The following is a 55,703-nucleotide window of genomic DNA, read 5'->3' as shown; positions in this document are numbered from 1 at the left end:
AGTCAAGTAGAAGTGTAAAGAGACAGTGAATGTATTTCTTTTCCTATAATTACTTTAACATGGCATATCCATTTTCATATCCATTAAGCAGATAGTCACTTGTATTAGACTCGTTATATTCCTAGCAATCCAACGAGTCATAATAGGAACTGTTCTTTTCCTCATTTATATGTGAGAATTTCATTTCACCATCAAAGCCTATAATCATATATCACATCAAAACCAAACCTCTTAATACAAGTAATTAAATACATAATTATGATCTTCAACATTCATCATCTGGTGCATCATTGGCCTCATGGTTGACCCTTCAATCTTGATTTACTCTTCCTGTTGAGCCACTATCACTATCTTCATTCACAACGCCAAGGTCGGAAGCAAGGTTTTCATGACTGGCATTTCTATCACCATCATTCATGTTTATCTTATCGTTCAAATTCAGTGCACTCTCATCTAATACAATCAGAGGAGCAACATTACTTATTTTCACATGTAGATTGATGACTCTGATTTTTCTATACATGAAAAACATGAGTCTCGCATCTTCATCACTAGACACATCCAGCATACGTGATGTACCAAGAAACTCACAACTAAGGTCTATCATAATGCTCTCATTCCCAGGTACATCATGAATTGCAGCTTCACAGACTTCATTCACAAGATGGAGAAAAGAGTAGTTGTTAGGGTTCACATTCCTAATAATTGCCTTTTCATTCTTGTAGTGCACAACTATGTCATAAGGGGCGTCAGCCATCTACAGAGAGAGAAGAAAATGCAACTTATAATACAGAGAGAAAGAAGATGAGGTAACCAACAAAGAAAAAGTAATTACCAAAATGAATGGCAAAGTTAACTAACTAATGATCAAGATATTATAATTCCTGCAAGGCAAACAACAGGCTTTGACACATGATTCAATATATTCTACCAAAATTAGCTACATCATATACAAACACTTTTACTTAAACAAATAGATATATAGTGATTATCTAATTAATCAAACAAAACGTCATCATTAACAATCTATGAGCATGAAACCAAATAATAAAATGTTAAGTTCTTTACAAAATATTGCTGTCATAGTGCTGTTTGACACCCCCAACATACAATAAATCTTGAGAGACGAAAAAAAAATTAGGGAAAAAATAATGACGTTACTTGCAACTCCTCTGAAAAGAATTGCTAATTAATTACAGTGGAAAACAAAAAGGAAGTAAAGACTTTTTAGAGAAGAAAACTAATTATACAATTAGAAAACAAGAGTAAAAGAAAGTAGAGACAAGCATGCTTACCACTAATAAGTAAAATAGAACAGTGTAACCGAATGAGAATGGATCAGAGAGAAGGAAAAGAGCGAAGTTGGGTGATAAGAATTTGATTCACGAGATCTATATATACTAGCTAGAACTATAAATCGGTAATTGCATTTAGAGAAGTTTGTTGCAGCTCAATACATGCTAGGCCATTTATTGAATTCAATTGCATATGTTAAAAGCGGACTTCAATGAATTGGAACCTTTAACACTTTAGTCCCTCAGATTATCTCAAATGAAAATTGGTTGAGTATCTATTGAGATCGGTTTCTTCTAGCAAAACTTTAAATCTTGCTATGACAATAGTATAGCATTCAGAGAATATAGAATTCTAATTAAGTCAAGAATGCCATGAACCAATATGAATTGAACTGAAAATTCTTCTAATCAGTAAACACCGAATCCTATATTCTTTTGGGAAATTAAAGGAAAATAATCCGAGACATAGAAGAGGGACACAAATTTCTTAGAGTTCCTAATATGTCTGTGTTTGTCCACACACCAGTGTGAATGCATGAGACAAGCTTTCGAAGAGAGAGATTCAGAAGATACCACTAGAAACAAAAATAATCAAGACCTTTAAAACAACTTTTAGTGTTAGGGATGCAACGGCGCGGGGACGTGCCCCGCTTCTCCCGCGGGGCACCGTTTGGGGTTAATAATTTTAATTATACAATTTTTTATAATTAAATTTTAATAAATAATCAAGTACTAAAATATCAACACATCACCAAATTATTATTCATTGTAATTTTACAATTGAAACTCATAAAAACAATCAAACAGAAGTTATTTGAATACAATCCAATATGATGAAATAAATATAACTAAAATAGTCAAATTTTCATTTTTAGTACAAATGCAATCACTAATTCATCATTGTGTTTGTGCTTTTTTTTGAGAAAAAAGTGTTAATCTATTAAGTGTAATTAGAAATTTAGTATAAATGTATTAGTAAATTTAGTATAACTAATTAATAAATTCTATTAGTAGACATGTATAATTATTCATATAATTGATAATATCAATTATATTACATAAACTAATATACATTATATAATACATCTAACTAATAATATCATTATCATAAGTTTATAACTAATTAACTTACATATTATATATAATTATATATATATTTATATATATATATTTTTTGTTTGCGGGTGGCGGGGCGGGGGTATGCTCCCCCGCCCCCGCCCTGTTTCTAAGCGGGGGGAAAAAAATTCCCCCCCGCCCCAACCCCCGCCCCGAGAGCCCCCCGCGGGGGCACCCGCCCCCATTGCCATCCCTACCCGCAAACACTTGTGGGGGAAAAGGGGCGGGACAGGGGAGGTTTGGGGCGCCGTCCCCCGCCCTGTTGCCATCTCTGTCTTTGGTTCAATTTTGCTATTGCTCCTGTTTTATTTACTTTAATTTTGTTGCAACAGGGATGGGCCGGGCCTGCTGCTAAGGGACAAGTCTTATCCACAAACTGAATTCTTCTATTTGAGCCCCAACAATCATTATCCAAATAAACAAATCCTCAATAATGAAATAAATAAATCCAGTGGCTGAGTTGGCACAATGCACGTGGGCTCCACATTTTCTCCTCCTCCACCTCCTCAATCCTCATCCTCCGCCCACAGTTTTCTGTTGTTGCCCGAAAACTTGCCACTCCTTCCTCTCTACCTCCTAACTAAACTGGCATCTATATAGTGCTATATTCTAATGCAAAAAGCAATTTCCTCAATCACTTTTATTTTCCTATCAGATCCAACTAGAAATTTATTTAACCTTTTCTTTACTCATCAACAATCTTGTAGGTCCAAAGCTGAAATGTTTGGACCATTTTCAATGATGGATCCAATTTGCATTCTTTGATCGTTAAAATTGATTTTTTTTATTGTAAAAAATGAATCTTTAACCTCTTATAAAATTTTTTCTTTTCTTTTTTTTATTGGGAATTTTGAGTGATTAAATTTCTGGGCTTGGCTTAACAATGGTAACTGTAAATCTGGGAATGCTCCACTATGTATTGGATCATGTATATGGTGCGGTTCTGCACAGAACAAAGATTACCCCGCCATTTTTTTCAAGAGGGTGGGGTGGAAATAAGCTTGAGCTATTTGAGAGAATGATAAACCAGTTATTCCCAAATGTTGAAGGGCAGAATTGGCCTCCCATGTTGGTTGAGCCCATATGGAAAATCGTTTGGGAATCCAAGGCAGCTTGTTTGAAAGAAGGGGTGTTTAAGACGCCTTGTGATGAGGAGCTTCTCAGTGCATTGCCTACTGAGAGTCACCATGGAAGGGTTGCTTTTCTTGCTCCAAAATTTGTTTCTCCTCATAGGATGTCCTGTGTGGTTCACCTTGCCGGTAATGTGCTGTATTTTAATTCATTTCAATGTTATGCTTTATCTTACTAGAAGGTTTTGCCTTTGGTTGGCTATATTATTCATGATCTGATCATGTGTTCAGAAATTCGTCTTGTTATGATAGCTTAAATTTCTCAGTTGTTGTAGTAATATGGATTAGAAGAGAATGAAGAGTGAGTTAGTTCGTGTAATTTCTGAATTTCAATTTAAGACAAAAAAAAAAAAGTGAAACTTTCTGTTCTGTTAATTGTGGGACTATATATCTATCTGTGTGTACTTATATTGTGTGTTCACCAGTATGATATTTTCAGTGCATATGAATGTTAATTTTTAGAACTCTCAAAGGTTCTGATTAAGCAAGTATAAATTGTAATTTTACAAGGTAAAATTTAATGTCGGATTTGCAATATGATTTGCTTACTTCTTAATTTAGATGATTTGGCCTTTTAATTTCACGCTTGTTGCATTTATCTGTGGTTTACTCCTGACACTAAAGTTTCTTCTGTGGTTTATGTTTTCAGCATGACGGGGACTATTTCTTAGTTTTTGTTGAAGGATGAACACAAATAACAAGTAATCGTTTATCCACCTTTAGCTGTATATCATTGTTTAGGCTATATCATAAGATCTTACCCCAAATCTATTCCTTGTTCTGTTGATTTTTTCCCCCTCAAAGCCTAGGCCTCCTGTTGCACTTCAGTAATTAAGAAATATGAAACTTTACATGCTAAGATTGTTCCTTGTCCAGCTAATGTCAGTGTCCCAGAAACTAAGCACTTTTGTATTCTCAAAGTTAACAAGAGGGTCGTTTCTAAGAGGGTTAGCTAAGAGGGTCAAAGTTAACAATGTCAGCTAAGAGGGTCAGTTCTACCTGCCATAGTATGTATTAGCTTTATTCACAATAGGAGGTGACAATCCTCATGAAGCTTAAATTTATTAAACAGTCTAGTGCATTTTCTGTGCTAAATAATGACTTCTTGGACAATGTTCTGCAGACTTAATGTGGAGTGTAATTGCTTGCTTTTGGTTTCGCTGTGAAACAAGAGAAAAGATATGTTCACAGTCAATCACTGTTGATATTATAATAACTTCAGACATTTTTTTCTAGCATATTTGCATGTGAAACATTTTCAAGCAAGGAGAACTGGCATATCAATATTATGGCTGATAAAGAGGAACCTAGTAAATTATATAAGAAACTTGAATTGTTTTGAACTTATTGAAGGACATGGTTCCTGAGGTTCTTATTGTCTCAAATCTTAGTGAAGATGTTGAGATAAATCGAATCCCAATTCCAAAGGGTTGTATATTCTAAACCTGGTATTAGGTACTAGATACTTCTCTTAGAAACAAGATTTCTTGAACAGATGTAACATAGAAAGGTCTACGATGCAAGGATGTTTTGCCACTGTACAAGTGAAAATGATATATCTGCTTACGATTTGCCTTTCTGTTAAATGCTACATCGGTTCGAGTTATTGTTGTGCTGGATCTCTTTGCTGGTTGTCCTTTTGGTTTTAACTGTATGTTTTTCTGCTGATGATAGATTTGGTACATCATGAGATATTTTATTTTCAGGTACTGGAGATCATACTTTTGAACGAAGATTGCGACTTGGTGGACCATTGCTGAAGGAGAATATAGCAACCATGGTACTTGAGAGGTCAGATAAGTTTTGCATATTTGTAAATTTTTAAGAGCAGATGCAAAAAGTTTTCCTTGAAGATGCTTCGTATGATTATTGCATCTTATTGGCAATAAACATATTTTGTAGTCCCTTCTATGGAAAAAGACGTCCTTTTCTTCAGCGTGGTGCAAAACTCTTGTGTGTGAGTGACTTGCTGCTACTGGGAAGAGTCACAATTGAGGAGGCTAGAAGCCTTCTGTATTGGTTGGACTCTGAAGCTGGGTTTGGAAAAATGGGTGTATGCGGAATTAGCATGGGTAAGACTATAGCCATTTTCTTGATTATAGGTTGATAAGTTTTGATTTTTCTTAGCATTCAAGTATCCTCATCTCCTTACCAAATTCTCCTGAAACTCAAGAAATTTACTTGTGAACATATAGCCAGAGGGAAAATCATAGGACTTGTGGACAAGTAGATTGAATATGTCTAGTCATCATCGGCTCATGAATTAACTCACTTATTTGGCAAAATTTAGTCAGAAAATTGGAAGAATTTGAATGTTGCCTCTTGTTTGAGTTACAAATTTGTCGATGAAAGAACTATTTTTCAATTAGCTGTATTAGGAAGATTCAAGAAGGCTAGAGGACAAACTTTTGGAGAATAAGAAAAGACATTGACATAGCTTTTGGCTCTTTTCTACTCTCAAATTTACTTCTATATGATATCTAGGGGGAGTACATGCAGCAATGGTTGGATCTTTACACCCTACACCTATTGCAACTCTCCCATTTCTCTCTCCACATTCTGCTGTTGTGGCATTCTGCGAAGGGGTGCTAAAACATGCCACTGCATGGGATGCGCTGAGAGATGACCTTGCTATGGAGAAGGCTGCAATGACCCTTGAGGAAGTGAGAGACAGGATGAGAAATGTGCTATCTCTCACAGATGTCACTCGGTTTCCAATACCCAAAAATCCCAAATCTGTTATATTTGTTGCAGCCACTGTAAGTGTTAGATCCTGCTGTGTGAATATTGATCTGTAATTTGACAACAACATGATTGCATTTGACAAGAATATGATTGCATCCTTTAAGTTTTTGTCCCCTTTCGCAAAGTTTTTACATCTTCAATCATTACATTCTTTCTTTTTCCACTTCAAGTTTGTCTTCTTCAGTAGCCCTGTTTTGAATGAGCATTTCAAGGAAAAACGCATATAAAGACTACTTGAGTAGGAAAGGCTCTCAATCTGTCTGACTTCAGTTTTGTTACTCTTGGCCACATAATTAATTGATGCATCAAGTTTGTATGTACAGCAAGCCAAAGCCTTTCTCTGTTTCAAAATTAGATGATCAGAAGTTTCTGCTTCAGTCACTCTTTCTTGGACTGGTTTCTGAAATATGAATTTGTTGGCTTTCAGAGCATTATTGCCCACAAGCTATTTGCTTTTTGCTCAAAGTTTACTCAAGAACTGGTGTTATATTGAAAGAATTGTTTTGGTTTGACTTAGTAGCAGTTTTAATATTGGACATAGTTATGTATTATGTACTGCCAATTTCAGGATGATGGATATATTCCAAAGCACTCGGTGCTGGAGCTTCAAAAAGCTTGGCCTGGCTCAGAAGTGAGATGGGTTACTGGTGGGCATGTCTCATCCATCCTTCTCCATGGCGGTCAATTTCGCAAGGCAATTGTCGATGCCCTTGACAGATTAGAGTGGAAAGAAGATCCTTCATGACAATGGCTTAGCTTGTGAAGAGGAAACCACATAATTAGGTTGGTATTCTTCTTCATTCCAATACTCAGTTAACTTGTATACTGAACTGACAACAGAACACTACAAAGCTTTTTAATGAACCAAAAGCTGCCTCGTCTGTTTATCTTCATCTTTACTCTGTTTCTTGCTTCTTTTCTTCCGCTATGTTGCAAAATCAAGAAAAGTCTTTGGGCACAGACATCAAATAATGGAATAGTAATTGTAAGCAAGCCACTTCAAAATTTCCTCCTTTTTTGTCTGTGGAGTTTCTGACATACTTGATCAAACGGAAAAAAAAAAATTTTAGTTGGACCATTTACAGTTTAATAATAACAGTACAAAGCTGATCAGTTTGCATGAGGATTAAAATTCACCAAATACTTAGATTTCCTTTTCGAGTAATTGTGTATCAAATCCAAATTTCAATTCCCTCAAATATGCATTTGAACAATATGATTTCAGAGGCAAAGGGATCAAACATGTCAAAAAAACTCAAATATGAGGGAGGAAATTGCAACCAAAAGCTTGAACAACAAAACTTGTTAAAGCTAAGACATCGAAACTAACATCTTGTTGCTTGCATGAGTATCATCAAGTTTTCTGTATAATTTATATGTACCATCGACTGCATAGAGCACGTAACAAATTTATTTTTTCGATAGAAAAATAAAATTTCACGTATGAAACCATCTCCCTACGTGAGGAGCATCATGCAATCAAGCCTGATGAGCTAGAAATTGAGCTCATAATTTACTACTAACAAATTTCATTCAATGGGTCGGAGGGAGTAGCAAAATCCATGCACCGGAGAGAAAACATTCTCTCTTATGCGTAATGTGACAAATGTTAGCTGCTAATGCAATAATGGAGATTAAGATGATTGTCTCAGTCAAACTCTGAAGTGAAGAGAATGTAAGTATTATATCGTATATCCCCTGCAACGTTGTGCTCTGTACCTGTTCCGTAAAAAAAAAATGTCAAATTTCAAGAAGGGTTTCTGCTGGCTAAATCTGTAGCTAACTGGAGAAGCTTTATCAGGGGAGGGTAGTACAAAACAGCAATGGATAGTAGGAAGATTAGAGAACCAAAAAGCTACTAGTCTTTGACTAATACATGTTTCAATTTCACCCCAACGAAATACGCGTAATGACTTCTTGTTCTTCTCAGCTATTTTTCGTGGCCATGAACCGCTGCAATGAATGATCTGTCTCTTTCTCTTTTTTCCCTCTTGTTTTGTGAAGTTTCGCTCAGAAGAAAAGAAAAAAAAAACAGAAAGTTTGAAGTTTCAACAAATGAAATGAAACAGAGCGGATAATGAGGACTAGAAACTCATCTCCCTGCAGCACTAATAATTGCTCAATCAACAGCTTAAACATGACAAACTCTGGATTGCGGTGACAACAACACAGTACATGTCAAATGTAGATTTGGAAGATGCAGTTAATTTTGACTTCGCTTTTTATTTAACTTGATTTTCAATGTCGAGCCTCTAGAAAATTGATGAGGTTGAAGGTCAAGATTTTCTACCGACGGGATGCTAAAAAAGATTTGGACGCTAGAATTAGACTCTTTCAGAAGAGAAGAAAGTCCAACCCAGCGATCCTGGTCATGATTGCTATGTCAAAACCCAACAGATATATTCAATTTTCTTGCTTTTTAGGTATGTACACCTTTATCCAATTTTGTTCAGATTGAAATTGGTAGAGACATGCCTTGAATTATCTACCCGGGGGAAGGAAAAGAGTGACATATCTTACCATTAAAATTCACTAAATTTCCAATCCGTGTTCTTTGCCTTTAAGAAATAAAACTACTCCCTAAATGAAAAGACAGAAGAGAAAAGAAGAAGCAAGAAGTGGAGCTTTTAAGGCGAAAATTATAACTCACTTAAGGCCAAGCTTAGCCGGCCGGCAGTAGCCGAAGGCAAAAATAGGGAGATGGGAATCCAGAATAAAAACGAAAGGGTTAGTGTGGCCAGCAACTTTAAGTTTTCTTTAAACCTCTTTCAATAGGTATTAACACAAAGAAAAGTATTCATTTGACTTTAATGACGATTGGTTGTTTGCAACGATTTTCACAAATCCACACACAAGTTCTTCAACGGCAACTATTCAAATGTAGATTGAATGTGCCATTCATCTTTCCATATCATATTTATCTCCAACGAATACAAGTAATCTTCAAATGTTAAACATTCGAAGTAAAGTTTTGCCGCTTGTATATAGCCACTAGTATAGGCTGAACATCGTTGGAAAAGAATTTTCAAGAGGATGCATTTTGCTGTTCCAAAGGGTCTAGTAACATGTGCAGATTAACATATATAATTATATTTGTAATCAATCAAATTAAGGGTTTTTTTAGGGTACAATGGCTTATTGAAAAGCAATTCGCCAATAAAGCTTTTAATAAAAAAGCTTATTAAGGGCTTTTAAGAATATTATTTGGATATATAGCTCAGTAAATACTTATTGCATTGAATAATGCATAATTTGAAAATTCTAAATATATTTATCCCTTTATTTAGTTCATAATATAGGATAAAATGATTGAATTTAATGTTTTATTTTTTAAAACACAAAAGCTATTATAAAAACATCAAATCCGGACTTTTGTTAAAAGTGCTTTTAATACCAAAAGTTCCATTCCTAATATTTTGGGATGGTATTCATCAAGCGTTTCAAAAGTACTTTTAGTAACTAAAAATGCTCTTTTATCAAAATCACTGCACCTCCGAATGAGGCTAAGACTAGTTCTAGTGTCACTTGCATTTTTCTGAAATACTTATAAAATGCATAATCCGAGTGACAAATTGTGTCATTGCCGGTATCGAAGTAGACATTAATTCAGATTGCGGCCCGTAATCTAGCTAAAACCTGGTCTATGTCTACACGTATAGAACCAGTAAAAAGTACCTAAACAATTAGTACAAGAGGCATGCACTCGCACTCAAAACACTATAATTTTTTTTTTTTTTTTTTTTTGCTGACGGAGTGGGTGTCCCGGTCAATCTTTACGGGGCCCGACTAATTTCACTCCGGTCCGGGAGGAAAAGCCCCATCCCCCGAATAGAATAACCACGGAACTCGAACCCTTGCGGGCACTGAATTGAGACCAACCAAACTAGCTACCCATGAAGGACGAAACCATACAATGTGACAATTTGGTGGGAGGCGGGATTCGAACCGAACCCTGCCTCCCACATTAAGGCTTTGGTGGTGGCCACCGGTCCAAGGCCGGTGGTTACTCAAAACACTATAAATAGTACGTAGTATTTGTTGCAGTCCACAGCATCACAGCATCCTTGATTAACAAGTTGCTTCAGTATCAGATATGAAGACTTCATTTTCTGCATTCACAGCTATTCTCTCCCTCTCCCTCCTCCTCTTCCTCTCCCTGCCATCTCCATCTCTAGCTGCCGCGAAATGCAACGCGGACGACAAGAAGGCCCTTCTACAAATCAAAGCAGGCCTGAACAACCCCTATTACTTGGCCTCATGGAATCCAAACACTGACTGTTGTTCATGGTATGCTTTGGACTGTGACTCAAAAACTGGCCGTGTCATTCATATCACCATCTTCGATGACAACAAAGTCTCGGCTCAAATTCCGGCTGCTATCGGCAACCTTCCGTATCTGGAGATGCTAGATATGAATAGACTCCCAAATCTTGTTGGTCCAATCCCATCTTCCATTTCCAAGCTGACTCGTCTCAATTTCCTTAGACTGAAATCGAATGGGCTATCAGGGCCAGTTCCCTCCTTCCTTGGCCAGATCAAGTCCCTGACTTTCTTGGACTTGTCATTCAATCAGTTCTCTGGTTCAATCCCTCCTTCACTTACTCAATTGAACTTGCAAGGCTTCGATGTTAGCAATAACAACCTCTGTGGTCAGATTCCCCAAGGTGGGAAGTTGCAGAGCTTCGCTTCCTCAGCATATGATCATAACAAATGCTTGTGTGGTTCTCCTCTTCCAGCCTGCTAAGTGTCCACTGATTCTGGGAGTTGAGGAAAGGAACATTTGGCTTACGCAAAAATATCCATCCCATATTGATTGCACTGCCACATGTTCACTTACTTTCCGGTTGTTGCTCAAGAGTTACAGTTATTATTATTACTATTTAAATAAGATGTCGGCATGAAGTTAATAACTAAAACATTTGTATCCAGTTCTGTGTCATGTATAATATGATCCTTGGAATAAAATTTGTTCCACCAGAAGTGGAATGTTGTATGAAAATTCTCGTATCTGGGAATTGAATTCCTTAGGCTGATTAGTATATGGGGAGTGAATTTTTTAAAAATTGCAATTGAGCCTTCAATTCACAGCATGTCTATGATGCAGTGAAAATTTTAAAAAAATAAAATAAAAAGTTCTTGAAATGTCTATGCTTTTACCCTCAATGAATGTAAGTTTAATTACCTTAAATTTTCAAGATGTCTTTGCAGTTGCACAGTCGAAACTAAAAAGAAATTATAACTCTCTTCAAAGCTCCATTACCAACATTAACCTAGGCTGTCAGGATTAATACAAAATTAAGGACTTGAAGTGTTGTTTTGTTGGTGAATTTTAACGAGTCCTCAGATGCACATAAAGAATGACACTCGAGGAATTGAGAACAATTCATGATGATTGCTCGAATATTCGTGGTACACCTGGAAGGTTCTTTTACAATTTTTTTTAATAGAAAAGATCATTTTATTTAATAAATCTGCAGACAATACATCAATTAAAAAAAATATGTCGCAGATACATATAAATCTAAAATCAATAGATATAAAAGATCTAAGAAATCGATATAAATAAAAAAAAACATTGATTCTCCTACATATTTTCTATCCGAATAAATCATTGTAACCCAATACATCCTAGCATGTCTTTTGATCGTCATATCTGATTAAAATAAATTCAAGTTTAAAAAAAAAAATTTAGGTTTGACAATCATCGAAAAATTGCAGATCTAGGGAATCTGTGGCCCTGAATAACTTTCCACGTTACTCTTCTTTTAATTCAATGAATAGCTTAGGGAAACGAATAGAACCATCTAAAAGATGTAACACCTGCCTGCTAAAGCTAAACTTACTTTATATCCATCCTTATCTATTTGCTCTCCTCATTTAATAATACTAATGTTCATTGTTGTAAAAAAGAGAAACACTTGGAGACCCCCCTTATCCTTTGTGATCACCCTGTACACAAATCTAATCACAGGTCATACTCAATTACTTAGCTACATTCACATTTGGTTCACTGATTGCAGTGAGTAAACACTCTTATTTCAGAATTAGGAGGTCTAAGAAAACAATTTTTAGATCCCTAATGCATTGTTTCAGAGTTAGTTAAATAGCAGTAACTGTTTAGGTTTATCACACTTGCAGTAAAAGATCACATATCCCATTATCGAAAATAGAGTTTATTTTTATGCCATATAATACATGAGATACAATCTTGCCATGAAATTATTATTATTTCTCAGTTTCGTGTGGAAACTGCAAAAGCAAACCTGACATGAAATAAGTACATTAAATATCATGACAACTGTTTATTTTTTTTTAACAAATCCCTGCTTCCTCTGTCCCAATTTTCTGAAAATCACTTGCAGGCAGGAAGAGGGGCACCACACAAACATCTGTTATGGAAATAAGGATACAAGTCGAAGCTTTGCAGCTTCCCACCTTGCGGAATCTGGCCACACAGCCTGTTATAACTCACATTAAAGAACTGCAGACCCAAATTAGTGAAGCTCTGTGGAAGACTCCCAAAGATTTTGTTATGGTTCAAGTCCAAATATATCAAGTTCTCCGAAAACTCCACCTTGGAAAGATCAAACACGAACAAATTCCTCGACAAATCAACAAATTGCACGGTCTTGTTCTTGCCAAACAAGAATGACGCATCACCTTCGAGCTTGTTGCGTGACAAGTCAATCCTCAGTGAGAAGTTTAAGCCACCAAAAGACCTTGGAATTGTGCCTGTGAGCATGTTGTGGGAAAGATAAATATCAGGAACACTATTTCCAAATGCGAAGTTCCCGAACGATTCAGGGATGTTTCCGGTGAGTCTGTTGCGGTCTAGGTGAAGTGCAAGGAGGTTAGGGAGCTCAGAAAGCGAAGGAGGGATGGAACCAGTGAAGTTATTGAATGACAAGTCCAAGAAAGTCAGGGCCTTGATCTGGCTAAGGAAGGAAGGAACTGGCCCTGAGAGATGATTCCAGCTAAGTCGGAGGAATGTTAGATGAACGAGCTTGGTAACGGTAGATGGGATTTCGCCAGTAAGATTTGTAAGCTTACGAAACTCCAAGTTTTGGAGATATGGGAGGTCGCCAACAGCAGGTGGGATTTGGCCGGAGATGTTGCCTGCAAAGATGGTGAGAGCAATGACACGGCCAGTATTTCGATCACATTCCAAAGCATACCATTCACAACAGTCAACTTTAGGATCCCATGAGGCCAAATGGTAGGGATTGTTTAGGTCAGCTTTGATTTTCAGGAGGACCTTCTTATCATGTGAGTTGCACTTGGGATGCGCACAGAAAGAAGGAGATGGTAGAGACAGAAAAAGGAGGCATAAGAAGGCGAGAAGGGCTGCTGATGAATAAGAAGATGAATTCTTCATTGTTCTGATTAATTTGGCTATTGTTACAGTATAATACTTGATCAAGCAACTTATTATTCGTGATCGTGACTGCAAATTAGTGTAGCATAGATATAGTAATAATAGTACCAGTGCAGGGCTTTGCTTAGTTGATTGCTTGTGATTTTACTCAACTTTTTCTTTTCTGGGACAGATTACAGGGAGAATACATTCTAGCAAGGTTGCTTGTTGACTGATTTAGATTTAAGTACAAGTAAAGCCGTAGTTTAATGAGAATAATGCAATTTATATATATCTAGTACAAGCTAGAATGCAATATTTTATGCTTTCAATTTGAAATCATGATGTACAGCACAACAAATTAGACCTTTTGTAGCGGTGCCGACAAAGCATATTCTTTTTTTTCAATTGAAAGGCTGATTGTGCAATAATTGGATTAATGATGTTAGTCAGTCAACACGTGCAAGTTGAATTATCTCAACTCTCTCTCTCTCAATTAATATTGCCAATGATCAATTCAAGGATGATCAATTCTTTCTTTTTTTTTTTTTGTATCATTGGCCTTTATTTTTGGGCTAATAATACTTTTCCCCCCTAAGCTTTGGGGGTCGCACGCCTTACCATCTTCAGCCTTGAAAATATACTGCATTTTACCCTCCAAGAAGACCAGTCAAAGTTAGGAACCAAAAAAAAAAGGAGTTAGAGTGATATGGCAAATCTAAAGGTTGTGTAAAACTTATAAGGGAAGTCAAAATTGGTTGCATCTACAAATCTATAAATTTCCTAGGAGAAATTTCTTGGTCAAATCGTTTCATGCAATTATTACAATACAAGTTGTATCTTCAAGTTTCAGCGTAGTTAACTTACCATCATATCTTTTAATTTATGCCACAAATAAAAAAAAAAGTTTGCCATGTGGTTCGGCATTAATTCAAGTGCTAACAAGAATACACGATAAACAGTTAAACAAATGTAAGTAAATCTGAAAATCAAGTATAACAATTTTTAGATAGCTACAATAACATTATTATCGACAGCTAAATTAGCAATTTGTGATTAAGACAATCAGAACTAAATTATCATCACCATTCTTTTTTGGTAGGAAAGATATATATAATATAGGGTTAAAAGCAAAAAAGTCCCCTATGATATACCTAATATCTCATGTTTTAAACTAAATTGTAAACTAATAGAATTCGTTAAACTTAATGGAATTCGGGAGATCTCATGTTTTGAACTAAATTATAAACTAATAGAATTCATTAAATTTAATGAAATTTGGAGACTTTTCTGTGTATTAAATATATCACAGGAGACTTTTTTATTTTTAATCCTATAATATATAATGAGAAATGTCGGTTAACGCTTACAGAGCGAGGCAAGCAAAAGCTCCTACAGTCAGTCATCTTCTAATAATCTCTAGAAATTGAAATGGATTTAAAAGACAAGACAAGACAAGGAAGTAAACTCTTCATCAGGTGTTGCATCCAATTTTGCCAGAAAGTCCGCACACCGTTTTGATAAGAATTGATATCATGACTGACCTGTTCAAGAATTTCAATACTGTCACCTGAGATCCAAGCAAGGTCGATCTACACTAAGAGACAGCTGGAGAAGCTTCATTTAGGGAAGGGGCAAAACGTCACATGTCATGAATACAACCAGTCAAGCACAGGAAGATAAGATAATCCAAAAAGGTAATACCATTTTTTAACTTATCGATTTGTTTCATCCTTTTGAATGGAAACTGGAAACCAACAAGTCATAGACCTGTAGGGACGTCTCATCACATGCAAGGTTCCAATATATATATATATATATATATATATATATGTCGGTATATATCACACGCATGTTAGTCTAGATCTGGACGGTGATTCCACAAACGGAGCCATATGTTTTTAGGAAGTTGGGATTTTAGCAAAATTTTCTAACTTTAGCAAGATCAATAAATAATTACATATTTCCATGTGATTTGACTCGGAACGTCTGGCATATGGCTATGTGGCGTAAACTTGGAGTAGTATGCAAATAATGAGTGTGCTTGGATAGAACTTTATCCAAATGTCATTTGTTTATATAGAAACATACATTTTCATCTTTCCAGTTATCTCTTTTTATCTGAATTACATCACATCAAAAAAAATATAGTAAAATTATCTGAGTTTTCAGTTACCTTTTCATCTTTTCAGTTACCTTTTTATCTGAGTTTCATGGCTTTGTTTGAATAGTGAAATTATTCCAAATAAATATTTCGCTTGCATCATAAACACATTTTCCAACCAGCCTTTTTATATTTTCAATTACTTTTTTATGTCATATACATCACATCACAAAAGTGTTACAGTAATTATTTCAAATAATATTTCAAATTGTATACTATCCAAACAAAATTACTCCAAATAACATTTCAAATAAACGTTAGGCCTTGAGATGAGGCCAACATTCTCTCTTCCTAAACTTATTTTACATAAATAAACCAAACAAATAAATGAATAAATAAAAGTATTAGTATCAAAAGGAAACATAGACAAAAATTTGTTTTCTAAAAAAAAAATGAAAATTTTAATATGTCATGCATGACGTTAATTGTTTGCGATCGTTAATGTCCATTTTTCCTTGAGTTCACAAGATTAATTATGACCTAATTTTACTGATACGGACTCATTGTAACTGTCTAAAAAATGCTTTATTTTTAGATTTAAATTAGTGATTGTTGATAATTCCACCTTTGCATGAATGATGTGAAACATCTTTTATTTTTTTGTCGGATACGATAGACCTACACTATTCTATACTAGGGGGAGGAGGGACCTGAAGAGGTTCTGGGATAACTCGGAGGTGATTGAACTATCACCGGATCATACGAGTGTACTACGCACCCGTATGGATTTTTGTTCAACAAGTCCATATGTTGTGGCAATTGGTGGGAGGCAAGGTTTGAACCCTTGACCTCCTAGTCCACCAAGTCTTAATGTTTTGGTGGTGACCACCAGCCCAAAATCTGGTGGTTGAATAACGTGAGCCCCACGATTTGAAGCTAACTGTGTGCGGTCAATAAAGCTATCCAAAAAACATTTATGGTTCTTAATTAAGGTACCCGTTATAGATTTCTCTAGTAATTTTATTTATTGTTTTTATATTTTTTGAAGAATTATCATATTTTATTCCCATATTTATTTTTTGGTATCCCTCATGTTTTATTCTTTACTTGTTTTTGGTCGTTTTGCACTTATAAATAGGTTTAGTTGTAATATATTCTTATCAAGTTTTGACATATTTATCTTAAAAACTTTGTGTCAGTTGATTTACCAACGATTTTTTGTTGGTTGATTTATCAACGATTGTTTGATTGCGCTTGAAACTTCTTTTTCTAAGATTCTTTTTTAAATTTGTCATGAATATTGTTCATATTACGCTTTCTGGATATGTGTTTTGAGTTTTTATTAACTATGAATGGTGACGTGGGGGGGAGAGATTGTTTGAGTGGTATAGGAGGAGAGAATGTGAATGTGAAATCTGGATTTAAAAGTTCTCACTTATGCTGAAAAAGGAAAAAAGAATGACAGCGTGTCAGACAAGCACAACATAAAGAAAAAGGAAAAAAAATTAACACCCTTCTCAAGAGTATCAATATAGGCATGTTAGTGGTTTTTAAATCATCACCGACAGTTGCTTTGAAAGGTGAAATTGAGCTCCAGCTTCCGGGGGGATTAGGGAAAGTTATTTCCACTGTTCTAGAACTTCTGATAATGGTTTTGTTTCAGTTTTGATTACTGTTTCAATTCCTTCTAATTACATTAATCACTTATGATTATAAGATAATATGACAATGAATTTGAAATAAAAGAAACTAAAGACACAAATTTTAAAGAAAAGTAAACTTTATTTTCAAGTTATTTTAGGAGAGTGGAGGGTAGAGGATACGGGTGTGGCGCTGGCAATTATTTAGAGTGTGTTACTATAAACTTGTATATGAAAACTCGGATGTCAAAAACTCACTAATCCGAACTGACTCAGATTACCCTGCAATTCTTTTTTATTTTTATGCCATTTTCATATTGTCTGCGACGCAAATATAGCGATGAAGAGACTGTAAATAAAACATACTATCAAAATGTAGTAGAGTAGTTTTTGTTGCGTTGATAGTGAGGCAACTGCAAGGACGCAGGGGTAGTTGTTTACTAACATTATCTCACCTCCTCTTCTTCAAGTTAACTTCAATCCTCAGCTTATATTTGCATACATATTAAACATACAAATTCTAACATATAAACCGCAATCCAAATACATCTTATTCTCGGATGCAACATAATGAAAGGCTAGATGACTGATGTCATTTGATGTCCCTGCCATGGATTTCTCAGAAATCACTTGCAGGCAGGAAGAGGAGCACCACACAGACATCTGTTGTGGAAATAATTATAGCTGTCGAAGCTTTGCAGCTTCCCACCTTGCGGAATCTGTCCACAAAGCCTGTTGTAACTCACATTGAAGAACTGCAAGTTCAATTCAGTCAATCCAACTGGTAGACTGCCGAAGATCTTGTTATGGTTCAAGTCCAAATTCGTCAAGCTGTCTGGAAATTCCACCTTGGAAAGATCAAACTCAAACAAATTCCTCGACAAATCAACAAATTGTATTGTCTTGTTCTTGCCAAACAAGAATGATGCGTCACCTTCAAGCTTGTTGCGTGAAAAGTCAATCTGAATAGAGAAATTCACGTTGCCTAAGGACTTTGGAACAGGGCCACTTAGCATGTTGTGAGACAGAAACAGATCAGGAGTATTTCCAGCGAACCTTCCAAAGGAATCTGGGATACTTCCGGTGAGTTTGTTGCGATCCAGGTGGAGGTCTAGGAGGTTAGGGAGCTCAGAAAGCGAAGGAGGGATGGAACCAGTGAGGTCGTTGAATGACAAGTCCAAGGAGGTGAGGTTCTTGAGCTGGCTAAGGAATGAAGGCACCGGTCCCGAAAGATTAGTCCAGCTAATTGTCAGCTCTTTAAGGTGAACAAGCTTGGTAACGGCTGATGGGATTTGGCCTGTGAGATTTGTAAGTTTATGAAACATTAAGTTCTGGAGATATGGAAGGTCTCCAACTGCAGGCGGGATTTCGCCAGAGATGTTGCCTGCGAAGATGGTAAGAGCAATCACGCGCCCAGTGTTGCGATCGCAATCCAAAGCGTACCATCCGCAGCAGTCTACATCTGGATTCCAGGAGGCCAAGTGGTAGGGATTGTTAAATGCTGCTTTGATCTCTAGTAGGACCTGCTTGTCATGTACGTTGCACTTGGCATGGGCAGAAAGAGAGGGATATGGTAGAGATAGGAATAGATGGAAAGACAGGAAGAGAATGAATCCAACTGAGGACTTCATTATTGATTGGTTTAGCCAGTCTTGCACTGCCTAACAATAACCAATTCTGATATATATAGAGTCTAGTGTCTTTGCCAGTTGCCACACGACAATGTCAGCAAGTGGATAAGCATTTTATCTCAATCTGGTCTGGGATGTAAACAAGTCTAATCAAATCCAACGTTCTAGTGTTCAAACTTATTTGATTATTTTAACGATTTTGAAAATTTGATCAAATTTGATTTGTTTATTTGTCGAATCAAAGTTGATTGAGTTTTTTTTAATTAGTGAATTTGAGATCAGTTATCGAATATAAAATACTGTTCAAATTAAGCTTGACTAGTTGGCGAATAAGATTCGATTGAATTCTTACCAAATCGAATTCCCTTCGAGTATCAAGTAAATCGGTTCATCTTTCAATCTGAATCTAGACCAACTACCTGGCCAATGAAAATTTTATCTCAAGTCAGGTAATTGATTTTTTATCCATGAAAAGAATAAGATTATGGGGTTTCTTGTTTGTACAATTGACAATATCAAACTGGTTAAATACTAACTACTGGACTTATCAAGTAGTTCATCTAGAATAAGATTTCTGAAGAGAGCGTCCCACTTATCCTATTTTGCAATCTCCATTATGCAATTACTACTGTTTTGCGAATTTACGTTTTCATCATTCAATTCAGCGAATGATAAGAAACATATATTGAACATCTTTTTCACTCACATCCTGACGTAGATAAGAAATATGTTTTAACTGGGGTCTGATTCAGTTAAACAATATGTCTCCTTGTCTAAAATCTAGATGGTTTACATATGAGGAAAGGTCAAGCAGACATGGATAACAGATCGTAGGATAACTTTTGAAGGCTAGTTTAATGTTTCCGAGTTTGACTGAACTGCTTTTCCCTGACACTGGCTGCGATGATACAATTCTTCGATGAATGAATGTGCACAGACAAACCACCAGTCCAATTAAGCCATTAAGGCTTGGTGCTTGGTGGAATAGGATGCCACGGTATTGGCTCTCCAAAAAATTCAGACAGCGTGTAATACACCCGTTTAATTTGATGGTGGTTTAATCTCCGTCGATCTTTTCATAAGCCTAGTTAAGTTCCCCTAGAATAGATTAGAGTAGAAATAAGAATAGGTGTAGAATAAATTATTATATAAAAAAAAAAGAATGTGCACGTACAATATTATACTCCTCGTAGAATGCAGAATGAATATAAAAGTAAATCTCTCTGTTCGTCATTCAATCAAAACAGTTTTTCTATTTTACTTTTTCTTGAATTTTTTTTAGCGAAACATGTGCTATCTGGGTAGATTGACCCAAAACCGTCAAGGGTTTATTCTTTAACTCTAAGTCAGTGTTCTGCTACAATAATTAGTTGATGCCGAAACCGATGCAATCACTATCAGATGTTAAAAGATACACAAGCATAGGATCCATCATAGCAAGCTGGCAATTCAGAGCAAAAAGGGAAGCTGCCACGCGGCTATGACTCGCTGCTTTGAATAAAAAGGGCTGAATTGGACGGGCCAGTCAAAAATGGATTTTAGCTTTCTTTGGCATACTTTATCTTCTCATAATCATTACGGAACTTTGCTGCTTTGGATCTTCATTAAGTAAACCCTGTCAAGATGCAAGTATCAATACCAATCCTAGCTAATGATCACTTATTTACTGGAAAATAAAAAGTGAAATGCTTAACACGTCATGCGTGACATCATGTTATGATAGTTAATAGGGATAATTCTACAAAGGTTTCTGACAATTACATCCACCTCTCCTAGGATTTAAAAAATTACGGAACCTCCCTAGAAAGTCTTGGTAACATTTGATGATGTAAGGAAAAAAATCAATGAATATCCAATATTATTCCTCTTTTACATGTAAAACAAATTATATACGAAAAAGTCAACTATCCAATATCATTTTGAAACTAGTTTTTTGTAGGAAAATTTAAGTCATATTTTGAAAGCATTCCTTTTTGGTACTTTGGACTTTTTTATTGGTTAAGTAATTTTTGAAGATACTTGTATTTTAACAAAAGTCTTCCTAATTGATTGATTGAGTTTTTGTAAATTGATTAATAAATCTAGCCATAAAAATTGAGAATAAAGTATGATGATTAGATGACATTACAGTTTTAGTTTAAAGAAGTATTACTAAAAAAATATATTTTTCTCCTTTAAACTCATTTTCATTTAAAATTTGTAAAGTTTGTGAAGGTTATCATAGTCTTTTCGTAGCATTAAGGGAGATAAGTGTAATTTTTCAAACCTTAAAGGAGGTAATTGCAATTGTCAAAAATCTCAGGGAAGGTTTCTAAAATTATTCCTATTTAATATGCACTTTTCAGTTCTGATGGTTGAGTTCACACGATTAATGAAGATTTAATTCACTGATTCTAATATTATTTTAAAAATCTATAATTTTTAAGATTTACTAAATTAATGATTGTAGATACTTCCATCTTTGCCTCGACTTGAAGCACTTCTTATTTTTCTTGGAGCTAAGTAAATACTTGCACGGGAAGGCCAACGGTGATACATTTAAAGTTAAAATATAGTCAATATTGCTTAAAAAAACTATCATTATTGAAGAGTATGTGGATTCACGAAATTTAAATATGAAGAACCGGGGTGATTTACACTTTAGACAGGTACATGTCTTTACAGTCCCCCACCTGAAATGGGAGAAAAAAAGAAAAAAGGATCCATGCCATCGCAAATTTAATTTTAACGAGGGTTAATTAATTAATTTCATTTGGCTTACTTACTTGAGCTATTGATTACGCATGGCAGTTTTCCCTCTAAACCATCATTTAACAACTGTAGTACCTCAGACTATTAACTTTTGACAAATTAGTGAATTAATTTGCACACAAATCAAATATTGTTGACCTTTGATACATAAATTTGCAGTAATCAACTTTGGCCCTTTTATAGGGTCAAGGTTATCCCTGTAATAGTGTCGGACAATGAATATGGGAAGATAAAAGCACCATTTGGATTAGCTGTTTGTGACAGCCCCACCTACCCCTAAGGCGAACCAAAGGGGTTAGCGAACTGCCTGCCCAACTCTCGCCAAGACTAACGGTTCAGTTCAGAGCAATCTAATACGTTCCGGAACTTACAAACGCGCGTAAACAAGTCAAAATCACAAAAAAAAAAAAAATGAAACCAGAGTCGGCCATAAATAGTAACCGACACGTCAAAACCCAATCAAACATCAAGCAAATATTTACATGTTGAAATTAAACATTTACAATCCAAAGTGGCATACAAAAGTTATTCCAAAGTGGATACATGTACGGTTTGCCAAATCAAAAGAGAAACGGACCCAAAAGTATATTTAGGGTTTCAATCAAGGAGCTATACAAAAGATATGTCCATCTAGCTCAATTCGGCAACCAATTATCAAATCCAGTCCAAAAGTATTTATTTTCCTGTAAGGAAAACAAAAGGAATAGAGTGAGCTTACGCCCAGTGAAATAATACCATTCAAGCAACCAAGTTCATATAAGCATCAAGCTTTTCATTCCAATACATCAAAAGTAAGCAAAAGTAAGCAAAGGCACACATCAATAGTGGTGATAAAAGGATACGGGCAGCTCTCAAGAGCCCTTTTCCTCGTTTGCATTCTTGATCGAACCTCATTGACCCTCCGTCAATGTTTAAGAGTAACCAACCGTAGGCTCCACTTTACTTCCATTCCTTCCACCCAACATACCCCTACCGGACCCGAACTCCAAACACTAGCAATTTGGTAATACTCGAGTATACCGGAATCAAGAGTCTCACTACTACAAGATTCCATATAACAGTCCCCATGGCTCGTCAATTTTCACGACCAAGCCCTCGCCGGCTCGATCCAATCGACTACCAATGGGGTTAAGCTCAGTCGTATCAGTAATGGTCGTTGGATACTCGTTCAAGCGACACCAAATTCATGAACCAATTCAGAATTTCAGGTATCATTCAATCATTGCAGTAAAATAGTAAACAGTCATATGAGATACCAAATGGGTGAGGGCGATCAAGTACACCCTCACTTAATTAAGTTCAACGCAGCAAACAAGCCTTCAAGGCATCAAATTCACATATACCAAAGCCACAACAAGTGAGTGGTACACTCACCAATCAAGCAAATGATATTTCATGTACTTCCGCCTAAGAGCGTCTTGCACCACCGTCACGTCCTAACATATTCAAATAAGCACAATAAGACTCAATTACAAGTCATAAATCAAGTCCCAATACCACCAAAATAAGCTCCATAAGAATGATAGGTTGCGATTTTATCATTTATTTTATTATTAATTTCTCCTATTACCTGACCCAATCTGGATTAATTGTTAGTTTCTACTCACTTTTAGTATTTTACATATATTTCAGGGAGTAGAACGAAAATACCATAATAAGTGCCGATTTGACAGTTATCAGGAAAGAGTTCAAGTAGCAGGCATCCAGGGCATTTTTGGAACAAGGAGATACAAGTCCTTTTTGGTAATTCGCAGAGCGCAGCATTAAAAGGGGGAACGAAGGGCTGAAGTGGGGGTCTTCTTCTTCCTCTCCGGAAGGGGAGCCGCCGCACATTGGAGAGCTTTCCGTCTTGTAGCTTAGCCGCAGTTGTTGACTTTTTTCTTAGTTCTTGTTAGCTAGTTTCTTTCTTACGTATGAAGATTGCTGAGGAGCTTAGCTTGCGATTTTCCTTTTGAAGCTTTTGATTAGAACTTCCCTGCGCATGTCAGGAGCAAATAGGAATAGCTTTGACTTTTCTTCCCCTTTAGTTCTTGCGAATTGAATTCTCCAAATATCCGTGACAATGGCCGCGGCTCTCTTTACAATTTCTTGTGGGCTTTGTTCATCAGCAATGAGCTAAATCCCTTTGTCTAGTCAAGGGACAACTGAGGCTCTGGTTTGCCTAGAAATTGTGAGATCGTTTTAATTTAATCTTTTCCTTTTATTTATTGGTATCCGCATATTTCTTGGTTGCTATGCTTATGGTTATTTAATTAATTGATTGTCTTGGATCCAGATAATTAGTTGATTGGATAATCTATTGTCAATTAGGGCATTAAATCCGTAATTGTTTAACTGCTCTTAAATAGTGGCAACTGGCATGATTAGGTTTGTGTCAGGGGAATACGCGGGCTAATCTAAAATAACCCTGGTAGTGCGTTATTTGGTTAGAATAGGGCTCCTCTAATACGTAAGGCAATTGGGGAATTAAATTCTATGGGCGTACCTAGGATTATTTCTCAATTAGAGCAGTGATTAACGGGCGTACCTTGATCACCGACACAGTAAGGAGGGGTTGACTGCCATCGCTTGTTTGGTAGTTATAACCTATTTATTGATGAATAATTGGAATTGCCTTTGCTTCAATGATCAACTAGGTGAACCATTGCTGAAGTTATTCCTTGGCTAGATCCTTAATTATCACTCATTTGATTTTAGTAATTTTTAGTAGCTTTTTATATTTTAGTTGAATTTCTTTGATTGTCACCTTCTGCATAAAAACACTCCCCTTGTCACTGTGAACTTGAAAAGAAACAGTTACTCCCAGTCCCTGTGAATTCGACCCTGCTTACCACTATCTACAGAAATTACCTTTAGTTTGAGCAGGTTTTATTATTGCACAGGCTTCGACAACCTGTCAATTTTTGGCGCCGTTGCCGGGGACTGGTGCCAGATTAATTTGTTTCTTTTTTGAGTTCATCTTGTTTTTATTTTTATTTATTTATTTTTCTCATATTTTTTTTTTGATATAGTTTATGGCTTCTAACACTCCGTATTTTGGTGATGTATTGGATTTTATTTCCGGGCAAGGCGATAAGATTTGTTTTTTTCCTGAGTTTGCATATGCAGAGGCAGTAAACTCTATTAGAAAAAGAATGGCTGCTGCAACCTGTAAAATTTGTTATGCCAGGGATCATTCAACAGGTATGTGCCCCGAATATCAAGATAATCTAAGTGTCCCATTCAATAATTACGGAGATTTTTCACCCTGGTCTCAAACGTGGTATGACCCTAATCCAAACGGGTATGATCAAGGATGGTGGGATGACTCCAATTATAATTATGCAACGGGGCCAATGAATTTTCAGCAGTATGAGTCTCAAGAATCGTCATCTCTGTCAGGTATGTATTTTGAAGAAATAGTTGAACCAATAACTACTAACACATACCAATTCCAACAGGAGACACAAATGAGGGATGAGATGACGAAGGATGCAATGAGTTATCTGGCAGATCAACTATGTCAATTGACATCCAGAATAAATCGATGGGCTTCTCAAATGGAAGAATTGCCCTTGAAAACCATTGTTGATCTAGAAGAAAATGAGAGTGCAACTTGCTTGACTAGTGATGAGGAGACGCAAGAGTGTCAAAATGAGAAATCTACAGATGCAGTTGAAAAAGAAGCCGAAAAGGAAGAAATGGAACCCCAACCGCAACCCATTCAAGTGAATGAATCCAGTGAACAATCTCCAAATGTGGTGACATCCCCTCCACTCCTTCATCAATATTCTCCTGACTCTTACTTCTCAATTCCTGTTAATGAAATTGACTTTATTATACCAGACAATTTTGAATTTCATGACAGGAATAAATTAAGAGTGGCGATGGCAAGATATCTTGAACCAATAACTGCAAGCGAGGGAGGAGTGAACGGAGAATTCAACTTATCGTTGACTTGTTTGGCGCCATTTACTAGTCCATGGAAGCCCGTAGCTCGTATGCTCAAGGATTATTCTATTTACGAGGGTTATCAGGACTATATAGAGGATGAAGCATTAAGACGAGCCACACGATTTTATCCTCCATGAACAAAACGTGATAATGTCTAGCCAAAGACATTAAAGAAAGGCGCTCATTGGGAGGCAATCCAATTTCTTTTAGTTGTTTGTTTGATTTTATTTGTTAGTTTAAATATGTTTTTCCTTGAATTCGACTGATTTTGGGTTTCAGTTTTCGTTTTTGCTGATTTATAGGTGCCCTTCAGTCATGACGTGCCCGCGTGGTGATGTGCAGGACGCTCACGATCAGAAACTTCTGAGACTTCTGGGAGCTCTCTTGCCCTCATGACGTGCCCGCGTGGTGATGTGCAGGACACTCACGATCAGAAACTTCTGAAACTTCTGGGAGCTCTCTTGCTCTCTTGACGTGCCCGCGTCACGTTCGCGGGAAAGGTAAGGATTCAAAAAAAAAAAAAAAAAAAAGGAAAAAGGAAAAAAAAAGGGGGCATAGTTTTTCATCGTAGCTTTGGTTTCCAAATTTAAAAAAAAAAAAATGAGAATTCTTTTCTTTTTCTTTCTTTTCTTTCTTTCTCTCTTCTTCTTTCTTTCTCTTTTCTTTCCCCGCTACTCCCCTCCTCTCTGCGCACGCCGACTGAGAGCCGCGCCACCACTGCTGCCCACGGACGGCCACCTCTCGCTCGCTCCACCAGCCCACATTGGCGCCGCCGCCTTCCACTCCTGCCCGCAACTCCACGCAACTCCTAGAAAAGGCTCGCGACTCCAGTGGCCGGCGCAGCCGCCACTTCACCTCACGCTCCAGCCGCGGCCACACTGCGAGCCACCGCCGCTCTCTCACGGTGCCCAGCTCTTCCTGCCAGCCACGCGCGCTCTGTCCAGGCTGCCGCCATCGTTGCTGGAGACGCGCGCCGCCGCTGCTCTGTCTGTCGCCTGGAGTAGTACCAATGGAGGTATTTGACACTTGCTCCCCAATTTCTCAGTGTTAATCGGTGCTATTTGGGTCCCTGCATATTTGGGTTATTTCCACCAGTGGTACTGGTTGGCCTGCTTTCACTTGGAATTGCTGCTTATTTTGGGTTCATTCTACTCTATGGGCTGGTTGATTGGAATCTGAATGCCTAAGATTAAGTTGTTCTTGCCCAATTGCGGCGCTATTATTACTTATATAGTTTACTGCTTGGCCTCTTGCTACGGGACAGTGCTGGGGCCATTTGTTCAGAGCTTTGGGGGGGAATCGTTTAGTTTTTGGGTGGGTTGGATTTTCGCAGCTGTTTGTGATAATTGGAAGGACTCTCGGCCAGGGTGGTGTTTGTTGAAATTTTGGTTGATTTAATTCGGTAACTGCATTCCTTGTTGGCATTAGTAGTTTTTAATCGAGTTTTTGAGGACATTCTGGATGTTGGTTTATATTACTGATTTGGAGGAACAGTGTCTGTGATTTTGGTCCGATCATTTGTGCAATTTGTTGACTCATTTGCGGACTTATTTGTTTCCTGGGTTTGTTTATTGACTTCGGTGGACTGGGTTCCCACCTACGGTTCCTCTACTTGCTCTATTCATTAGAATTCTAGTCGCCTGTTGCTCTTCTTTAGAGGTTTAGAATCTTTCTTGTGACTAGATTAATACTTGGGGCTATTGCTTTACTACTGATCTGCTCTGCTATAGAACTCTCATTGAACTTGAATTGCGATTTGCACCAATGGTAAGGGTGCGAGTACTTGTTAACTCTATTTGGTTAGAGATCTGATTGACTACCAAGGGCTTGTGACTGCGCTGCTATTACTGAAGTCCTGAACTGATATTGCTGGATTTAGCACATTATTGGAGACTTTGTTGAGATTTTGGGTGGACAGAGTTTTGCATTTGCTGGTTGAATTGATGTCTCACCACATCGATTCCCCTCCGCCATTCCTGCCGACCCCTTAGCTACTCGAGAGGGAAGTTTCGTTGTCCTTTTCACTTTAATTGCTTTATTTCCTCCATTGAGGACAATGTAGGATCTAGGTGTGGGGGGGGGACAGCTATACTAGTTCTTTATTTTTAATTTGCTATTTGTCCACCTTTCGTTCAATTTCTTTCTTCATTTTTAATGATTAGCTCATAAGTGATGCCAAAGTTTGATGTTGGATTATTGCCTCTATTTATACTTTTGCCAAGTTTTAATAATAAAAATGTGTCGAGTTAATGTGGTTGAATCCAAGAGCATTCCTTTGGTGAATATCAGTGATTATGTAGCTCTTATAATTTTTGGTTAACTTTCCTAGGCATAGGGAATGATTGTTGGCATTTTCATGTGAATTGGTCCGGTTATTAATCTTAGTTCTCCATATTTAAAAATGAGACTAGCAGCTGCAAAGTTCCTTTTGATTTTTGTGTTATTTTGAATTTTTGGTATTATTTGGATGTGAATAAGAGTTGACTGTACTCCGCTAGTATTTACTACCGAGTAACCGGGGATCTTCACCAAAAGTGTCGATTCTCGCGTCAAAAAGTAGTAATTCCTATGAGTACGTGGTCACGTGGCGATAGAAGCTGAGTAACCGGGCTCCTTCATCTGGCCAATGTTGGAGTTCGCGTCAAAAGGCTCAAATGGCTAGCGACTAAGTCTTTTGTTGCTATTGAGAAAAAAAAGAATAGAAAAATAGAAAAAACATGAAAAAAAAGTGAAGGTTGTGTTAGTGTGTAATAAAAGTCAGCTTGCCGAATTATGGATTTAATGTTGAGATTTTGGTTAATAGTTGGACCATTTGTTGATAAATGTTGTGCGTCATTCCTTTTTCTTAGATTAGTTAACCTGAAATTAGAGGAGTTTGTGGTTTAGAAGCTAACCGAAGTGATGTTTCTTGGATCTTGATCACTCATGCTTGATATATATTTTTCCCGGTATTTTGGCAATATGGTAGATGGAGCAATGACCATTGTCAAATATTAGTACTTGTTTACTGTTCTCATGCTTGAGGACAAGCATGGTTTAGGTGTGGGGGAAATTGATAGGTTGCGATTTTATCATTTATTTTATTATTAATTTCTCCTATTACCTGACCCAATCTGGATTAATTGTTAGTTTCTACTCACTTTTAGTATTTTACATATATTTCAGGGAGTAGAACGAAAATACCATAATAAGTGCCGATTTGACAGTTATCAGGAAAGAGTTCAAGTAGCAGGCATCCAGGGCATTTTTGGAACAAGGAGATACAAGTCCTTTTTGGTAATTCGCAGAGCGCAGCATTAAAAGGGGGAACGAAGGGCTGAAGTGGGGGTCTTCTTCTTCCTCTCCGGAAGGGGAGCCGCCGCACATTGGAGAGCTTTCCGTCTTGTAGCTTAGCCGCAGTTGTTGACTTTTTTCTTAGTTCTTGTTAGCTAGTTTCTTTCTTACGTATGAAGATTGCTGAGGAGCTTAGCTTGCGATTTTCCTTTTGAAGCTTTTGATTAGAACTTCCCTGCGCATGTCAGGAGCAAATAGGAATAGCTTTGACTTTTCTTCCCCTTTAGTTCTTGCGAATTGAATTCTCCAAATATCCGTGACAATGGCCGCGGCTCTCTTTACAATTTCTTGTGGGCTTTGTTCATCAGCAATGAGCTAAATCCCTTTGTCTAGTCAAGGGATAACTGAGGCTCTGGTTTGCCTAGAAATTGTGAGATCGTTTTAATTTAATCTTTTCCTTTTATTTATTGGTATCCGCATATTTCTTGGTTGCTATGCTTATGGTTATTTAATTAATTGATTGTCTTGGATCCAGATAATTAGTTGATTGGATAATCTATTGTCAATTAGGGCATTAAATCCGTAATTGTTTAACTGCTCTTAAATAGTGGCAACTGGCATGATTAGGTTTGTGTCAGGGGAATACGCGGGCTAATCTAAAATAACCCTGGTAGTGCGTTATTTGGTTAGAATAGGGCTCCTCTAATACGTAAGGCAATTGGGGAATTAAATTCTATGGGCGTACCTAGGATTATTTCTCAATTAGAGCAGTGATTAACGGGCGTACCTTGATCACCGACACAGTAAGGAGGGGTTGACTGCCATCGCTTGTTTGGTAGTTATAACCTATTTATTGATGAATAATTGGAATTGCCTTTGCTTCAATGATCAACTAGGTGAACCATTGCTGAAGTTATTCCTTGGCTAGATCCTTAATTATCACTCATTTGATTTTAGTAATTTTTAGTAGCTTTTTATATTTTAGTTGAATTTCTTTGATTGTCACCTTCTGCATAAAAACACTCCCCTTGTCACTGTGAACTTGAAAAGAAACAGTTACTCCCAGTCCCTGTGGATTCGACCCTGCTTACCACTATCTACAGAAATTACCTTTAGTTTGAGCAGGTTTTATTATTGCACAGGCTTCGACAACCTGTCAATTTTTCTGAATACCAAGTTCCAATACCACCAAAATAAGCTCCATAAGAATACATAAGCACTAGAGTAAACCAGGAAAATCCGGAAATGGAATAAGCTCTAACCCAAAAAAAATAGTTTTTGACATCATTTTGCGGTTTTGGTACCATTGACACTACGATTATCGGATGGAGGTGCAAGATACACCGTTTCAAAGCTAAGAGATAGGGTTACAATGTTAAAGAAGGCTACTCTGTCCAGTTCCAGGTGTAACCAGGTCAAAAATGCAAAATACTAACCCAGAACCGTAAAACACAGGTTCACAAACCACATTCTGGTTCAAACATCATAAGTCAGGCTACCTAAGTCCAAATCAAGTAATTCCAAAGCCATCTAAAACCTAAGATACACGGCTACAATTCATCAGAAAACCTCAACAACCAATTCCAAAGTATTCCCAACCAAAATAACCAATTACAGAAGCAATTCTCAAGTTCGGGTAAAAACAGGGAAGCAGGGGTAATTCAGTTTTTTCACAAGCTACGTTCCTCCGATTGACCTAAAATTTTGTAGGAATCTCTAAAATATCATTCCCTACAACTTTCATGTTTTAACCCAAGGCCAATTCAGCCTCTAACTATGAGATACTGTGCCGGTTAGAATGTAGGACATGAAACCCTAGTTTTCCAATTTTCCTTCCAAAACAGAAATTTCCTGCAATTAACCACTTTTTCCACCTTCTAACTTCCTTAAATATCATTTCCAATCATCATACATGACCACATAATAATAATCATATGAAATCAAAAAAATCACCAATAATTATAAAACTTCACCAATTCAACCAATATCAAGATATAATCCATAAAATTACATCTTAAACTACCACCAATCATGAATTAAACATCATTAGATGGAGGAGAGGGGTTCCTTCACAACTCACCTTAGCAACACAAGAGAGAGAGCAACTAGTCACCTTAGCTTTCCAAACAACTTCACCAATCACCTCACCAACACTAAATGAAGAGGTTTTATGGAACAAAAGCAAGTTTAAGTGGTTGTTTTGATGGATTTGAGCTAAATGGAAGCAAGAACTTGGAGAGTTTTCTTTCTTTCTTTCTTGGAGAGGGCCGGCTTCAAGGAGCTAATTTTTGAGTGATTTTTGGTCAATTTTTGAGTTATTTTAACCAAATGGTAAAAGGGTGAATAGTGTTCAAAAAGTGAAAACTAATCATATGGTGATACTTGTCACCCTAGTTAATGCATCCATATTTCTTTGTTCCCTCTTACATCAATCCACTTGGTAACTTCTAATTATCTCTTAACACCCGATAATTTAAACCCAGTATCCAAAACTTAACCTAGTTGGCCGAATTTTTCTGAACTTTTTGCCTTAGTGGGTCTCACGTCCGGTATACACTCTTAATTTCTTAAAACCTAACTAATACTAGAAAACTCACCTAAAAACTATATTTACTCATAAAAATTATCTAGAAACTTTTTGAATAAAGAAAATGCAGAAAACATGCTAGTAACCCGAATAAAACCTAGAAACTGGGAAAAATTACGGGTTCTCACACTGTTTTGGGAGATGTTTTTGAAATATTTTACTATAATAATGTATATGAAAAACTTTTACCATAAATGTTTGTTGTAGTGTTTAGGGAGGAATTTTAAAATATATTTTGAGATACTTTTTATAATTAAAAAATTTTTAAAGTATCTTTTAAAAATTAACATTATCATCCATAACCACCACCCCCTTCCTGGCTTCCTCCTTCTTTCTCCTCCCTCTCCCTCTACCTCCTCGCCTCTCTTCCTTCTCCCTCTCCTTCCCTCTTCCTTCTCCCCTTCCCTACCACACCCCACCTCTTTCCTTCACCCCAATCTAGCCTTGACCAGGTTGCAGCCTTCTCATCGCGATCTAGCCACGACCAGATTGGGGGGGGGAGGGGAGGGGCAAGAAAGGGTAGGGAAGGAGAAGAGAAGAGAGGGAAGAAGAGGGAGAAGGAAGATGGAAGAAGAAAGAGGGGTGAGGAGGAGGGAAGGACGAAAGGGGTAGTGGCAATAGTGGTGGTGGTGGCGGGTGGTAGTTGATAAGTGGAAGATGTTGTAGAATTTATTTTTTTTATTTTTTATATATATTTATAAATTATTTTTAATATATTGTATACATGAGATACTATTGAAATTATTTTTATTTGTATATTATTATATTTGAAAAAAATAGTTTTTGAAAAATATTACCTGAAGACGTGCCACGGTTTTAGGACTTCAACTTAGACCACTCCCAACACAAAAGCCAATAGATTTGCTCTATTTTTTTTTTTCCAATAACATTTGTATAACATGATATATTTTATTCTAAGATGACGTTGTGAAAGAGATTAGCAGATATACAAATCTGATTAGATCAAATGAGTGCGCTGACACCTTTTTTAAATTTTTTTCACTATAAGTAGGATTTGAATCCCTGACCTACGAGGCCACGATCCAAACAGGAACTTAGCCCCTTTTTTTGTGGCAGCTCTAGTTGGTGAAGGTCCAAAACAGCGGATGCCATAATGATTGGAAGCAGTCCAGCGTGGGAAGATATGGGAAGCCCGAAACCTCCACTCGTATTTTCACTTGTCTATTCGTCCATTTCATCATTTGAATTGAAAGCAGCAAGTCGCAGACGCGTAGAGATTTCCCGTTTCCTTCTGCATTTCCAACCTACATGTTAATGACCATGCTTACCTTTTAACATCTGAAAGTGATTGCATATTTGGCATCAAATAGTGTGCAAACAACGATTTGTGTGCGTATTTGCATAGTAATTAGGCCAAACAAATAAAAAAGATGCAAGTGGTAATGGCCTCATTTCTTTTTCCTTTTGGTAGGGTTGGGGGCATTCTTGTGGATGAGTGCATGTTTACTAGTTAAATTGCAGTGGTCTTTATCAATATTCTTTCTAAATCCTAAATTTTTTATTTCGTTTTGGGACACTTGTTGGTCTAATTTTTATTGAAAGTGAAGGGATCCACATCAAACCACATAGCATTCCTTTTACAAATGATAGGAATACATGCATCCCTGTTTAGAGACACAAATTTCTATGAGAGACAAAATTGGTTATATTTTTTATGTTTACGTTATTATATTAATGTCTACCTTAAATTATAGTAGTATTTGCACCATGCTTACAATTGAAATTGACTAGTGTAGAAACCCATATCCGATCCACTAGACGTATGGCAAAAGAATCTTCTTACAATTCGTTATCCGTGTCTGCTTGAAGTTTCATGTGTATACACATTTACAAAGCAGACAAGAGAACAACTTTGCTGGATTGAATCAAGATATCAAGTGGGAGTAGGCTTACATGCTTACCTGTATATCTGTAAGCAAGATGTTCAACCTGAGGGGGTCTGCTATGGACGACTGGGTGCAGCTCACCCGGTCCATACTCCATATCCCAAGAAAAACGTTCAACTTTCATTGAATGATAAAATATGAATTCGTAACGGCGTATTTTTTGTTTAAAAATGCATAATGTGCATAGTCTGAAAAGCGGCCATTAGAAGACTATATATATCACAATCATTTCTTGTTTAGGTAGCAAGCAAGAATTGCCAAATCAGTAAAATGAAGGCATCAGTTGGATTCGTTGTCTTCCTGTCTCTCTATCTATTCCTATCTCTACCATATCCGTCTCTTGGTGCCAAAGCCAAGTGCAACTCAAATGACAAGAAAGCCCTGCTACAGATCAAAGCAGCATTTATTGATCGCTACAACTTCGTCTCATGGACTCCAGAAGTAGACTGCTGTGAATGGTATGGTTTGGAATGCGACCCTAATACTGGGCGTGTGATTACTCTTTCCGTCTTGGCAGGCAACCTCTCTGGCCAGATCCCACCTGCAATCGGAGACCTCACAGATCTCCAAATATTGATATTTCATAAACTTAGTAATGTTACAGGCCAAATCCCATCAGCCATTTCCAAGCTTGTCCACCTCAAACAGTTGATACTTAGCAACACTAATCTCTCCGGGCCTGTTCCTTCATTCCTAGGCCAGCTCAAGAACCTCACTTTCTTGGACTTGTCATTCAACAACTTGGCTGGTTCCATCCCTCCCTCGCTTTTCGATCTCCCCAACCTCGGTGGCCTTCGACTGGATCGCAATAAGCTCACCGGAAGTATCCCTGATTCCTTTGGAAAATTCGTTGGAACTGCTCCTGATCTGTATGTCTCACAACATGCTGAGCGGGCCTCTTCCAAAGTCTATAGCCAACGTGAATTTCACGTTAGAGATTGACTTTTCACGCAATAAGCTTCAAGGTGACGCATCATTATTGTTTGGCAAGAACAAGACAGTACATTTTGTTGATTTGTCGAGGAATTTGTTTGAGTTTGATCTTTCCAAGTGGAATTTCCAGACAGCTTGACGAATTTGGACTTGAACCATAACAAGATCTTTGGTAGTCTACCAAATGGATTGACAGAACTGACCCTGCAGTTTTTCAATGTGAGTTATAACAGCCTTTGTGGTCAGATTCCGCAAGGTGGGGAGCTGCAGAGCTTTGACAATTACACTTATTTCCACAACAGATGCCTGTGTGGTGCTCCTCTTCCAGCCTGCAAGTGAGGGATATCAAATTTCAGTGACATCAAACATCTAGCCTATCGTTGCATTGCACCCTGTAATAAGATGTATTTAGAGTTTTACTTCTTAGAATTTGGATTTGAATAGGAATAGATACATGTACGAATATAAGCAGAAGATTGAAGTAATAATTTGTCTTGAGCCGAATTTAGATATTGGTCCTTATTCCTCCTTTTCTTTTGTTAGTAAACTAAATTGACCTCCTTGCGGTCGTTTTGCCTCAGCTACATACATAAATCCCTCGGATGCTGCAACAAACTACTATCCTACGTTTTGATAGTACTGTTTTAGTTACACAGTTTCCTCATCAGTACATTTGTGTTGCTGCAAGATGAAAATGCCATTGTCGGCTCTGGTACAGTCTGGATTGTGACCTCAACACTGGCCGTGTAAGTGCACTCACCATCTTCTCCGGCAACATCTCCAGCCAAATCCTACCTGCTGTTGGTGACCTTCCGTATCTCCAAATGCTTGAGTTCAGAAAACTCACAAATCTTTGCCGGGAAATCCCATCTTCCATTTCCAAGCTGGCTCATCTCGCTTTGCTTTGACTCAGCTGGACTAATCTCTCAGGGCCAGTTCCTTCATTCCTTGGCCAGCTCAAGAACATGAATTTCTTGGACTTATCATTCAATAACCTCACTGGTTCAATCCCTCCCTCACTACCTGAGCTCCCTAACCTCGGAGCCCTCCATTTAGACTGCAACAAACTCACTGGAAGCATTCCTGAATCCTTTGGGAACTTCCCTGCAGGAAGTGCCCCTGATCTTTATCTCTCCCAGAACATGCTCACTGGCCCTGTTCCAAAGTCTTTAGGGAACTTGAACGTCTCATTGTGGATTGACTTATCGCCCAACAAGCTTGAAGGTGATGTATCATTCCTGTTTGGCAAGAACAAGACGATACAGAACATTAACTTGTCCAGGAACTTGTTTCAGTTTGATCTTTCAAATATGGAGTTTCCAGATAGCTTGGTCTATTTGGAGCTAAGCCATAACAAGATCTTTGGGAGCCCTCCAAAGGGCCTGACTGAATTGAATTTGGGATTTTTGGGTGCAAGTTACAACAGGCTCTGTGGTCAGATTCCTGTAGGTGGGAAGCTGCAGAGTTTTGATTTCAATTCTTATTGCCACAACAAGTGTTTGTGTGGGGATCCCATGCCGGCCTGCAAGAAATGAGGAACTTGGACAATGATAATGCTTGGGGGGTATCCAGGGCCTTGGAACGGGATTTAATTATCTCAATTTGAGATCGAGAGATTTATACAATAATACTTGTCGGCTGCAAGTAGTCGTCTGAATTGAGGAAGAACTCAGATTGTGAGAATGAATCGAGTATGTTGGCAAATAATCCAAGTATAGAAATTAATTTTCATTGGATTCAAGTTCTCCTAGTTTAAATAATGGAACGAATTTAATTAGCAGATTAAAAATAGGGTGTTATGTAGAGTATTCTATTAAGAGAGTCCTAAAGACTACTCTTTGGTTTTTATTGTCATGAGATGTTCGTATTGATAGGAATATTAGTAATTTTTGTGAGTTTGACTCGTTCATTTTCTTATCTTCCATTATACATAGTTGTGTGTGACTATGTGTGATTCTTTGAACCCTTCAATTCTATATTCTGGGTGTTGTTACCATTAAAACCCAAAAAATTTGAGTTCTACAGTATAGCAATACCTTGTAATGGGATTTATTGATATCAATTTGAGTGAACAAGATCAAGAAATTTTTGCGTACAATAAAAGAAGAAGTTTTGACTCGAGACCAAAAGACAATATTTGTCTTGTGTCCCTTCTCTCTTCTGATTTGTATGTTCTTTTTTCCCTTTGTTTTGTCTTATTCTTTATTTCTTGCGCTTGAATTATGCACAAATTTTTCTTCTTTAATACTTTTATTTTTTTAATTTAATTGGTGCAAAAATCTACGAAATCTCGGACCCATGGTGGCCCTATTAAATTTCAAGGAATAACTATCTGCACATTTTAACATTCAAGCAAGGAGAAGGCAAGAATTTACCCAAAGTCTGTAATCCACTAAACAACAACATAAGCCTTTAGGAGTTAGAAGAGATTTAGAAGTTCGTAATGGGGAAAAGTAATAATTTCTTTCAATTGATAATGAACCATAAGAACATCATGGCAATTGTCCACATGTTATATATGCAAAATGACATCGGCTCTTTTACCCGGGATATAACTAAAAGAGAAAAGGATAAGGTAATCAACTTACAAGGTTGAATGAAAACTCAAAATTTGGACTAAAATGATGAATTTGTAAGTAAATTTTGCAATTTTTTGAATTAAAATGAAAAAACAATCACAAAAAGTTCGGTCATCAAATTTGTTATATATAGCATTGCGATCAGCCAAGTTTTCTCAAAATATCACAAGTACAGAAGGATATTTATAGGTAAAAGTGTACTGTTAACCCTGTCTTTTACCTATGCTTGTGCAAAAAGCAAAAAAAAAAAAAAAAAAAAAAAAATACTTCTCGCACTCTTGCATATTTCTTAATGGCAAGTTAAACGAAACAAAACATTGCTTAATAGTGGTCCAAGAGTAAGAATCCACCAAAAACAATGAATATTAGCCCACAAGACACCACAAGAAAAGCTTGAGAAAATGCTCCTATATCCATTGTGCAAGAGCAATCTAGCATTACTTCTTTTCGATGGGCTTCTTTTATACATAAGCCTAACCTATTCTTCTGCCTATTCGTTCTTTGGATCCCAAGCCCACCACTACCCCTAATACCTGTAAGGGGTCAGGAGAGGCAATGGCACATCTCTAAGAATACAAGGAATTGTTACTTTGACATGATTGACTAATCCGGTCTTATAACACTTTTTTTATTTGCAATGTTAAATGTAACCTACAATTGTAGAATCAAAACAACTACGTTAATCATAATTAACCGCCACATTTGGTCACACAAATACTAAAATAAAGTTTGAATATTAATAAGCTAGTTTTCAAAAACAAATGAGATTTTTTTTTCAAAAAAAAAAAATTTAATCACTAGGAGAATGATGGCATTTAAAAAGCGGGCAGAGAAAAAGGGGATATGTTCAAAAATTGAATGCAATGCAATCCCATGCAACAAACGAGCCTGGAGTAGGGCAAGCAATCTTTCTGCATGTTTTTTTGTGATGCACCTGAAACAAGTAGTGCATATTCTATGTTATACACATGTAAGAGACAGAAGTGTTTGGTAGAACATGCAAATGAAAGCAATGAAGGAGATAATTGTGCTATACGTGTATTATCAACATTGTAGCATAAATGCTACTCCATATTGTCTTATTAGATGCCATACCAGAAATGAAGAAGTCATCTTCTACAATATCTACAGCCATTCTGTCCTCTCTTCTCTTCTTTCTCGCCTTACCATCTCTTTATCTCGCTGCCAGGGCTGAGCCATGTAATGCAGAAGACCAGAAAACCCTACTAGAAATCAAAGCAGCCTTAAACAATCCAGATGAATTGGCCTCATGGAATCCAGATACAGACTGTTGCAGATGGCATGCTTTGGCCTGTGACCAGAATACTGGCCGAATAATTGCTCTTGGCATCTTCCACGGCAACATCTCCGGCCACATTCCGCCTGCTGTCGGCAGCCTCCCTTCACTCCAAGTATTAGTCTTAAGAAAAATCCCAGATCTTAGAGGAGAAATCCCATCAACCATTAGCAAGCTCAATAATCTCAGTTTCCTCAGGATCAGCTACACCAATCTCTCAGGGCCTGTTCCTTCCTTTCTTAGCCAGCTCAAGAACCTTGGCGTCTTGGACTTGTCACACAATAATCTCAAAGGTTCAATCCCTCCTTCACTCTCTCAGCTCCCTAGACTCTTCAGCCTTCACTTAGAATACAACAAACTCACTGGAAGCATCCCTGATTCCTTTGGGAGGTTCGCGGGAACATTTACCGATCTTTTTCTCTCTCACAATTTGCTCACCGGTCCAGTTCCTAAGTCCTTTGGTAACCTTGAATTCCGATTTCGGATTGACTTGTCAAGAAACATGCTTGAAGGTGATGCATCATTCTTGTTTGGCAAGGATAAGTCTATAATGTCTCTTGACTTGTCGAGGAACTTATTTGCGTTTAATCTTTCAAAGATCGAGTTTCCAGACAGCTTGGTGAATTTGGACTTGAGCCATAATAACATATTTGGAAGACTTCCAGAGGGATTGGCCGAATTGAATTTAGGGGGCTTGAATGTTAGTTACAACAGCCTTTGTGGTCAGATTCCTAGAGGTGGAAAGCTGCAGAGTTTTGGTTACTTGACCTATTTCAACAATAGATGTTTATGTGGTGCTCCTTTGCCTGCCTGCAATTGATTTCTTCAAATTTGGGAAATGAAAATGGATTTGCAGAAAATGCCTGTGGATATAAAGCTTGAATAATCATGGGACGGCAAGTGCTTGTACGGCATTGAATAAGTTGATAAGATTAATACGATGCCTTTTTGTATTAGGTACACCATCAGAAGCAGTTTGCAGTGCTCCTATGGAGTGATTTGACTTCAAATTTCAGACCTAAAATCAAACTTTTTCTGTTTTTAATCTTCTCAATCATTTACTTTCCGAACTAAAATTGACCATTAATTGTACAGAAAATAATACTAAGAAGATTTTTATTTTAATTTATGATTAAATGCACTTTGTACCCCTCAACTATCTGCAAATTGAACTTTGCTCCCTAAACTTTTAATTTCCCCAATTACCTAGCTTCTACTTCGGTTCTTATTTGGTAGATTATTTTTCTGTGCCTTAATTATGTGAGATTTGGCCCCTATCCTGATAAAAATGGCATTTTGATTTAAAAGAAGAGGAAGGGTTGTAATGGTCTTTTTAGTAATTATTGGTCGGAAGAATTCTGTTTTGGATTATTGTAGTGCATTGCTGAAAATCAAAAGTTGAATGTAGTTAGTTGCTGGAATTAAAAATTTGAGGTGCAAAGTCCGATGCTTGAATAGTCAAGGGTGCAAATTACAATTGAACCCTTTAATTTATAAAACTAAGAAATTAATTACGATGCATATAAAAAATTAAGTACTTAAACTAAGAAGTTAATTATGATTCACATGAAAAAACTAAATAATTAACAGTAACATTCAAAATATAAAATCAAACGTATTCAATTAATGTAGCTTTAAATTTACCCAAAAAAAAAAGAGACATTACAACTTTAGTGTGTCATGGGCAGTGCGTAGTCTTGTGAACAAGAACAACATGACACCAAATGCATACCGCATGCATCAAGTATCCACGTACGATAACATACTTAAAGAATTTAATTTACTGCTATATCAGCAATATTATGTAATTTAATAAAAAAAAAAAAGAGGAGGAATTCAGATATTACCACATACATAGTCTAAAATCCAATATTTGACGAGGCTTCAAGCATCTAGCTCTACCCTTATTTCTCATGCTTATGACATACTAAAAATAAAAATTTTATATCTAAAAAGAAGGTAAAAGACTTGAAAGTGACAATGTTACAAGAGAAAGCCCACCCGACGTCTATGGAGACAAGTTCACGAAACAAGAGCTGAAAAAATGAAAAAAAAAAACTTTGAATATAAGTCGCTAATTAACCTAGGAAGCCACCCACCCTCCATATGTTCAACATTTTTTTTTACTACAGTACTACGTTAATGGCCTGCTACGAATTTTGTTACAAGCACTGGACAAGTTTTTACAGCTATCAGTCGAGTAGTTCAAACGGTGGTTGTTTCCTGGCGTAAACCTACTCGAACTCAAGAGAACTGGCAATTGTTGATTGAATGGGGGTTGTCCATGGAATGTCTGATGCAATAGTAGTAGTAGTAGTTACAGATAGTTAAACCAGTGTATATGTTGATCACTTGAGTTTCTCAAATGTAGATAGACGTAGGCCTATTTATCTTTATAAGAAAAAGAGAGAGAATGATAACATATGATTAGTAATTAAAATGTCCCACAATTCGAAGTTTAATATCATATGGCCACAAACTTGGTTTACAACGTTTTCAAAGCCTTAAATTTCCCAAAGTTGGTGATAATTAAGTTTGTTGTTCCAAGTCTTATACAAATTGCATTTACAGATTTTTTTTTTCTTTTTTGGGGTCCGTGGCACCATCTATAGTTGTGCCTAGAAGATCGTCAAATAGAGTTCATTGCCTATAAAGAGTTGATATTCATTTCCAAGTTAGATTTAGACCGAAAAGTTATATGTGCTCCAAAGATATGGGACTAGTACTGTTGGTTTATATGTTTGGAGCTCAATGTTAGGATCTGAGAGGTAAAGTTCCCAGATTAGTCTGATTATTGAGGGGAAGAGGAAGAATGAGGAGAGAGTGCGAGAGAGGAAAGAGAGCAGAAGAGGAAAAAGAAATGATAAGGAGCAACTGAATTCTGTTATTGCCTGCTTACTGTACATGTGTGGGCCCCCTTTTATTATTTTTCCTCTAATACGCTACTAACTGCCTTAACTAACAATTGCACCGCCTTAACTCCCATGAATCCCTTATTAATTGGAACGACACCGTTCGTGTCCTAATCTCCCCAATTACTAACCCAAATTGCTGACCCAATTTCCTAACTTCTGACCCAATTACCCGATGCCTAACAATTCCTCCCCCATTAAAGCAGACTTTGTCCTCAAGTCTGAAACTCAGGAAACTGACTCTCAATGAATGTCTTGTCCTCCCAAGAAGCTTCATCATAACTCAAATGGTCTCATTTGATCAAAAACTGTATGACAGGCCTCTCGTTGCGCATGATGACCCTTCTCTTCAAAATTATCTCTGGTTTCAGTGGACACTGGTCACGTTCATCCAGCTCTGGCAACTGAGAAGAGCTACACTGAAGTGGCCCAATCTTCTTTTTCAACAGAGACACATGAAACACTGGATGAATTCTTGCTTCTGGAGGTAGTTTGAGCCTGTAGGCAACTACTCCAACTTTCTCCTCTATCTGGAATGGACTATAGTACTTTGCAGCCAACTTGAGGCATTTCCTCACTGCCACAGATTATTGTCTATATGGTTGCAGCTTCAAAAACACCCAATCCCTCTTATCAAAGCTTCTCTCAGTTTTGTGCTGGTCCGTAAAGTGCTTCATCCTCTGCTGAGCCTTTCCAAGATGATCCTTGATGTAGCTTGAAATTCTGCTCCTCTCTTGAACCATGTCAGCCACTGCAGGCACCATTGAGTCCAAATAAGGCCCAAGTGGTAGTGGTGTGGGCTTGTAACCGAAGAGGGCTTCAAAAGGAGTCATGTTTAAGCTAGAGTGGTAGGTAGAATTGCACCACCATTCCGCTAGTGAAAGCCATTTGCTCCACTGGGAGGGAAGTTCACCTGTCATGCATCTCAGGTAGCTCTCCACACATTGATTTAACCTCTCGCTCTGACCATCCGTTTGAGGATGATAAGCTGAGGTGTAGTGCAGTTCCACCCCTACCAACTTAAAAATTTCCTTCCAGAACACATTGGTGAACACCTTATCCCTATCAGTGATGATAGAGTCTGGCAAGCCATGCAGCCTGTAGATGTGGTCCAGGAATATTTGAGCAATGGACTTAGCTGTAAAAGGGTGAGTAAGCCTGATAAAATGTCCAAATTTGGTGAATCTGTCAATCACTACCAGGATAGTATCGTACCCCTGTGACTTGGGCAACCTTTCAATAAAGTCCATAGAAATGTGAAGCCAAGCTTGCTTAGGAACAGGAATGGGTTGTAACAATCCAGGATAAGGGACATGCTCAGCTTTGTTCTTCTGACAAATATCACAGCTCTGCACATATGCTATCACCTCCTGCTTCATGCCAGGCCAAAAAAATAGGGACTTGAGCTTCTGCCAACAGTTCCTTTGGCCTGAGTGACCCCCTATGGCTGAGTCATGTAAAGTCTGGATTAGTTTGCTTCGGATGTTGTTAGCTCCTCCTACATATATCTTTCCTTGGTACTGAAGAATCCCATCCAGCAGGCTGTAGTCAGCATGTGAATTAGGATCCAAGATTAACTGGCTCATAATGTCTTGGCTTCATGTATCTCCTTCATAGCTTTTCTGTAATTCCTCCATCCAGCCAGGCTGAACAGATGTGATAGCCAAGCAAGAGCCAAGCTCTTCCTGGTGGCCAGTTGTATGCCTTCTGGATAAAGCATCTGCCACTCGGTTGTCAACCCCTTTCTTATACTCAATCTTATAATCCAACCCCAGGAGCTTAGTCATCCATTTATGCTGTATAGCAGTGTTCAGCTTCTGATCCAAGAGGTACTTCAAGGATTGGTGATCTGTTCTTATAATGAAATGATTGCCCATCAAATAGTGCCGCCACTTGGTAACAGCCATCACCAAAGTCAAAAGCTCTTTTTCATAAACAGAAAGTCCCAAGTTCTTAACTGAAAGTGCTTTACTCAAAAAAGCAATGGGGTGTCCTTCTTGCATAAGGACAGCTCCAATACCTCCCCCACTGGCATCAGTCTCCACCACAAAGGACTTGTTAAAGTCTGGTAGTTGGAGAACTGGAGCTGAGCACATCAATTTCTTTAAGTGTTCAAAGGAATCCTGTGCTTGGTTGTTCCATTTAAAACTGTCTTTCTTCAATAGTTCAGTGAGTGGTTTACACACAAGGCCATAGTGTTTGATAAACCTCCTGTAGTAGCCAGTAAGCCCAAGGAAGCCCCTCAACTCTTTGACTGACTGAGGCATAGGCCATTGGAGAATGCTACTAATCTTTGAAGAATCCATGCTGACCCTCTTGTCTGTGATAGTGTGTCCCAAGTAATCAATCTTCTTCTGAGCGAAGGCACACTTAGATTTCTTAACATAGAACTGATGCTTTCTTAGAACATCAAATACAGCCCTTAAATGTTGAACATGTGTATCCATGGTAGTACTGTATACCAAGATGTCATCGAAAAAGACAAGTACAAACCTCCTCAAATATGGCTGAAACACTTGATTCATCAGTGACTGGAACGTTGCTGGTGCATTAGTGAGTCCAAATGGCATGACTAGGAATTCAAAATGCCCACAGTGAGTTTGGAAAGCTGTCTTGAATGTATCTTGAGGCTTGACTCTAATCTGGTGGTATCCCGCCGTGAGATCCAGCTTTGTTTTGTAGACTGACCCAACTAATTCATCCAGTAATTCATCCACATTGGGTATGGGAAATCTATCTTTGATGGTTAATTCATTCAACCTTCTATAATCCACACAAAAACGCCAAGTTCCTTCCTTCTTTTTGACCAACAATACAGGGGATGCAAATGGGCTGTTACTGTACTTGACTATCCCTTTCTGAAGCATTTCTACCACCTGTCTCTCTATTTCCTCCTTATGGCAGTGTGGATACCTGTATGGCTTCAACTTGAAGGGTTGTGCATCTGGTTTAAGATGAATGGCGTGATCAACACTCCTGCTGGGAGGTAGGGAGCTTGGAGTCTAGAACACATCTTCAAATTCCTGGAGCAGCTCCCTGACTCCTTATGGAATATCTTCCCCTTTTCCTTCTGATTCACCTTTACAATTTAAGGCCATGCACATTTGTCTCTTGTATTCTATGAACGTCCTCAAATCCTTCCCTCTAATCAAGTCCATCTCACAGTCCTCAGCTTGTCCATGCAAGTGAATCTCACTTCCCTCATGGTGCAGTGATATCCTGAGTTGCTGGAAATCAAAGGTGATAGGACTAAAATGTGTCATCCAATCTACCCATAATATTATGTCCCATCCGTCTAGCTCCATCACTTTTAAATCGAATCTGAAGTTATGTTGGTTGATTCTCCAGTGTACATTTGAACAGATAGCATTGCTAGTCACAGTGGTTCCATTTCCCATAATGACAGAGAATGGTTGTTCAACCCATTTGTAGTCAATATTCATCCCAATGACCTTCTCACTGTTAATGTAGCTATCAGAGCTACCAGTGTCTACCAGTATGAAAACCGCCTCACCATCCAGTATTCCAGTCAATGTAATTGTTTTCCTTCGCAAGGAACCAGACAATGCATGCAAGGACATTTCCATAGTTTGTCCTGGGTTACCAGTTTGTTCATCTTGTTCTCCAATGGCATCCTCAAAAGCAGCATCATCTTTTTCTTCCAGTATCATGCAGTTGACGTGTCCTAATGCACATTGGTGGCCAATGCTATATTTCTCTCCACACTTAAAGCACAGTCCCTTACTTCTCCTATACTGCAGCTCCTGTGCTGAAATTTTCTTCAGCTCTCTGATGTCCTCCTGTAATCTATTACTGACCGTGGAGGTTTTGACAGTATTATTGGCAGGAACTCTATAAGTATTGCTGCTTAAGGCTGAAGTATTTCCCCTTGTCATTCCAAACCTATTCTTCCCAGATGGTCTGGAGTTCTCCTTGGAGTGTTTATTCTGTACTTTGAGTGAGTACTCTTGCCACTGTGACAACTCAAAAGCCTCAGTCAATGTAGCTAGTTTTAGCATTCTAATCATCGGTTTGATCTCTTCCTTTAATCCACTAATGAAGCTAGAGATGAAATAGTTCTCATCCAAGTTCCTGTTCTTAATCAACATCAATGGTTTCAATTCTTCAAATTTTTCCTGATATTCCTCTATACTGCCTTCTTGTCTTAATTTGTTGAATTCCTCCACCACATCCTTACATATGCTATCTGTGAACCTCTTACATAATAGATCTCCAAATTCTACCCAACTTAATCCAGGTTTTTCAAGCTTAACACCTTGGAACCACTTATCAGCCTTCCCATCTAAGTACATTTCTATTATTTCTACCTTCTGGTGATCTAGGATTTGGTAGTTCATAAAATATTTCTCACATTTTCGCAGCCACTCCCTAGGATTGTCCCCAGAAAACAATTGTAAGTCTATTTTTGGTGGATTCGGAAACTGGAACTTACCCCAATCTCGTTTGCAAGCATTCTGTTGTTCTACTTCAGGTCGCAACCTTTGATGATTTGGAGGTGTAGGAAGAAGTGGCGGCAGATCTGCCATTATTCTTTCCTCTCTATCCGTGCTTTTGTCCTGCGTAGAGGTCATCTTAGATAAGAGTGCGCTGAACTTCTGCTCCAAGGATTTGTTGAAATTCTGTTCCATTCCGGTCAGCATATTCTCCATTTTCTTGTTGTTTTCTTCCAATTCTTTCTTCAAATTGTCCTTGAGCTGTTGCTGCTCCGACTGATGGAATAGCAGTGATTCCATTAATTCCTAGAGCTTGAGTTCTTGTTGCTTCACTTGATCTTCTAAGGTTCGGAATCTCGTACCTTCTGCCATAGAAATCGATTGTATTCCAAGGATCTAAGACTCTGATACCAATTGTTAGGATCTGAGAGGTAAAGTTCCCAGATTAGTCTGATTATTGAGGGGAAGAGGAAGAATGAGGAGAGAGTGCGAGAGAGGAAAGAGAGCAGAAGAGGAAAAAGAAATGATAAGGAGCAACTGAATTCTGTTATTGCCTGCTTACTGTACATGTGTGGGCCCCCTTTTATTATTTTTCCTCTAATACGCTACTAACTGCCTTAACTAACAATTGCACCGCCTTAACTCCCATGAATCCCTTATTAATTGGAACGACACCGTTCGTGTCCTAATCTCCCCAATTACTAACCCAAATTGCTGACCCAATTTCCTAACTTCTGACCCAATTACCCGATGCCTAACATTCAATAACACGTGGGCAGAAATTGACTGTTAAAGAATGGAAGCTCCATTAATTCAGGGATTCATTATTACAAAACAATGAAGCACACACAAGTAATAAATTATAGGATGCAGCAATTCAAACTGGAATACATTAATTAACTATGACAATTTGTTTCATGAAGTTTTTGCAAGGTTGCTGATTTAGAACTTTGATTGGATTGTCTCCACAATATTCCTGTCGACTTGGAATGCCTTGGCGAGAACATCGCTACTGATGGGTGGATTGGATCCAAAGACATTGGCTGCAACGGATATGACACCCGGATTTTGGCTGTTTAGACCAGCTATGGCAACAGCATTTGTGTATCCCACGTTTCTCTGGAAATGGATGAGTCCTGCCGGAAAGACAAAAACATCACCCTTTTGGAGGACCTTGGTGAACAGGCGATTCTCTGGAGCGGAAGTGACGAATCCAACATGGAGAGAACCTTCAAGAACAGTGAGGATTTCAGTGGCTCTGGGATGGGTGTGAGGAGGGTTGATTCCCCAGGGCGCATAGTCAAGGCGCGCCATTGAGATGCCCAGTGTGTTGAGTCCCGAAAGTTGAGCTGCAAATACTGGGGTGACCCTGGAGCCAGACGGGTTCGAGGTGTTGCCAGGTTTTTGCAATCCACTGAAGAAGAAATCTTCCGCTGTTACTTTCTTGGGATCTTTGCATACCACACCATTCACTCTAACTGAAAAAAGTTACCATTACAATCAATAAGGAGTTAGCCCGGTGACACCAGGGGAGGGAAGGAAAAAAAGCAAGTTAAAACTGTAAATTAGTTAAACATTTTTCTTTATTTGCTCTTTGGTATCGTTAATGTGATAACGAAAGCATTAGCACATAAAGAGCTGGCCAGAGCGAGTGAATATGAAAAAGTTAAAGTTAATATGCATTACCTGCGCCGCCAGCATCAGCTACACAGAAATCTTGCAAAGGTTGAGGATCAAATGCAAAGGAAACGTAACAGAAACAAAGAGCAAGAAGACTGGAGAAAACAAACAAATTCGACATTTGGGCTGAGGGGGGAAGCAAAGAGAACAGAAATGTTGATGAAAAAGGGATTAGTTTTTGTTTGGTGGACGTGTCTCTCCATTTCAAGCTATTTATAGAGAGGAAGTTGATGTTCAAGCAATACCCCTAGACCTTTTTTTTTCCTTTCATTTAAATGGCCGTCCAATCAACATTCTAGAGGAATGAGTCATAGATATGGTTAGTTAATGGAATAAAGTTTTCATGCTTTTTGATACTAATTCCTGCACAGATCCATAATAGTGTGAGCCGGCTTCCGCGTGGTGGAACCAGTTTGCATTGATAGAATTTTTATTAATTTTTTGCCCTGCCATCATATAGTCATAATCTTTCAAATATTAATTAATTCTCTCAAGAAGTTTCCGGCTGAGTTGCTACACATAGAATTAGGAGGATAACTATGTACAAAACTACATGGCAAGCATCCATGAATTTTGCAGCAATGGAATCCGCTATTTCTAAGAGAGTGAGCAAGGATCAGCCGAAAATAAATAACTCGAAAGGAAAAAAAAATGCAAAAAAGGGACGAGGAAAATTCATGAATAAGGCCTCTTGTGCAATTTCTTCGATTCTGTAATGTGGAGATCGAGAATCTTTATACTATATAAGAATGAATTGTTGTCAAATGGGGGGTTTGAATTTCAATCGCATGGATAGAGATTTTTTGGAAATGTGGAATGTTGTGTAATTGTTTTAAAACTTTTGGTACAAGCGAGAGCAGCATGTGTTTAGATATATTTATCGAAATACCCTCATTTTAGTACGTTTAAAACTTTGATTTATGAAGACATATGAGTATTTCTGAAATATGAAATTATTTTGCAACCATTTTTACATCGAATACAACTCATATAAGCTTATATGGTGGTATAATTACTAAAATGGTATTGTAAACACATTTAATTGAAATGTGGCTTTGTGTAATTAACACAAAGATATATTAATACGGTGTGTAAATAACACATTGCTATAACTAGTCATTGGAGGTTATTCTTTTGTCTGAAACAACTTATATCTCCTCTTGTGCGATTTTTAACTGACATCTATAGGAATCTTTTGGGAATGATAAAATTATAAAAGTATTGATAAAGTAAAGTGTACAAATATGTGCTGCAATTAAAATGTACTATCATTAGTTTTATCATATTTGATTACTATTTCTTTCCAAAATATACTATTATTGGTCCAATGAAAAAATTCTTTTTAATCACAGGCACTAAATACATGCGCATCCCCTAGTGGTTATTAATACAAAAATGTTTTTACAAACTAGAAACGTCTATCTATCTATCTATTACTATGTGAAATTAAATGAAAATTATTCTGCCTATTAATTCGAACAAAATTTGAGAATTAATGAGGTTGAAATTGGGAAAGTGAGGAGCTCCTTGTCAAGTTTCTTTTGGCGAATATATGTGAAATTAAGCCAGAGGTGCTAAAAAATAAAGAGGGGGTCCATTAGAAGAGTGGAGAAAATACACAAGAACTTATTCGAAAAAAGACTGAAAGATGGGGTTTATAAAGTGGTTTTAAGATAGAAGCGCATTTATAGTTGAAGGATCTAAAGTAATATTTACCCAACATTTAATATTTTGCATAAATAGATAGACATTACATGTTTATACTTTGTAGCTACATTTTAATTCATGAGTTTCCCTATCCCATTTAGTTTACGCTTTACAATTTTGCCGTTGAAGTTATTTTATTTTCAGCCGATCCTCACTCATTCTCGTAGAAATCATGAATTCGAACGCAGCAATTTGCTTGGTTGTTTCTGAATAAGCCAAACAGTTAGATCACCTTCAAATCTTAAATTCTGTAGATGACTATATCATGGCCGGATAGAAAAAATAGATTAAAATTTTGATTAATTTAAAAAAGTTACTCCACGCGGAAGCCGGCTCACACTAATGTGGATTTCTGCACGATTTAATATCAGAATGCATGAGAATTTTAGTCGGTGGATTAACCACATCTATGACTATTTCATGTGTATGCTATTGGACGGCCATTTACATAAAATGCAGACAAATATGTCTACGGATCACTAAAATATTGCAACAATGTGAAGTGCCTCTAGCTCTGACCTCTATATATTGCTTGAGTAGGAGAAACACGTCCAACACCCAAAAGCTAATCCATTATTGATCAACCTTTGTATTCTTTTTGCTTCCCCCGTCCGCCCAAATGGCAACTTCAATTGTTTTCTCAAGTCTTCTTGCTTTTTGTTTCTGTTACGTTTCCCTTGCATTTGATCCCCAACCTTTGCAAGATTTCTGTGTAGCTGATGTTGGCGGCGCAGGTAATGCATATCAACTTTTTCATATTCACTCGCTCTGGCCAGCTCTTCGTGTGCTAATGCTTTCATTATCACATCAACGATATCAAAGAGCAAATAAAGAAAAATGTTTAACTAATTTACAGTTTTAATTTGCTTTTTTCCTTCCCTCCCCTGGTGTCACGGGGCTAACTCCTTATTGATTGTAATGGTAACTTTTTTCAGTTAGAGTGAATGGTGTGGTATGCAAAGATCCCAAGAAAGTAACAGCAGAAGATTTCTTCTTCAGTGGATTGCAGGAACCCGGCAACACCTCGAACCCGTCTGGCTCCGGGGTCACCCCAGTGTTTGCAGCTCAACTCCCGGGACTCAACACTCTTGGCATCTCAATGGCGCGCCTTGACTATGCGCCCTGGGGAATCAACCCTCCTCACACCCATCCCAGAGCCACTGAAATCCTCACTGTTCTTGAAGGTTCTCTCCATGTTGGATTCGTCACTTCCGCTCCAGAGAATCGCCTGTTCACCAAGGTCCTTCAAAAGGGTGATGTTTTCGTCTTTCCGGCAGGACTCATCCATTTCCAGAGAAACGTGGGATACACAAATGCTGTTGCCATAGCTGGTCTAAACAGTCAAAATCCGGGTGTCATATCCGTTGCGGCCAATGTCTTTGGATCCAATCCGCTCATCAGTAGTGATGTTCTAGCCAAGGCATTCCAAGTCGACAGGAATATTGTGGAGACAATTCAATCAAAGTTCTAAATCAGCAGCCCTGCAAAAACTTCATGAAACAAATTGTCATAGTTAATTCGGGAATGCTACTTTGAATTATTGCATCACATAGTTTATTTAGTTGTTTGCTTCATTATTTTGTAATAAGTTACCCTTGAATTGGAGGTTTCATTCTTTGGTAATTATTATTAAACGCCGTTTGCTTTATACATTTAACTCATGTGCTTTTTTCATGATTATGTTATCACAAAATGAATTTTTTTTTTATCAAACTCTGACTATATTAATTGTTTGCATAGATGTTATTTAGACCATTGTTATTTTTGTCATCTTATGTGAGTTAAATTTTTTAGTATTTTGTTCAACTTTTATTCAATATATATGAATTATAATGTAGTTCTTCTTAATTTGAATACATGTACAATCTTTGAATATCAATTAAATACATTTTTGGACGTGTTAATTTAGTTAATTAAGGGTTTAAATGAATTAAAACATTTGTTTTGATTGGCCATTCGTTCTCGTCAATTGAAATTTGGTTTGCAATTATAGTTGCATTTTTGTTTTTCTTAGGTTTTTCCAAATTCTAATATATGATTTAGGAATATATATGCTGTTGACTATAATCAAAACATTTCAGCATTATTTAAGAATTAACTACAAAAGGAAGTTGGAGGGTTAAGAGTTGTGCTTTAATGAATAGTAATCAGAAGTACCATATACGTAATTAATTTAGGGAGATGATATATTGATATTGACATTCTGAAAAACTCCTAAAAAGCTCCAACTTTTGTTTTCCTTAATTGACCTAACTAAAATACCCAAAATCCATAGCTGAGTTTATGAAAATGCACATCTTGTTCCACCAATCTACCCTTTTGACGATTGATCATGTTGTCGCCATGGCTTTGTTTGCAAAGGTATGCGGGGACGGTGGTAGGCCAAAAGAAAGAAAATGATGGTTAGTAAATAGGCATTTTTTGTAACCTTAAATATCATTTATGAACATTTTGGTCAATTCAATGAATATTAAGAAAAATTAGCCTTAGTTTTCTTACAGCTAGTATATCATCCGCCTCAATTTATTAAAAAGACAATACGGAATACTTTGTGATACCAAAACTAATTGTACTTTTGATTAGTATCGGTAGATAGATATAGATAGATTTAAATGTTTTGATATTACGAAATTGTTAAAAAAAAAAAAAGTATAACAATTTTTCTTCCAAAAAAAAAAGAAAATGATATTTACACACCTCTATGTAATATCTACAAACCCTTATGACCCTAATTTCAGTGCATTCTAGGTCAATTTAAAATAGTGAGAGTGTGTGGATCTCAAATAGGATGTGTCAGTACTAATTTTCCTTTTAGGGTCCGTTTGTTTCAGGTGAAAATGTTTTCCAGGAAAATATTTTCCTAATTTCCCGTGTTTGGTTGCACAAAAGTTACTGAAAACATTTTCCTATGTAAAATATTTTCACTCATCTTATGGAAAACAACTTCCCTTCCAAACTTACTGAAGTTGTTTTCCGAAATGCATGCATCCCGCCTGTAGTATGTTCCAAACTTACTGAAAACATCTTGTAGTATGTTCTTTTTTTTTTAGTGTAAACAGGAGGATTCGAACCCAAGACCTCTTCCTTACACTCCCTCCCCCGTACCACCCAACCCAACCCAACCCTCCCCCTAGTATATTCAAAATAAAAAAAAATCTCATCCTACTCATCCTATGCTAGTAATTAATTATGTATAATAGGAACATTCTTTTCTAGAGAAACTTTCAGCAGTGAGAGTGCAAGATATATGTCACAATAAGCATTGCATATGATTGATTTTTGACACTAAATGGCCAGCAATTTGTTTATTGCTTAAGGAGATATTTTTTATTCATATATACATTTCTCCAAGATTTTTTAAAGTTAAACAATGAGATAAATTTTCTTATTTTGCATGGGAAGAAGTATGTAGTTATAATGTGTAGAAAGTAAAGATAGAGATAAAAGTGAAAATATTTCAAAAGTTAAACAAACACCAGAAAAATGAAGTAAGAAAATATTTTCAATAAACTAACCAAACACCTGAAAATGATGAAAGAGAAATGATTTTCATGGAAAATTACTTCCACGGAAAATATTTTCCCAAGGAAAATATTTTACTTCCAACCAAACAGACCCTTAATGTAAAAATTGTTTTGTTAACCACGATACTTCCTTCTTTGCTGAAATAAATTTCTTTTTTTTATCCTTCTTTACTTTTCTTTATCCTTATTTTACCTATTTACCAATAAAATATTCCCTTTAAAGTTTTGTCATGACTCTGCTTTGTAGTTTTTCTCTCTTTTCTTTTTCAATATATAAATCCAGATTTATTTTCCTAACATACTTGTATTAGTTTTGCAAAGCAAGAATAATTTATGTTATAGCTATTCTCTGAGAAGTTTTTTTTTTTAAAACAGAAAATCTCTTTAGCTTCCAAGAAATTTTCTAAAAGCGTGCGTCATCGGTTAATAAACTTTTTTGTTTTTCACAGTCTCATTTAGCAATCCTACCGTTTTCCGTGTACCAAATGACGGATGCGCCCTTTTAATTATAGCGTGCGGCTCATATGCAACGAGGTTCCGTCTCTTTAACCAAGCAAATAGATGGGATGGTCTGACTAACTACTTTTAGGGTTTAATTGATCATTTGACAAAAAAAAAAATGATATTAAATTCATATCCCTACAGCTTAAATTCACACCTAATATAATTTAAATCTACGTTGTAAGGGTGTGGATTTAACCCATTCCCAAGACATAAAAAATAGTACTTTCTTTATCTTATTGTTAGTGTCATGTTTTCACCTTTTCGATATCTCAAAATAAGCTAAAAATTGGGAACGGGGCAGGTACAATTGGCCTTAGGTGCAATTGATGCAATTGTTGTATTCCTTTGATAATTTGATATATATTCACATAATTTTATTGTATTTCATGATTTAATATATACTCCCTCCCTTTTTTTATAACTGACGTTTAAGGTTTTGCACACCAATTAAGAAAAGTTTTTCATTGTTTAAATCTATACACTACTTTCCTTTTGTACCCTCATTAATTGTCCAATTCACCCATATTTTCTCTCACTAGAGTACTAAATGGTGCTGTTTTACTAGGCCAAAAGCAATGCAAACTAACTAGGAGTAGTAATTAAGAACCCTGTATTGGAAAAGAGAGATAAAAGGGTAAAATTGTGAAAAAATAATTAATGCTGCATGGGGATAGTAAAATGACAGATAAAAGTACTTAAGAGCAAATTTCTTAAACGTCAGTTATACAAAAAGGGAGGGAGTACTTACATAACTTTAATTTGTTGTTCGTCAGGAAATACAACAAAAATATGTGAATATATACCAAATCATAAAAAATATATAATAACCATATGAACCGCAGGCTAATCGTACTTGCCACAAACCCTTAAAAATCAACCCAATATTTTATTAGTTTTTTCACTTTACTATTTGAAAAAGTAGCTTTTTGCAATTGTCAATGCACTCATCATACTTTCAACCTTTGATTTTGAGGACAACGTTATAAAATCACTTCAATCCACCTCATCCAAGCATTACACGTTCCCTTGAAAAGTTTTTTTTTTTTTTTTCCAAAAAACGGCTCAAATTATGAGAGGGAGGGAGTATAATGAATTAATTAAAAGATTTTAAAAAAATTCAAGTAACACTTCACCCCAATATATTATGGACTCCTTCGACATTCAGGCCCCAAAAGTGAGGTGCCACAAATTGTATAGAAACTGTCAACAGGGACATCGAAATCATCTCAAAGGAAGACATAAAACCGGCATCTCCAACGCCACACCACTTCAGAATTCACAGACTTTCTATTCTGGACCAGCTTCAACCTCACAGGTACTCAAACCCACGGGTCTTTTTCTACCTTAACAACCAAAGCTCCTATGTGATTGATGTCCTTTCGGAAAGAAGGCAACTTCTTAAAAGATCTCTCTCAGAAACTTTGGTATCCTTTTATCCTCTAGCCGGAAGGATCAAAGATAACTTCGAACTCGAGTGCAATGATGACGGGGTCTACTATTCTGAAGCTCGCATAAAAGTTCAACTTTTTGAGTTTCTTAAGGAGCCCAAAAAATCAGATGATACATCAGTTGCTTCCATTTCATCCTGGCTCTGTGAAATTGTTGTCCAAAACTTATAAATTCTAGATTAACATACCTTGAGATATTGAAGACATTTTGGAGAAGAATTTCACTGCCCTTTCAGCAAGCCTGCCACACTAATATTCTAACATTATACACTTCTCACAAGATTGTCGATGGTCTCTCGCAGTTGACATTCCCAAAAGCTTGGGCAGCTACAGCACGTAATGATTCTTCACAACAAATACATCCCTGTTTTACTTCATCTTCTTTGTTTCTTCCAGAACCAAAATTATCTGAGTCTATGCTTGCTGACTCACACGTTACTCAACCCAAAGAAAGCAGAGCTTTGTCACCAACAGGTTTGTGTTTAATCACTCTGCCTTGGCTTCACTTAAAACTGAAGTTGTAACTTCATCTGTGATGAACCCAAGTTCGGTGAAAGTTGTTATTGGGAATTCTTTGGAATTCTTACATGGACACTATCAAAGTAAGATATGGGATTCAGAAAAAAAACCCTTTGGTACTCATGGTCAATCTTAGGTCAAGAAGTTCACCACCTTTGCCACCTCATTCATTTGGAAATATCTATTGGATGGCCTTTTCGACGTGTAAGGATGATTCTAATCCTGAGCTGCAAATGTTGGTGGATCATATAAGTGAGGCAATTGATACTATCAACAGTGATTTCGTGGAAGGTTTAAAAGGTGAAGATCGATTGCTCAAGTTGATCGAGCCTATCAAATATATGCAGGAGAAGTACTCTTACGCTGCTGAACCTTTTCCAATCTCCAGTAGCTGTAAGAATGGTCTTTATGCGGCTGACTTTGGATGGGGAAAGCCTCTATGGTCATGCCTTGGAAATGGGGTACAGATTTATATGGAATTGGGAATCTAGTCATGTTAATGGATACAAGATCGATTGAGGCGTGGGTGACTTTAAAAGAAGAAGTCATGGATATATTCAAGAAAAATCAGGAGCTCCTTGCTGTTGCTTCTCAGAATCCTAGCCCTCTTGAAATCTAGGTTTCTTGGTTTTTATGCTCTTTTACTATGTTTATTCAGTTGTTTCCTCCATGGCTTATCT

The 55,703-nt window shown here is 37.2% G+C and overlaps 7 protein-coding genes and 2 pseudogenes across 7 annotated transcripts; 6 read left to right on the top strand and 3 right to left on the bottom strand.

The window, feature by feature from the left end:
- The first annotated feature begins 2,946 nt into the window (after nucleotides 1-2,946).
- On the top strand, nucleotides 2,947-7,202 carry LOC113775365 (protein ABHD18-like). The gene is made up of 5 exons (XM_027320205.1): nucleotides 2,947-3,670; nucleotides 5,248-5,332; nucleotides 5,444-5,613; nucleotides 6,026-6,300; nucleotides 6,855-7,202. Exons 1-5 carry the CDS (start codon nucleotides 3,295-3,297, stop codon nucleotides 7,029-7,031), a joined length of 1,083 nt encoding a protein of 360 aa, XP_027176006.1. The 5' UTR covers nucleotides 2,947-3,294; the 3' UTR covers nucleotides 7,032-7,202.
- A 3,177-nt stretch (nucleotides 7,203-10,379) lies between these two features.
- Nucleotides 10,380-11,344, top strand: LOC113775924 (polygalacturonase inhibitor-like). Its single transcript, XM_027320977.1, has one exon. It carries the CDS (start codon nucleotides 10,380-10,382, stop codon nucleotides 11,028-11,030), a length of 651 nt encoding a protein of 216 aa, XP_027176778.1. The 3' UTR covers nucleotides 11,031-11,344.
- Nucleotides 11,345-12,559: 1,215 nt separating this feature from the next.
- Nucleotides 12,560-13,661, bottom strand: LOC113773717 (polygalacturonase inhibitor-like). Its single transcript, XM_027318340.1, has one exon. It carries the CDS (start codon nucleotides 13,659-13,661, stop codon nucleotides 12,639-12,641), a length of 1,023 nt encoding a protein of 340 aa, XP_027174141.1. The 3' UTR covers nucleotides 12,560-12,638.
- Nucleotides 13,662-17,848: 4,187 nt separating this feature from the next.
- LOC113775821 (polygalacturonase inhibitor-like) lies at nucleotides 17,849-19,026 on the bottom strand. Its single transcript, XM_027320840.1, has one exon. It carries the CDS (start codon nucleotides 19,013-19,015, stop codon nucleotides 18,011-18,013), a length of 1,005 nt encoding a protein of 334 aa, XP_027176641.1. The 5' UTR covers nucleotides 19,016-19,026; the 3' UTR covers nucleotides 17,849-18,010.
- A 14,710-nt stretch (nucleotides 19,027-33,736) lies between these two features.
- On the top strand, nucleotides 33,737-34,738 carry LOC113773716 (annotated as a pseudogene).
- A 368-nt stretch (nucleotides 34,739-35,106) lies between these two features.
- On the top strand, nucleotides 35,107-35,934 carry LOC113775482 (annotated as a pseudogene).
- Nucleotides 35,935-38,039: 2,105 nt separating this feature from the next.
- LOC113773714 (polygalacturonase inhibitor-like) lies at nucleotides 38,040-39,095 on the top strand. The gene has a single exon (XM_027318339.1). The coding sequence runs from the start codon at nucleotides 38,040-38,042 to the stop codon at nucleotides 39,093-39,095; it is 1,056 nt and encodes a 351-aa protein (XP_027174140.1).
- Nucleotides 39,096-46,583: 7,488 nt separating this feature from the next.
- On the bottom strand, nucleotides 46,584-47,442 carry LOC113776201 (putative germin-like protein 2-1). Its single transcript, XM_027321308.1, has 2 exons — nucleotides 47,328-47,442; nucleotides 46,584-47,119 (listed from the first exon to the last, which is right to left on the bottom strand). Exons 1-2 carry the CDS (start codon nucleotides 47,440-47,442, stop codon nucleotides 46,584-46,586), a joined length of 651 nt encoding a protein of 216 aa, XP_027177109.1.
- Nucleotides 47,443-49,647: 2,205 nt separating this feature from the next.
- LOC113776199 (putative germin-like protein 2-1) lies at nucleotides 49,648-50,499 on the top strand. Its single transcript, XM_027321307.1, has 2 exons — nucleotides 49,648-49,762; nucleotides 49,964-50,499. Exons 1-2 carry the CDS (start codon nucleotides 49,648-49,650, stop codon nucleotides 50,497-50,499), a joined length of 651 nt encoding a protein of 216 aa, XP_027177108.1.
- Nucleotides 50,500-55,703: the final 5,204 nt, after the last annotated feature.

The sequence above is a fragment of the Coffea eugenioides genome, chromosome 6 (assembly GCF_003713205.1).
Source record: "Coffea eugenioides isolate CCC68of chromosome 6, Ceug_1.0, whole genome shotgun sequence".
NCBI lineage: Eukaryota > Viridiplantae > Streptophyta > Magnoliopsida > Gentianales > Rubiaceae > Coffea > Coffea eugenioides.
Note: the sequence above shows the minus strand (reverse complement) of the source record. Positions and strands in the feature narration are given on the sequence as shown.

Excerpts from the sequence above, each read along its gene's own strand:
- LOC113775365 (XM_027320205.1), top strand. The coding sequence starts at position 3,295 with ATGGTAACTGTAAATCTGGGAATGCTCCACTATGTATTGGATCATGTA. Across the intron at positions 3,671-5,247 it reads CTGTGTGGTTCACCTTGCCG|GTACTGGAGATCATACTTTT; the intron begins GTAATGTGCTGT and ends TTTTATTTTCAG. Across the intron at positions 6,301-6,854 it reads TTATATTTGTTGCAGCCACT|GATGATGGATATATTCCAAA; the intron begins GTAAGTGTTAGA and ends TGCCAATTTCAG.
- LOC113775924 (XM_027320977.1), top strand. The coding sequence starts at position 10,380 with ATGAAGACTTCATTTTCTGCATTCACAGCTATTCTCTCCCTCTCCCTC.
- LOC113773717 (XM_027318340.1), bottom strand. The coding sequence starts at position 13,661 with ATGAAGAATTCATCTTCTTATTCATCAGCAGCCCTTCTCGCCTTCTTA.
- LOC113775821 (XM_027320840.1), bottom strand. The coding sequence starts at position 19,015 with ATGAAGTCCTCAGTTGGATTCATTCTCTTCCTGTCTTTCCATCTATTC.
- LOC113773714 (XM_027318339.1), top strand. The coding sequence starts at position 38,040 with ATGCTACTCCATATTGTCTTATTAGATGCCATACCAGAAATGAAGAAG.
- LOC113776201 (XM_027321308.1), bottom strand. The coding sequence starts at position 47,442 with ATGTCGAATTTGTTTGTTTTCTCCAGTCTTCTTGCTCTTTGTTTCTGT. Across the intron at positions 47,120-47,327 it reads AGCTGATGCTGGCGGCGCAG|TTAGAGTGAATGGTGTGGTA; the intron begins GTAATGCATATT and ends AACTTTTTTCAG.
- LOC113776199 (XM_027321307.1), top strand. The coding sequence starts at position 49,648 with ATGGCAACTTCAATTGTTTTCTCAAGTCTTCTTGCTTTTTGTTTCTGT. Across the intron at positions 49,763-49,963 it reads AGCTGATGTTGGCGGCGCAG|TTAGAGTGAATGGTGTGGTA; the intron begins GTAATGCATATC and ends AACTTTTTTCAG.